The 68894-nt window shown below is 51.6% G+C and overlaps 4 protein-coding genes and 1 long non-coding RNA gene across 7 annotated transcripts; 1 reads left to right on the top strand and 4 right to left on the bottom strand.

Annotated features, from left to right (window-relative positions):
* Positions 1 to 21866: 21866 nt before the first annotated feature.
* On the bottom strand, positions 21867 to 23268 carry HOXB1 (homeobox B1). The gene is made up of 2 exons (XM_008153757.2): positions 22692 to 23268; positions 21867 to 22195 (listed from the first exon to the last, which is right to left on the bottom strand). The coding sequence occupies exons 1-2, from the start codon at positions 23266 to 23268 to the stop codon at positions 21867 to 21869; spliced, it is 906 nt and encodes a 301-aa protein (XP_008151979.2).
* Positions 23269 to 32189: 8921 nt separating this feature from the next.
* Positions 32190 to 34372, bottom strand: HOXB2 (homeobox B2). Of its 2 annotated transcripts, none has more exons than XM_028128716.2 (2): positions 33994 to 34372; positions 32190 to 33255 (listed from the first exon to the last, which is right to left on the bottom strand). In XM_028128716.2, exons 1-2 carry the CDS (start codon positions 34370 to 34372, stop codon positions 32558 to 32560), a joined length of 1077 nt encoding a protein of 358 aa, XP_027984517.2. In that variant the 3' UTR covers positions 32190 to 32557. The 2 variants fall into 2 exon arrangements, with proteins under 2 accessions (XP_027984517.2, XP_008151977.2); XM_008153755.3 differs by having other exon boundaries at positions 32190 to 33252.
* A 1716-nt stretch (positions 34373 to 36088) lies between these two features.
* LOC114227146 (uncharacterized) lies at positions 36089 to 40489 on the top strand. Of its 2 annotated transcripts, XR_008554809.1 has the most exons (4): positions 36089 to 36197; positions 39386 to 39446; positions 39836 to 39886; positions 40425 to 40489. It is a non-coding gene; the product is annotated as an uncharacterized LOC114227146 (long non-coding RNA). The 2 variants fall into 2 exon arrangements; XR_008554808.1 differs by lacking the exon at positions 36089 to 36197 and having other exon boundaries at positions 39277 to 39446.
* Positions 39830 to 45136, bottom strand: HOXB3 (homeobox B3). The gene is made up of 3 exons (XM_054709635.1): positions 45037 to 45136; positions 41538 to 42136; positions 39830 to 40695 (listed from the first exon to the last, which is right to left on the bottom strand). Exons 2-3 carry the CDS (start codon positions 41983 to 41985, stop codon positions 39830 to 39832), a joined length of 1314 nt encoding a protein of 437 aa, XP_054565610.1. The 5' UTR covers positions 41986 to 42136; positions 45037 to 45136.
* Positions 45137 to 65934: 20798 nt separating this feature from the next.
* HOXB4 (homeobox B4) lies at positions 65935 to 67547 on the bottom strand. Its single transcript, XM_054709234.1, has 2 exons — positions 67100 to 67547; positions 65935 to 66249 (listed from the first exon to the last, which is right to left on the bottom strand). The coding sequence occupies exons 1-2, from the start codon at positions 67545 to 67547 to the stop codon at positions 65951 to 65953; spliced, it is 747 nt and encodes a 248-aa protein (XP_054565209.1). The 3' UTR covers positions 65935 to 65950.
* Between the last annotated feature and the right edge of the window lie 1347 nt (positions 67548 to 68894).

The following is a 68894-nucleotide window of genomic DNA, read 5'->3' as shown; positions in this document are numbered from 1 at the left end:
AGGCTATTGGGGGCCAGAGGTCTCCTGCCCCTCCCCGAATTCAGCTTCATTGAGAAGCCAGTTCACACTTACCCTTTGCTATCTGCTTTCCCTAACTCACCACCTACGCTTGCTTCCTCACTCCAGGTTCAAGTACTAAGCTTGTCACCAAGTAAAACCAGACACCAATGTTCCTAAACACACTTCAGTAGGCACGTAACTTGGTACCTTCAGACTTGGCTACCCACAGTGTGTCTCTGGGCTTGGGGCCCTGGAGCAGAGCTATCCTTTTTTTAAATCTCAGCTCTTCTTCTAATTGGCTGTATACGTAATCTCTCTAAGCCTCTGTTTCCTCATATATTAAATGGATATAATAAGAGTATTTATGTTTGGGGATTAAATGAGATCAAGTGCTTAGCACAGCGCTTGGGCACGTGGTAAATACCCCGTAAATGTTAGTTATTATCATGAACCATCTCCTTATCTTTAGGAGCTTTTAGGGACGGGTTTTCACACTCTGCATACCAACTCCCTCCTTCTAGAATGTGATGTCTGTCTCCGTGGACCTTTCTCTACACTGTCCCCATTCTTCATAAAACAAGGTTGTTCCTGATGTTGTTTGCCAGCAGGTGCCCTTTCTCTCTCCCTCTCCAGCAGGCAAAAAGGGCAGATGGGTTACTTGGCTACCTAGTTCCAAAATCTGTAGATAGAGAAAGAGCAAAATGACCTGACCACCAGATAGCTGGAATCAAGGCCCACTTGACCTTCTCTATAAACCCTCAGCAGCCCCTACCCCATTCAGCCCTGCTTCCCCACGACCGGGGTGGGGGACTTCAGAGAGGTATGTAGGCCTGTAAGTGGCTCTCCCCAGCTCCTCAGAAAGCTGCTTATCAGGGAATGAAACACCGGCCCAAGCTTGCCATGACAGCGGGAGCTGCCTGAGAAGAGAAACTGAGATAAATGAAGGATCCTTCATCCCTGTCAGCGTGGGCCAGACAGAAACCAGGTGCAAGGCAGCGAGCCTTCATCTTTTGTAAACAATCTTCCATCGCCCACTGCAGCAGTTTGAGGCTGAGATGGGGATTAGAAGAACAGCTCCTGCAGGCCTGGGGCCTCTCAGCTGGACAGCAAGTTAAAGGGCACACAGATAACTGGCTGCTGGGAAAGATGCTTGAGGAAACACAGCCATTCGTCAACAGAGGGTTCGCTTGACCTGGCAGGAGAGAATCTGATATCTAAACAGTTCCCTGCGTCCCCGAAGCGCTCTGAACTTCTCCAGCTAAATATTTGATACCACACCAGATAACAGCCCGAAGCTCTTCCCGCTAGGACGAGAAGGCTGCCACTAGAGAGGAGAGAGGACTAGCCAGAGCAAGATTTGGCTGAAATCAGGCAAGGCTGGAGGTGGAGCCATCCCCGCTATGCTGGTTTTGGTGTCCTTTAACCTCGGCCAGTCCAACGACGGGAAAGACTTTGCCTGCCAAAGGTTAGTTCTATGAATCCACGAAGAGACATGGAACCTAAATCTCTTTTGAAGGCAATTGTCCCCCTCCCCACTCCACTCTACCTGCTTTCCCACTTCTTTGATAGAAATTTCACTGGCAGAAACTGAAAAAAAAAACACAAAAAACCCATGACCCCTGTGCTTAGATGGTAATGGATGCCAGCTTCATGCACCTGAGATTACAAAACAAAGTTAAGTGCTTGAATCCCCTAAGGGAGGTGAGGACAGACAGGCCTGGCCAAATGGAAGAGCTTTTCTGTTTACAAGTCCTGTTTTTCCAGCAGTGGGATAAGAATGTCTCCAATTCCATGTTCAGAGTTTCTTTTAAAAATATATATATATATATATATATATATATATATATATATATATATTTTTTTTTTTTTTTTTTTCAGAGAGGGGGTGAGAGGGAGAGACAAATATCAATGACGAGAGAGAATCATTGATTGGTTGCCTTCTGCACGCCCCCTACTGGGGATTGAGCCCACAACCTGGATATGTGCCCTTGACCGGAATCGAACCAGGGACCCTTCAGTCCACAGGCCGACACTCTATCCTCTGAGCAAAACCGGCTAGGGCCAGAGTTTCTTATAAGCTGATGAGAATGAAAGCACATTTCAGATAGCATTGCCTCCAAGAGAAGGATGTCCCCCTCTGGTTGTAAGCTAGGAAATAGGAATTGAACTCTGGACAGACCTGAGTTCAAGTCTCTGCTCTGATATCTACTAAAGGTCTGATCTTGGGCAAGTTCTGTGACCTCTCTAAGCTTCAGATTCCTCATCTGAAAAACAAGGATAGTAGTTCCTCCTCATGGGGTGGTTGTGAGGATTAAATAGTGAGACATAAAGATAGCACTTACCAGAGTACCTGCTGGATACAATAAACACTCAATAAGTGGCAGCCATTGAGAGAAGAGAAGACAGGAAAATGAGATTTATCTAAGAAGAGTTTCAAAGGTGCAGAATTTGAGCACAGAACACAAGTTTATTCTTTTTTTTTAATTTAAACTTTTTATTACATAAAATTTCAAACATATATATACTAATATATATATATATATATATATATATACACACAAATATATATGTGTGTGTGTGTATATATATATATATATATATATATATATATATATATGAATATAATGGACTCTCATATACCCAACTGCAGCAACTATCAATAAAGGCCAATCTTATATCATCCATACCCACCTACAAGAAATAGTCTGTTTTAAGCTAGCTATTCTGGCCACAGGTGTAGGTTATTTTGTTATAGAAGAGGGAATGTGGGAGTTTAAGTCTGAAAACATGTTCCACCCTTGATTAGCTGTATGACTTTAGGCAGGTCACTTAATTCATTTGATTCTCAGTTTCTTCATCTGTAAAATAAACTTGAAAATAATAATAACTTGCCATACTTATTTCACAGAGCTCTTATGTAGAGGAAAGGAGATGTCTGTGAAAGGGCCTTATAAAAGGAAGTGCTATGCAAACATTGATTGCTATTGCCCCATCTGTCACTGTGTGTGGCACAAAGTATGTGCTCAACAAACATTTATTCAGGTTGTTGTTAAGTGCTAGGTCATGCCTACGAAAAACCTGCTCCTCAGTCTTAGGTTGCACTTCTGAGCCTACCTGTTCACATTACAAATGCTGTCACTGAGGCACCTAAGCCAGAGATAGTGGATTACTCAGTTCATCTCAGCCCCACTTTCACAGAAGCCCCTCAGTGTGTATATCCTGTTGGACCAAGAGAGTCATTTGTCATAACTCACGTCCTTGTTCAATGTCAAAGCCTGGAAAATGTCAAATCATGTCAAAAGTCTCCAGCCCTATATCTCTGTTAAGGTTCAGAGTGAGAATTGCAGAGACAGTGGGTAAGACCTCAAAATTACATTTTGAAAAAGAAACTGTCAAGAATATAACCCAAATCGCCCTTTCAAAAATCAGTTGGAGATAGGTCTTAGATCCAGAATTTCAAGCTGTGAGAGGAAACCAGAGGGCATACCTGACCCAAAGGTTGGCCCTAAAGCTACTTTGGCTGTAGCTGGAGAGATGCTCTTTCTCTTGTATTTTTTGCCTTAAAAGAGAATTTCAGAATTTCATCCTTGGCTCAACCTCTGCCTCCTTGTGGCCCATGAAAACAATGTTTTTTTCTGCTCAGCAGGGCAAAACCTCTTATTTCCGGCTGTCCTTTTCCCATCTCCTAGTTCTACACTGAAATCCTTGCTGTAGACACATTTCTCCAGCAAGTTATTTTCTCACCACGGAGCCCTGGCTGTTTTGCATCCCTGGAGCACGTCAGGGCCAGAGCAGAAATGAAAGGACAGAGGCGGTGTCAGCTACGCTGGGGCCCAGGTCACTGGTGAGCAGACTTTTTAATGAACATGGAGGCCAGGGACTTGAAAAGAAGGTCGGGTTCACAGAAGGGCGAGGACAATATGCGTCTGGATTATTAAATCCTGAATGTGCAGACATCGATATTCTTCCAATACCCGTTCCTCCCAGGAGCTCAGTGCTTCACTGAGCAGTCAGGACGCCTGATCTCCTAGGAACCTTGACAGAGGAGTATGAAGGACATTTGACAATTGGGTTATGTCTCAACAATTTCCCACCCTGACTCTCAAAGTTCCTGCCTTCTCCCTTTTCCCAGAAAGAAGATAAAGCCAAATTTTCAAAGTGCTTCCAGGAAAAGGATTGGGCCTACAGATGGAAAGTCTTGCTCAGCAGTCCCCTCCGCCTTGTCCTTAATGTAACCATTCCCCTTATTCCCATTTGGTCTTTTGAGTTTTGAAGAACTTGACTTCCTGGTTCCAATTGGAATGAGGGCTTTTTAGCATTGCAAGCTTAAGCATCTTGGAAGGAGCATACTTCCTGATGGGAACCAGCCTTTATTTCTTCAACTTCAGAGTTGCTTTCTTTACTTGCTTCTAAAAGCAAGACATAATCCACTTGTCTACAAAGTGGCGGTGCCCATCTTTGGTGGTGGCTGTGGTTAAGACAGTCATGCAATATACTGAAAGTCATATACTGATGCTTTAACACTTTGAGTAATAGGGAGTTGGTGAGGAAGCCCAGTTCAATTTTGAACAGGCTTTATTATTAAAAAGTTCCTCCCATTCCTTTCCTAATTTCCTTTATTGAAGGAAAATAGTATGAATGGAAGCCTTTTCAAAAACCCCATGTGATGCCCGGCCGGTGTGGCTCAGGGGTTGAGCATTGACCTAGGAGCCAGGAGGTCACGGGTTCGATTCCCAGTCAGGGCACATGCCCGGGTTGTGGGCTGGATCCCCATAAAAAAAAAAAAAAAAAAAAAACAACCATGTGACATTCTTTGCGATCTTTGAAAATATCTATAATGTCTGCCCTTAGTCTTTTCTTCTCTATGCTCAGCACTTCCAGTTACTTTCTCATTACCCTATACAGGGAGAGAACAATGAACTGGGAGTGAAAAGACTTGGGTTCAAGTCCTGGCTCCACCAACTACTAGCTGTGTAACCTTAGGAAAGTCATTTAACCACTCTGAGGTTCACTTTCTTTGTTCTGTAAAATGTAGATTAAATATTTATACCTCACCTACTGTTGAGAGGATTAAGTGAGATAATATAATACCACTGAAATACAAAGGATCATATGAGACTATTATTAACAATTATATGCCAACAAATTGAATAACCTAGAAGAAATGTATAAATTACTAGAAACATACATCCTACCAAGACTATTCATGAAGAAATAGAAAATCTAAACAGATGATTAACAAATAAAGGGATTGACTCAGTAATCAAAAATTTCCCAACAAAGAAAAGCTTCTCTGTTCACTCAAGCTGGACACTCCAGGTGTGCCCCTCCATGTGGGCTGTGTACACCCTCCTGTTGTAGTTGAGCCTTGATTGCTGATGGCACATCAATGGGAGGGATTTACCCCCAGGCTGATTAGCTGCAAGGACTGATTGTGACCACTGACCACCATGGAGGATCAGCTGTGCAGGGGCCCACTCCACTGTGCCGCACCAGCACAGCCAAGGGTTCAGCAAGCCTGAGGGAGGGCGGTGAAGGATGAAGAAAAAGACAGACAAGAGAATAAGCTGGGTCTAGGTGGATCTTCTGTGCCTGACTGAGGCCACAGAACAGATCCAGACTGCAAAGCTGATGCTTTATTTTTATTTTTTAATATATTTTATTGATTTTTCACAGAGAGGAAGAGAGAGGGATAGAGAGTTAGAAACATCGATGATAGAGAAACATCGACCAGCCGCCTCCTGCACAACCCCCACCGGGGATGTGCCCGCAACCAAGGCACATGCCCCTGACCGGAATCGAACCCGGGACCCTTCAGTCCGCAGGCCGACGCTCCATCCACTGAGCCAAACCGGTTTCGGCCTGATGCTTTATTTATAGTCAGGGGCAAACAAGGTAATTTACAATGTTCTTGTAAGTTTCACTTGTTTTGGCAGCACTTGCTGCCCCTCCCACAGCCCATTAGCTACCCAGGAAAGATCTAGGGAGCAGTCACAAGATCAAGCTTAATTATGCTTAGAGGACTGTGCCCTCCAAGCTGGGACTTGTTTGTGACTTTGCCAGCAGGTCAGTCTGAGGCTTAACCCTATAACCGCTCCCTACACTCCACAGAGCAGGATTTACTACAGTGGGACTCTGGTGCCTGCTGAGTAAACCCCTTGAGTATGTTGCTTGTGAAGGTGGTTGGGTGGTGCTTCAACATGGTCTGAAGCTGTCCACCTGGTGTGCTGGCTCTGAGGCCTCCCAAGAGGCATAGGCAAACGTCAGCCACCACCTGTTCTGCCTGGGGTAAGCCAGCATAAGATATAAAGTGATCTGCAGATAGCTGCTACTTCTGCTGGGCTTGGAGGTGCCCAGGCAAGGCCAACCTGGGAACCAAGGCTGGCTGCTGCTAGTGCCAGGCCTGGGACCACTTAGTGAGAGGTACAGGACTAGAAGAAAGAAGAAGTCCTAATTGACTCTCTACTGGTGGTAACACCATGTAGGAGTTAATCTGGGTGTTCTCAGAGAATATTCCTCTGGTTTCTTCATGGTACCGTCATCCTATCTAATAAAAGAGTAATATGCAAATTGACCATCACTCCAACACACAAGATGGCTGCCCCTGTGTGGTCAAAGATCCTGCCCCCATGTGGACACAAGATGGCCACCACAAGATGGCCAGCAGAGGAGGGCAGTTGGGAGGGACCAGGCCTGCAAGGGAGGGCAGTTGAGGGCGATCAAGCCTGCAGAGGAGGGAAGTTAGGGGCGACCAGGCCTACAGGGAAGGGCAGTTGGGGGGGACCCAAGCCTGCAGGGGAGAGCAGTTGGGGGGGACCAGGCCTGCAGGGGAGGACAGTTAGAGGCAATCAGGCTGGCAGGAGAGTGATTAGGGGGTGATCAGGCTAGCAGGCAGAAGTGGTTAGGGGCAATCAGGAAGGCAGGCAGGTGAGCAGTTGGGAGCCAGCAGTCCTGGATTGTGAGAGGGATGTCCGACTGCCCATTTAGGCCCGATCCTACTGGTATTGGGCCTAAACGGGCAGTCGGACATCCCTCGAGGGGTCCCAGATTGGAGAGGGTGCAGGCTGGGCTGAGGGACACACACCCCTGTGCACGAATTTCATGCACCAGGCCTCTAGTATCATATAATGAGCAGCTGAAGGATAAGGGGTTGTTTTACCTGGAATGGGAAAGACTGGGATAGGAAAGCATTGTTACTATCTTCTGATAGCTGAGAGAATAGGAGCAAAGGGTAAAAGCTTCAGTAAAACAAATCTCATCTTAAATAAGGAAAAGCAGTCAAAGTGGTTTGAAGAAAACACTGACCATCTCCCTGTCTCCGATGATGGGTGGGTATCAATCAAAGGCTAGACAACCACTTGGTGAACACATTGTCACGAGAAGGAGATTGGGCCAGATAATCTTTGTGGTCCCTTCCAATGCAGACAGTCTAAGATGCTCTTAAAATATGGCACCTGGAAGTGAATGCAATGTACTAGATTGAGTTAGCAAGACAAATACCCTCCTTATTATGTTATTTAAATCTTAAATATCTTTACGTGATATGAGAAGAGAGAAAACAGAAAACTAAGTAAATTTGCTATATCTGTCAGCTGTTACTATTACACCATCTTTGCATACTGTTGGATCTGTCTCATCTTTACTCTTATATTCATTCATTTATCTTTCCTATACATCATATATATTTACAAGATATATTTTCCCTAGGTACTAAGGATACAAAAATGAATAGACATATAAGCAATGATAACAGCAGTGAGATAAGTGCCCAGCAGTGGGATATTAATGAGGCAAGGGCAAAGCAATCAAGGACAGAGATTCACTGTGTCACCAGGAATGGCAAAAAGGATTCCTTGAATAAGTGACATTTGAGCTGCATCTTGGAAGGTAAATAACAATTTTTCCAGACATAGAATGAGTAAAAAATCATTCAGAGAAATGGAAGAGCTTATTAGAAGTCAAGATAGAAAGAGTGCCATGTTTTGGAGGGATGAGTAACCAGGTAAGGCTGGATCTCAAGGAAATATGAAAAGCCAACAATGTGTCACAATTCTAAGAGGAGGAAGAGGGAGGAAGAGAGAAAGAGAGACTTAAGAATGCAACCTCTTTTTTCTCTTCTTCCCACTTTTACAGACCCCTCCTTAAGACCCAATATCTTTTCCTTCTTTAAGCTGGTGACCTCACTGTAAGTTCTTGGTAAATTAGTTTTTAGTGTTTTCTCTCCTTCCAGTAATGCTTATATTTAAGAGGATTTGCAGATATATAACAACCTGGAATTGGTCTCTTTTTGGTTGTACATTTCAGATGTTTGATTCCTCAAAATACACTTCATCTACTCATTCTACCTTTTGTTTTGTTTTTAATATATTTTATTGATTTTTTTACAGAGAGGAAGGGAGAGGAATAGAGAGTTAGAAACATTGATGAGAGAGAAACATCAATGAGCTGCCTCCTGCACACCTCCTACTGGGGATGTGCCAGCAACCAAGATACATGCCCTTGACCGGAATCGAACCTGGGACCCTTCAGTCCGCAGGCCAACGCTTCATCCACTAAGCCAAACCCATCAGGGCTCATTCTGCCTTTTGATGTGCTTGTCTTGGATCTCCCGTCAGGACACTCTCTGCAAGCATGTCTTGTGTAGAGTTCTCTTGGTTCCTCCAATATTGTCTCCAATTAATTGCAATTCCTTTGTCCTCCATTTCTTTAGCTAACAAGCAAGGCTGATGATGGGAGGGATGAAAGTGAGAGTGGAAGAGACTCATAAGCCTTAACTTTATACAAAGAAATTTAATACCCCCACACATTCTCACTACTATTTAATAATTTTTACTGATTCTCAGCAAAAAAAGTTGATATTCCCTTGGGGGGGGGGGTGTGATTGAGTGGCTACGTGCAGAGTAAGTGAAATATGGCATGCTTGGGGACCCTTAGCTTGTAAAATTACCAAGACCCATTATGTTAGCAAGCCAGCTCCAACACATGAAAAAAGGACTGGTAAGATGCCTGGCTCCTGCCTTCCCATAAACTATTTAATTTGTTTGACACTTCTTACCGGTAAAAGCTCAGGTAAAGGGATACTGAAGTTGGATGAGGGCTAGGATCTCTAAATATGTTGAAAATGTTATCTGTTCTTTCTCAAATATGTCTCTCCCATTCGGGTATTTGCTCAGTGATAGCCTTTTACCTTGGCAGCCGCTGCGTCTCGGTGCCTTGTATTCCAGAACCGATAAGGAAAGGCGAGCTTCTCCTTACATTGCTTATTTGGAGCACCTGGTGACTTGGGCTGCATGGCCTCACAACCAGTGCTCACCCACCTCCCCCTCGCTGTGCATGCCTTGCTCATCTAGAGAGCAGAAGGTAAGGGAAAGAAGAAAATAAAGAAGCTCTCTCTGAGGGACTCACACCCGCACTCTCTCTAGTGATCTCCTTATCTGCAGACTTGGCAAATTCTTTACATCTGATCAAGGCAGGGCTTTTTTTTTATGTTTCTGCATGTTCTCGATTTACTGCCCTGCTGCTGGGATATGATGAGATGCCCTTATCAGGAGCCCCTTCAGAGCTTTCCAGATGGGTTGCAAAGTCTGTGTATTTTTAAATAAACAGCAAGCCAGTCCCAGAATGTGGCTTCCTTGGGCTAAAGCAACATTTGCATGAAGCAGGAGAGTAGATGCCAGACCCAGGTGATCTACTGCCCCTAATCTGGCTCCGTGTCCCTCCTCTTTCCTCTTCCTGTCTCCCATCATGTTAATTATACTGTCAGGACCACACTCTGGGTCTCCAGGAACCAGCTGAGTTATGGAATGGGAAGCTGCTCCTGGCCTCCAGGTTTCTGCCTTCCATCTGCCTTGTGCCTGGCTCTGCAGACCAGTGCTGGGAGGCTCACAGGTGGAAGAGATTGGAGATTTTGACTTTGATCTGCTTGTTCCTCAAAGTCTTTAAGCTTTGACCTATACATCGTCCATGACCAGGATCTTCAACAAAGTGATGGGAAGAATATGAAGGGAAGCTGATTCATATTAGAGCAGACACCTGAACTATGTGGAAAGCTTTTACTTTTTATCTATCCCTGTTTTATGACTCTCAGTACCTGGGGCATCGTAGCATCCGCATACCCATCAGAAGAAGTTGGAAATATGTGTCCTCAATGAGAACCCTTCCCCCATTCACTTTAACACCCTCCTTCCCATTTCCCCAGGCTTGCTGTAATATACCAAACCCGAACCCTTCAACTTCAAGATCAGTCAGGTTCAAAGAGTTTACATCTTTCCAAACTTGGAGAAGACCACCCCACGTGGAAGATCCCTAAAGCAAAACCTTTCATCGTGACCAAACCCTGGACCATTAGAGTTTTTCACAGAATCTGCAAGTCAACCAATATCTGACTTAGACTCTATTTTCAGGAAATATCAACCTTTAAGGGTTGCACAGAGAGGGATATTCCTAAATTGAACCTAGTTATCTTAAATATTTGGGTAGTCTGCTTGATTTTCTCCTCCAAAAGGAAAAAGACAGTGACCTAAGACCCTGGACAATGACTGGTGGTCCGATAGCGAGGGTGGAATTGGGGGTAGGATGAGGTGGGAGAGAGGCCATCATCTAAAATGCATTGCATATTTCAAATATGTGGACTTATGTATAAAGTCTTGAGGGCCAGAGGCAGAAAAAGGAAATGATATGTTGCTTTTCAGATATGTGTTCTTGGACGCATCAGTTATTTTCTCTGAGCCTCGGGCTCCTCATATAAGGAGTAATGATCATACTAACCTTCCAGAGATATGAAGAAAAGTAAGAACTAATAGCAAAGTGCTATATAAGTGTCAATAACAACAACAGTGGTAACAAAAATAAGAACAGCTGCCACTAAGAAGGAAGGTCAGGGTAAAGCCCTGTGAATGAAGCAGTTACTTGGACAGCAATGATAAGGAGCAAAACTGGAGTAGTTGCCTAAGCCTGTGGTCGGCAAACTGGAGCTCGCGAGCCACATGCGGCTCTTTGGCCCCTTGAGTGTGGCTCTTCCACAAAATACCACGGCCTAGGTGAGTCTATTTTGAAGAAGTGGCGTTAGAAGAAGTTTAAGTTTAAAAATTTTGGCTCTCAAAAGAAATTTCAATCGTTGTACTGTTGATATTTGGCTCTGTTGACTAATGAGTTTGCCGACCACTAGCCTAAGCCAAGATCATCTGTACTTCCTTCCCTTGAGATAACAGGCCTCTCCTTCTCACCTGTCCACATTGTTACTCTACTCAAATGCCCCTTTCCCTTCTCACAAATTGCACAAACTGCTCAGCAAATGTTTGCTCCCCACAAATAACTGCCAATCTGGTAGCTCTCTCCCTGAGCTTGGAGATTTGCGTGGCTTATGGTATCAGTGACTGATGCAACACTAGAGGTCAAATGGATGGATGGACACAATTTGCAAGAGAAAAAGGATTCCTTCCCTTATCACCAAACACTACTCTGCCTTCTATTCTTCCCTGCCCAAGCTACCCTGCCTATATCAACAGAAATATAGTGCTCACATCAAGGTCACTTCCACTCTACTTTGAACTGATCCAATTACACTTTATGTTTTCTGTTTAGTTCTAGACACTTGATATTATGGAAAATATTAACTAAGAAAGGAATACAGAATGAGGAAAGATCTGTTCTAGACACTTGATATTATGGAAAATATTAACTAAGAAAGGAATACAGAATGAGGAAAGATCTGGAAATCGGGTCTTAAGAAACAAATTGAGGAATTTGAATGTGTATTACTCCAGAGAAGGGCCACATAGGACAATTGTCTTTAAATATCTGGAGGAGTATGTTCTACCATTTAGAGAAGTCCAACATTGGAAGCCTCTTCCTAATAGTGATCCCCTATTGCTAGAGGTGTCTGAGCCCAGGATGTTGAGGTAAAGATTGGGTGAGGGTAGAAAGGAAAAGGTCTTTACATGCTTTCCATCTCCAAGCTTTTAATCATTATGTTGCTTTGATTTGCCCCGCCCTCATCCTCTAAGTCCCTCTCAGGTAGGCACTTAGTGAGGTTGAGAAGAGCAAGAAATTCCCAGTAATAGTCAGCTTCAGCACTGATATGTCTAGGGAAATTCCCTTACCTGAAGGAGAAATAAAATGCTTTGGGACTATTTTCAGGGGTTGCATGGGGAAAGGAAGAAAGGAACAGAATAGAGTTCAGCAATGCAGATTCCTCAGCTCTATGAGCCAAGAAGCAGCTAGATGGTCATCAAAATATCCAAAGGCAATGTGGATCTGAAAGCTGGCTTGGTATCTCATTACTGGGCAGGCATTCCTTTCCACATCTGCCAAAGGCCAGGAGAAAAGCCCCTCTCCCTGTTGCTGGAAGCAGAGTAACTTACTCCTCCTCTCCCTTAACAAAATTCCTTTAAGCTTGCAGGGTCATGGTGTGCCTGGGGGCGGGGGCGGGGGGGGGGGGGCAGCAGGGAGAGTCCTTTCTCTTCAGGTACACCTAGTATAGAAAGACCTACTATTCAGACCTGTCAACGATTTGTGAGCTTTTCTCTCTTCTCTCCTAATCAAGGTTTTCAGAACCCACTGAAGGGTGGACCCTGTGGCTCAGGAAACCACTCCCGATTCAAGGCTGAAGCAGGAAAGGGCTGAGTGAGACCCTCTGTGACTTCAGGAGAACTGTCTGCATCTTGGTCCCTAACTCAGTGGAGGGAAGAGGGTGGAAGAGTGCTCCTCCAGGCTTTCCCTGACCCAAGAGAAGAATCTGAACTATGTCTCAGCAACAGAGCAAATATTGACACTTGTCAGCAAAAATAAAATTGAAAACTAAACTTAAAATATCTGTGGGGGCTGGGGGGGAGGGGGACGGAGGGGGAATCAGGTCCTTTCTTGTTTTCCAAGGGAGGAATCTGACATTATAAGCGCCTGGCCAATGCAGAAGACGTAAGAGCAAGAAGTTTACGTACTGATTCAATTCACTTCAATCCTAGGATCCTTCTTCCCCACACCCCACAGAGATTTGTGTACCAGAGAGCTGGGAGAAGAGAGAGGAAGAGTAAAGTAAACTTTGCTATGAGCCCTAGCCGGTTTGGCTCAGTGGATAGAACATCGGCCTGCAGACTGAAGGGTCCCAGGTTCGATTCCGGTCAAGGGCACGTGCCCGGGTTGCAGGCTCTATCCCCAGTAGGGGGCTTGCAGGAGGTGGCCAATAGATGATTCTCTCATCGTTGATGTTTCTGTCTCTCTCTCCCTCTCCCTTCCTCTCTAAAATCAATAAAAATATATATTTTTTTAAATTTTGCTTTGAATATTTCCCAGTCTTCTATATCCCTTTCACTTAGAAAGAAAAAAGAGACCAAAAAAAAAAAAAGGACCTATATCTATTGCTGATAAACTCTCTTCTTATTCAAAAAGAGGAATTTTTAAAAACAGATTTCTTTTTCTAACAAAATAGAGTTTTTCAGAAAGGGAGGATTTGGGAAGACACTCAAACTATTTTTGGTAGATTTATTTAATGCACAGTTGAAAGCTTAATGTCTTTCAAAATTAGGTGAGGATGTAAAAAACCCAAAGTTGGGATTGGTATTAGACATGAACTGGATGATTTTTAAAAAATGTTTGTATCTGTCCCATTGTTCTTCATTATTAAATTCTAAGGGTAAATACAAGCTCTTTTTCTTTTGCCTACTCAAGGTAGAACAATTCAGGTAAAGCACACCAAACTCTGAATCCAAACACCCAAATGAAAACCAGGAACGCCAACTTTCCAGATCTTTGGTATTCTGTGGAGAAAATGTAGATTAGTTATGTTTGGAATTTTCTGTTTGTTTAGTTTGATTTGTCTTAATTTTTGCTTTCCTTGTGAGTGCTTAGCCACATACCACCGAACATGGAGAGCTGATTCATTTCTCAACTCCTTTCCTTTTCATCCTGGGAATTCTATAGAAATAGATTAGATTGAAGGATTTTTAGCAAAAGACCCTCTTACTTTTTATGTCTATGTGGAGAACTCTTCTATTTTCCACTCAACACTGCTCGGAAGTCTTGTTTTGCACTACTTACAGCCAAAAGAAACTCGAAAGAGTGGAAGAGGAAGAGAAACTTTCCACGCAGGTAACCTGGCTTGCTTTGTGGAGCTGTTGCAGCCCCGTCTGCAAAGCTGTGTTTTTGGTCGGGGTCACAGGTAACAATGCTTGTTTTCAGATAGGTCTGTAGTTGTTGTCAGGGAGGCCAGCATGTCTGCGGGGATGTGTCAAGGTGTGGACTTCAATGCGTTTGAAATGTTTGCAGTGTAGGTGGGAGCCTGCAGGCCCGCTGACCCTTTCAAAGGCATCTCTGCAATTCCCCATTGCCATGCACCCAAATTACTGAATTTGAATTGCTGAATGGAGACCCCATGCTGGATTCGGGACTTGTCCCACCCCATCCCACCCATCCTCCAGGGAAGACATTGGCTTCCTATCTTCCTCTGACTCTTTCTAGCTTCAGCTCCCTGGGCAGAGGGTCTCTCCTGCTGAGCCCCAAAGGTGGGAATTAAAAATTGAGTTCCAGAAAATGACTGAGTCTGAATAGGACAGACATTGGAGGAACTGGAAGAGGGGATGGGAGGAGGAGGAAATTCGGGACTGGAAAAGAATGTGGAATAGCTCTCTGCAAGCTGCCAGCCTATGTTTCCTTACCTACACCTCAAAGGTTTTTTCCCCCCCTAAACAGCTGATTGTCCAGATTTCACCTGTTCAGACTCCCCATCCAGAAAAAACAACAGTGCCTAGCAGAGGCTGCTGGCTGGCAAAAATGGTTAGAGCCATGCCCAGGACCCTCCAACCTTTGCTCTCCTTCAGGTTGCTGCTGAAGAATTCCCTCCCCCAACTTTGTTCTTTGGGTGGGGTGATCTAGAGCTTTAACCCCAGGATGAAGTGTAGGGAAGACAAGAAAGGTAACTTTCCCTTTTCCTTAACAGTCTCCCTTTCCTTTTCCTGCTTTAAGTTAGGTTTTTGTTTCTGGGATCAGGATCCATGTGTGCAGATCTATGGTAGTAGGAATAAGCAACAGGATGTCATCAATTCCCAACAATTTCCACTGAAGGTAACTGGCCAGGCCAGACTGGGTGATCTTCATCAGGGCTCTGAAACTTTCAAGGGGTGGCCTTCCTTGCCTTGAGTTCCATCAGCATTGAAAGTAATGCTTCTTACTGTTCCCCTTTAGACCCAAACAAATCCAAGCACTGCACTGCCCTGCATGGATTCACTTCATTGGCCCTAGAAGGGGAAGACATCCCACAAACATTTTTTTTTTTTTAAGATGAAAGGAAACTTTGGTCCATTCGCATATAAAGGACACTTGACTCTGCAGGGGGGGAGGTCAGCTGGGGGGTGGAGAAGGCTTATCTGTGACAGGAGCACCTCGCCTGGATCTCCCTGCAGAAGGAGGCTTCTCTGTCCCTTTTCTGCCAACCTTTCTACCAATCTAAAGCTCCAGCTGGGCCTTCAAATCCTTTCCATTCCCAAAGTGGAGTCTTTTCTTGAGTTTACACTTGTTAAAGGAAGCCCAAACAAAACAAACAAACAAAAACTGTGGGCAACCGTGGGAGCACTCGCCCTGCAGCTATCCCTGCCTGAGACAGATGCTTTTAACAAAGGGAAGGTAGGAGAAAAAGGAAATGCCTCCCAAACTCCCTCCCATCTCCAACCCTACTTCCATTATCTTTATATTGATATCAATACATTGCCTATGGTAATACTCTTGGACTAATTGAACATCTGAGGCCCTCATCATTTCGGAGCACCATTTTGGGGATGTCTGGACAAGAGAATTTTGTTCCAACACTCATTTTTCCAACAAGTATTTACTAGGCATCTACTATGTGCCAGGCATTGTTCAAGGCATTGGAAATTAAGCAATGAACAAAACAGACAAAAATCTCAGCTTTCATGGACCTGACATTCTAGAATGTTAGGAGGCAAGAGACTGTTTTCATATATGGTTGCTGGAAACACGGGTATCACTTCCTTACTGTATTAACTCTTTTAGTGTCTTCTAAAGAGTCCAAACTCTTACAAGTTTACCAACATAATCTCTAATACTAATAACATGCAGATGGACACGAGGCCCTTCACAGTCCTGGGTCATTCCCCAACCCAACAATACCATTTTAGCCAATCTCCATGCACCCCTTCCCCAAAAAGACAATCGTTTTCTGAATCTTCTCTCCTCTGGGAGGCTCAGGCTGCTGGTCTAGCAAGAGTGGAGAGACCAGGGCATGACCCCATGGCCAAGACCCTTCCCCCCTCTCCCGCCCCACTGGCCTCAGCAATCCTCTGGACAGACTGCTAGCCAGGGCTAGGGGGTGGGAGCTGGCAAGCCATTGCAGGGCTGAACTCTCCATGAACCAGGAAAGGAAGGGGGTGGGGGAGGCAGAGCAGAGCCGGCAGGAACAGGCTGAGGAGGAAGCAAGGCTTCTAGGCAAACCTCTCTGGCTGAATAAATATTGAGCTGCCTCATCTCCAAGGTGGGGGTTGAAATGGGGCTGTCAGGCCAGAGTAAACTGAAGGGAGCTTCAGGCCTCAAAGGAGCAGAGGGTACATGTTTTGTAGGACTCCCTCCCTCCTAGGTTCCCCTTTAGACGGAAAGAACTGCAGGGCTCAGAATGATCTGGACCCAGGCCAGTGAGCTCGAGAGCTTGAAGGAAATGGACTAGAGGTGGGGTGGGAGTTAGGGTGAGACTGAATTTAATTAGCTCTAACTAGGCCAGTAGACCATATGCAACAGGATGCTTCCCCGCACTTGCACCTCCATCCTAGACCAAGTTTAACATTCCTTCCTACCTATGTCTTCTTCTATCCTCAGAGGAAAGAATGAGGCAAGCTGCGGTGGTACAATTCAACTTGTATTAAAAACTGGGAAAGCAGGGCCCAGAGAGGACACACAGAGGCCCTTGGCAGAGAACATTCTGGAAACCTCCTATAAAGTTCTTTCTTCTCTGGAGTATCTGATCCATTTATTTTTTGATGAAGCGAACCATAGTGGACAAGGACCAAGAGGTCTATCTTTGAGCTGAAGTCTACAGCTGCTTGAGCCTCTCTGTTCTTCCAGAAATGGACAATAAGTATTTTGCATCTCCAACTCCTGTCCTGCCCAAGACTCGCTCTGATTATATAAAGCCAAAGCTGAAGCATCTGTGGTTGACTCATGCAAAGAAGTCATGCAAGGAAGTACTTAGAGCCAGGACTAAACCATCAGAAAAAAATCTGGCACAACTGCAGGGGGTGCCAATCTCATGCCCTACATGAGAATGTGCTCCCAGAGTTATGCAATGAGGCCGTCCTGCCAAGAGCATGTCTCACTATGATACACTACTTACTGAAAACCACTATTCTGTGGGACCACCTGGAACCCTTTCATTCATAATTTATTCCCTAGCAGCAAGCTTCATGGTTGTGATACCAGGTGGGTCTGTGGGTGCAGTGCAGCAGGACAAAGGCTGAAGGATATCTGCTTCCATCATGCCAAAAACAACTCGGTAGGAAAAAGGAGGAGGAAAAATGTCTTGTGTGAATATATGAAACAGAACATTTCTACTGAACACCGCCAGACAGCATTCTAAGTGTTTCTGATACATCTCATTTATTCTTCAATATCCTTCATTTTACACCTGAAGAAATGGGAGCACAGGGAAATTGTATAACTGGCGTAAGCTCACCCAGCTAAGAAGAGGGGGACCACGGTTATAACGAAGTTATACTTCAGAACCCTTGCCCTCCACCACTCTAAATCAGGACCTCAAAGTGTCTGCCTTCAAGAGTTCTTATCCATCCTCTCAATGGAGAAGGGAGGGAAAGAGTGTGGGAGGCTCAGGATAACTCTCCTCTCTCTCAAGTGAGTAGGCTGAGACCTGAAGGAAAGGAAGGGGTCTCCACCCAATCGAGGTGTTCTCAGCTGCTAAGAAGGAATCCCTTTTACCTGTCCTTGGCCTTATAACCTGTCTCTAGTTCCATACTCCTAACTTGGGATCAAACAAGAAGTGAGAGTGTGTGCACATCTCAAAGGATCAAGAGTGCTCTGGAATAGATAAAGGACTATGGAAAAGGGAGAGGGCGTGTCCCTTTGAGTAATAATTATAATTACTATTATTCTTATGATAGCTCACATGTATTTATTAGGGACTGCTCCAAGCATTTTACACATAGTAAGTTATTTAATCCCAGCATCAACTTTATGAAATATATACTATTATGATCTTCACAGGGAATCAGGCAACCTGCTCAAGGGCTCCAGCCTTGAGAGGCAGCGCTGGAAGGATTTGAACCCAAGTAGCCTGGACATCTCCCCAACTCCTTGGCCATCACCCAGAGGTGTCCCCAGCCTTCCCATCTGCACCCTCTTCCACTCCCCATCCCACTAAATCCCTTCCAGCAGCCCAGGGGTATTGGTGCAAAGAATGTTCATAACAAAGAAACCCACATTAAAAGTAAGGAGAACTTCAGGGGTTTTTAATTCTCTTTTTCTTGTCTCTTGTCCAGAAGATCAAAGGACCTCGCATTGGGAGAACAAACGCTACAGAAAAAGGCAAATGAAAGAGGGAAAGTTCACACTTGGGGCTGAGAAACAGATGGTGCAGAGGGTTGGGTGGAGTGGAGGCTTGACTGTCCCCCCACCCTCAGGGGAGGGGCCAGGAGATGCTCCTCAGAAACCTTGACAAGGTTTCCGAAGAATCAAGAGAAAAAAAAATCTCTCAAGATTTTTACTTTCAAAACAGGAGGATTTTTTTGAAATCTAGAAAATGAAGGTGTAAGAGTGGAGGGAGGGCTTTCAATTTTTGCAGAAATGCACTTTCAGATGCCCTGGTGAATATGACTTCCTTCACCCCCTCAAGGGCTGTGAAAAACCCCCAGTCTGAAAGGCATGGAGGAGGCTCTGACTGGGAAGTTTAACAAAGACCATCAACTTAACTCAACTGCAGCAAAGTGTGTTTTTGTTTATTTGTTTGACCATTTTCTCCTTTGTCCTTCATGCTGGGGAAATACACAGTGATCTTGTCTTTCTCCAAATAAATGCCTCCTGTGTAAACCCATCTGGGGCCTGAAATTCAAAGTGGGATTTTTAGGAGCGAGCAAAGTGGGATGGGGTCAGTAGCTTTGCATCTAAGGAGGTCGGAGGCTCATATTTATTGGGGATTATTTTGAGTCTGTGCCTCTGTTGACAGAGAATTGATTTGCACCCTCACCCTTCCCTGGGGGAATCTGGTGGTTCCTTGTGCTATGACCCAAAATCAAATGGGCAGCCTTCCCTTTCCTCCTGTCCCTTCCATCATGTCACCCTCCCCCAGGACCAGCCTGAGGCCCAGATCCACCATCCTTGCGGCCCTGCTCTAACCACTGCTCCTCCCTGCTTTCCTGCCCACTGATCCAAAGTTGTAGGATCCACAATTACCCCAACCAGAAGGCTCTACTGGCTTACACCGACCGGCTCCAAGCAGGGGGAGTTTGGTTTCCACAGACACTTGCTCTGTCCCCTCTGTCAAGGTGACCCCTTTGGGGAAGCCAATCTTGATGGCAATTTCAATTAAATACAGAAAAGCAGTTAATAGATTTTTATTTTATTTTTTAAGACGGAGGACAAGACAGGAGCCTCTGGGAAAGCTAGACTTCCTCTTGCAACACACTTCTCTTCCTCTGCAGCTGGGCGGGGCCATTCCTGCTAACATTGCCTCTCCTATAATGGCAGCAATTTCATTAGGAAGCAAATGGTGGGCGTTTCATATCCATGCCCTTAGTCCTCTTAGCGGTTAGTTCTCTTCGCTGCCTCTCTTCCTTTGAACAGCCAAAAATTAAATAGATGGGGTGGATAAGTGCCCCCCCACACACACTTGGTTCCACGGCCGCCCCCACCAGCTGTCCTGGCTCGGGGGCATTTGGGCTCCCTGGGTAACCGGAATCAATAAAGCGGGGCTCTGGCGCCTGGAGCCCGCAGGCCCGGGTCATCTCAGTGGCACTGAGGGGCCAGTGAGCGATGGAGGTTTGTTGACCATCGCGGAGCTTCCTGAGCCCCGGCCTCCCCACCCCCCTCCCCGCAGCAGACCAAGGGGTTGTTGGTGGGACCGCCCTGGAGACAATAGCTGTCCCCGCGGGTGCTCTGTGGGCTTGTTTGGAAAGCCCAAAGGCGCTTGGAGGTAAAAAGGTCAGCTCCAGATCCGGACCTACCTCGGCCTCCTCCGCCCACCCCCAGGCCCCTGGTCCTCCAACTTGCCCCCTTGGGGCCACCTTCCCCTTCTCCCACACCCACTCGCCCTTGTTGAGGCCGCCTTCTTCCTGTGGCCCAGCACCAAAGACCCCGGGGGTTCACCTTCAACCCTGGGGGGATGGCACTGAGCTGGGTGGTTGGCACTTTGGAGGTGGGCCAGCTGGGGCCGAGTGTCCTAGCCTCTCTGACTTCCAATGTCTGGACGGATGTCCTGGCTGGGTGGGAGAGAGCTGGGTTGGGGGCCACCCATCCTCTGACTCTCTCTATGCCAGGCCTTGCCTTGGGGGGTGGGGGAGAGGGGAGTTGCCTTTGCCTTCCCCCACACATCCTCCTCTTTTTATACCCTTTTCTGTTTTCTCCAAATTGCTCTCCTTTCCTGCCTTCCTCTCAGGACTTTCTCCCAACTATTTCCTCCCCATGCCTTTTTCCTCCCTCTCTGTCTTGCTTCTTCCAATGACCCGGGGACTGACATCTGTCAGACCTGGAGACCTGGGGCTGGGTTCTGCTTTAGATCCACCCAGTTCTTCCCAGCCCAGCCAGCCTTGGCCAAGCCCGTGTTCCCCTCTCCGCAGGATTCTTGGAGCAGAAGCCTTCTCCACCCTGAGGTGGAGGAGCAGAAGCAGCAGGAAGAAGGGGAAACACAGACTTTATTGCAGTGAGGTAGTTGGAGGTACAGAGAGAACCCAGCTTGCTTGGGGCTCAGGTTTCCAGAAACTCGGGTGGTGCCTCCACTGTCTCCAAGGTTCAGAGAAATGCGTGCAGCTGCTAGGAGCTGCCACTGCACCGGGGCCTCCCCGTTCTCCCCAGAGAGTGGGGGGCAGAGGTGGAGCCGGGGATGAGGGTCCTGGGTTCCCAGAAGGCAATAAATAGGGGAGGAACTAGTGGGGGCGTGCCTGCGCCTTCCTGGTGGAGACTTGCTGGGGGCAGGCCTCGCACAACATTCCATAAGTCTCAGCAGAACCAAGTTCCAAAACACTTTGGTGGCTTAGAGATGAGATGGCTGGGGAGAGGAGTCGGGTCTCAGGAAACAACCTCTGGAGGCTGCATTAGTGCAATACAAATGTTGGGGGGGGGGTAATAGGGTTAGATGGGGGGGTGCTTTTTGGTCTGTCACAAGGCAGCTGGTGCTATTGTAAGGGCTGTGGTGATTGGAGAGGGGAAGCATTTGTGATAGGCCCGCACCCAAACACGTCCCACAGGAGAAACTCCTAGGCCTTCTCTCCGTCCCAGGCCTCGAAGGGGGAGTTAGGACAGGGGTGAGCGCAAGAGGACAGTCCTCGCAGCTCAAAGGCACTGAGCAAACCGAAGTTGTGAGGGCAAGCAGAACTCAGGAGCTTCCGCTTGCTCCCACCCCACCTGGGCGGATCCCCAGACCAAAGGCGACAGGGAGCCCTTCCCTCCACATCTGGCAGGTTACAGGCCTCCCACGCCTCTGGTTGCACAGGGTCCCCAGCCATCAGCATCCCACCCGGACCGGGGACCGGAGGAAAGTGTTCCCCTACTGCCCCCTGAGGCAGCTCCAAACTGGCGCCCTCCCCGGCCGGCCGTGGTGAAAATCTCCCATCAGTAAAGCCCAGAGCCGGGTTAGGGAGAGCGGGGGCGGAAGCCAGGGCTGGATGGCGGCGCGGGGGGCGCCGTCGGTGGGGAGGTTCAGTTCAGGAGGTGACGGAGCTGGGCGAGGCCTCCGGGGAGGTGCACGTGGACTGGTCGGAGGCGTCTCCCGGGGCCTCCTTGGAGCAGCCTGGAGGGGCTGCGGGCAGCCGGCCTCCCTCCCGCTCGCGCTTCTTCTGCTTCATGCGCCGGTTCTGGAACCAAATCTTGACCTGCGTCTCGTTGAGCTCCAGGGTGGCGGCGATCTCCACCCGGCGGGCCCGGCTCAGGTACTTGTTGAAGTGGAACTCCTTCTCCAGCTCGGTCAGCTGCCGCGTCGTGAAGTTGGTTCGGAGGCCGCCGGGCGCGCCCAGGCCCAGCTCCGACGCCTTCGCTAGGGGCGGGGCGGGGCAGGGCAGGTCCGTCATCGCACCTTCCTCCTCGCCCCCTCCTCCCGGGCCACTCTGCACCCCCCTCACCGTTCCGTCCCACTTCTGCTCTCAAAGTTCCCGTGGACCACCAGGCACACCCCACCCTCAAGGTGTTCTCCAAATCTAGAGCAACCTGCCCCACGCTTCCATCCCCCACCCACCCCCCCCCACCCCACCCCACCCCACCCCACCCCCGGCCCGTTAGGCGCGCCAGGTCCAGGGCTGTGCTAGGCACACAGATGGGAAGTTCGGGGTGAGGGTGGAGACTTACTCTGAAGGGTAGACCCGCACCCACTCAGTGGGGTCCCCACCGGGCCTGAGACGGGCGGAGTGCTCTCACCTGCCTCTGTCAGAGCGTCTCGGAGCACGGAGCCCAGCCTGGGCTCAGGACACCCCGGTGCAGGAGCCGCAGGGCCGCTTTGGGACCCCGGAGAGAGGGTGGCCACGCCTGAGCCCTACCTGTCTTGGGCGGGTTCCTCTTAACCTTCATCCAGTCGAACGTCCGGGCAGTGGGGGCGCTGGGTTCTGACGCGCAGGGCGACTCCTTGTCCTCGGAGAGGAGATCAGCATAGGCCGGTGCAAAGCTCCCTCTCTGCTCCGGCCCGTAAGGGGGCTGTGGCGGAGGGTATGGCCCCGGGCCAGCTCCCCCGGTCCCATAGCCGTCGGACAAGCCCCCTAGCTGGGCCCCGTAGCTCGAAGGATGAAAATAACCTCCGTCTCCTTCTGGTTGGCCCAGAGGGTAGTACTGAGAAGGCCCATAGCTGGGGCTGCAAGTTGCCGGGGGGTACCCCGAGGTCGCGGAGCTGGGGAAGGGCACCCCCAGGGCCGAGGGCGGCTGCTGGACGGGATAGCCTGAATTCTGCTGAAGCTCGGGGCTGGGCAGCCCCCCACCATAGCGGGTCTCGCTGGCGTAGCTGTCAACATCGGGAGCCGAGCTGGGGGGAAAGGAAGTAGGGGCGCTGTGGGCGCTGTAGGCGCTGGGTCCCCGGTTACAGAGTGGGTACTCTAAGAAGGAGTTCATCCTATTATAGTCCATGCGTGGAGGCCGCAGGAGGGTCGGCCCGTTTTGGGGAGACACCCTCTTGCCCTACAACCTTTCGGCAGTATGTCACAGCGCTGAAGCTTGCATCCATGGCCTGGGCCAGCTCTCCTGGGCCAGCGCTCCCCCAGGAAGGGGGTAGAGAGTGGGGGTGGAGGGGCGCATGTGATCTCTCCCAGGCCAATGGGCGCAGTGGGCCAGAGTTTGGCAGCCCCAGCGCCCATCCATCACCCCCCAATCATTAGCATGACAAAGACACTTCAATCACCCGCAGCCCATCCATCTGAGAGCGACGTGGAAGCGTCAAAAACATCTTTCTTCAAAGACTTTTGGAAAGAAGGGACCAGAGGGAGAGGGGGGGAAAGTTAGAGGAATATTGAAGACTTTCCTCCCCTCCCCACCCCCAAGACCTTCAATAGGCTCCTGGGTTATTAGATTTGGACAAATTCAACCCAGCTGCCCCTCACTCTTCCCACACCCCAAAGGAGCCTGCCCCCCAAGGCTGTAGATGGGGAGGTAGGGAATCCAGCCTCCTTACGTGGCCCAGAGCTCCCACTCCCGGTTCCTTTCTTCCAGTTTGCCTAGGGGTGATGGGCTAGGCCAGCCGGGTGAGGTATGTTATCTTGGGCCAAATGGATGGCTGTGAGACTGTGAAGGAAGACGGTGCAAAAACACCGAAGGGTGTGAGGCAGGGTCTAGAATCTAGAGGTTGAATTCATTATATGGAGGGTGGGAAACTGGCATTTCAGGGAGAAAAACAGGGCAGAAATGTGGCTGGAGGATGAGAAATGCCCCCATTTCTCTCTCCATCTCTCCACATAAATGCTCTCTCCTCATTCACGCATCCATTTTTCTCCCTCAGCCTCTCTTTATATTCCCTCTGTCTCAATCCATCTCTCCGTTCGTCCATCTCTCTCCATATTTATATTTGTTCCCTACCTATCCATCAACTCATCTCTCAGGATGTATTTATCCTCTCTCTAGCCATCCATAGCTGTAGCTGGCTCGCTCACTCAAACTCAGATAACTCCCTGTATCCCTCCAGAGAGCCATAATGAGCTCCGAGCTGGGTGATGTTTACAGGTGAAGAGGAGGGAGATTTTATTCATTTTTCTGAAGCATTTAAAACTAGTGTGCATCCTGAATTATTTAGTTCCCTCCTACCCCTGTCTCCTTCACCACCCTCCATTTCTTCTCCCCACCTCCCAAAAGAATCCCAAGCCTCAAATCCATAAGCTCAATACCAAATACATCTTAAAGATTACTCAAATTTTCAGTGAATTTTCTAGACTAGATCAAGGGAGTTTGCTCAGAGAATGGGAGGTTCAGTGTGGAGGTCCCGAGGCTCAGGAGGGGACTCTCACCCCTTTCTGCTCTTGTTTGTCTGTTGGGTCAGGAATGGGGGAGGAGAGGAGAACAGGAAGTGCCTCCTTCACTCTCTTCCGACTGGGCTGGGACTGGAAGAGAAGCTCTTAGGTAGAGCCCATTGATTCTCCTCCTCCAGACTCTGAGGACAAGAGCTTGGTGCAATCCAACACCCACGCTCATTTGTAACCTGTCAGGGTGTCTGCCTGGCTGGAGGCCTGGGGCTGGTGCTAGGGCAAGTCCAGGAGGGCAAGAGTTCAGGGAGGGATCTTTGTAAACAGTTGAGCCCAGGGAAGGAAGAGAAGCAGGTGGGACAGGTCCAGAGAGAAACCTCAAAACTACTCAGGTTTCCTCACCCCCAAAAAGGGCAGGGTGAGTACTCCTCACTCTGCAACAAACCCCAAAGTTATCTCTCAGCCTCTGTGTCCCTCCATTTTTCTGTTTCCCATTCCCCGTCATTTTGCCTTTCCTCCACCTCTCCAGCTTTCTATTTTGATCCCCAGAATCACACCGCCTTTCTCTTCTCTTAATAACTGTAAGCCTTGCTTAGCCCCCAACCAAGGAAGACCTCAAAGCATTTCACAGGACCCTGCCCCTTTCACTCCTCACGTGTTACTTCGGACCCCTGCTTAGGACCAGGACAAGTTGGGGGAGGGGGGACAGCTGGTTACTTCTTTAAGAGAGCTACAATAGGGGAGGGTGAGATAATGGTCACTGCCAAAGGGATGAGGGCAGACAAAGGAAAGGAGCTCTGAGATGGGAGGCAGGGGGGGCCTGCAGAGAGATTGAAGAGAAAAGGGTGTTGAGGTAAGGGTGAGCATATTCCTTTCTATTTCCCAGAAACTTTTTGGGTTTGTAGATGTTCCCAGCTTTTTCCTCTGACTTTAAGATGCTCTCCACAGTGGTCTTTGGAGACAAAGGGTATAGGAAACTAGGGTTTCTCTTTTAACCCCAAATCTGAGCTAGGCCTATATTTGAGTTAGGCCTAAATCTGAGCTAGGCCTGACTGCCCTGCCTCTGAGAGACCTGAGCCTTCTCTTTCCACCTTTCCCTCAACCCAGAGAGAACATACTCACGTCATTCCTTGCCCTCTTAATTATGGGAACAATCTGAGGTCTTAAGGAGGAAGTAAATTCCAAATCAGTTTAATAAAACAGCAGAAATCTGTGTGGGAGCTAGAGAAATGCAGTCTCCTGAATAACAACTTAAGTTACCAGCAGTCCATTATTAATGACAAAAAAAAAGGGGGGTGGGGCAAAAGTGCCTCAAGTATGCTGTCAGTGATTGCTTTACCCTCAGCTCTCCAAAGTCACTATACGCTCCACTTCATCCCTGAGTCTTGCTTCCCTGTCTGGTGTAGCAGAAAGATTTAAACTTTTCCCAAAATTCCTGCTGGCTCTCCCAGCCCCAGCAGAAAGAACTGGGAGAAAAATCAACTTGGCTCTCTAGGTTCCCAAGTCTCTTCCTCCTAGAAAGAAGATTCACCATCTGACCTGAGGAGAAAGTCTGTGGAGCTTGGGTTCCCTACTAATCCCACAGCTGAGTGCAAAACAAAACAAACAAGGACAAGTAATCCACATCTGGAGTAACCTATGGGCTATAGGGTTTTCTGGTTGACCAAATGAACTTCACCAGAGAAGGTATGATGGTCCCAACACCCAAGTGAAATAAAGTTGATTTCCTCATTTATATCATCTACTTAGATATGACGTTTAGGAGAGCAAGAACATAGGAATGCTTAGAACTGAAATTATGTTTGAGAGGTGCTGGTCCTTAGCACACTGAGTATGCAGACATGGGAACAATTCTAATCAGAAGGAGGATGTGTTGGAAGTTTACACTTGATTCTGGCCTTTTCTGTGGAGGAAGCTGTTTTAGCTGGGGGTTGGCAGGAGCAATTTGAACAGTTCTTTCCTTAGGTATTTAAGTGTCTCTCTGCCTGCTCTCCTCAGCCCAGATCTTGAAGGCCAAGCCCAAGATCAAAGCTTGGAACTTAAGAATTAAAAAGATATTCAGGGTTATAACTTTTTCTCTATAATTATTTCTCCTGTTTGTGGGCAGGATGGTTTTAAACTCAGTGGTATTTGTTTTAATGCAAGCTAATTAAATTGTCACAAATCTGGTTAAGAACCAGAGACTATAGGTGGTGCATATTGTAATTCAAATACTACTAGTTTGGGGCCCAGAATACTTGGGTTCTAATTCTTGCTTGACCAGTTCTTAGCATTATGACCCTGGACAAGTTTCCTGGTTTCTGAGTCTCAGCCTCAGAGTAGAAGAATGGGTTTAATAGTACTTATTTCACTGCATTGTTAGTAATATTAAAGTAAACAAGAAAATATAAGCCATAGAGAACTCTATACAGTTATGATACTAACATTACATGCACATTCTGAAATAGTATGAGTCAGTCTTCTGTTTTTTAATAAAACTAGCATATTAAAATATGGAAATATATGATAGGAAAATAGCATATGTGCTATATTTTCATGTAACGTATCATCATATATTATACAATATGTACTTTATCATATGCAAATTTCACTGAGAATTGCGACATTTGGCTCTGTTTAGACAGGGGATTTTTTTTTTCTAAGCTGAAGAGTTTTCTGATAATTGAAACCCAATATTATATAATCTATAAAGAACCGAAATCATTAAAATTGCAGCAGAAAGGTTTGAAGTTGGATATTAACAAGAACTTCCTGATCTCACAAATATTTGGAAAAAGTTTTCTAGGGAGGACATTGTCTCTCTTCCTTGAGGGATTCATTAGAAACTGTCCTTCCTGGGAGGTTGGACCTCACTTCTAGAATCTAGATAGATCAGCAGGATGTAAACTTTCTTCTAGGTCGAAATGTTAAGTCAGACAGTTGGGATCTTTCTAAAAGGAAAGATTCGAGTGACAGGAAGAAGAACTGACATAATTTCCTACTGGTTTGGGTTTACCCAAGTGCGGTAGTTGTGGCCAAAATATCCACTTTGGAAACCTCCCCAAGTTCTGATCAAGCTGAACTTGTATATGAATGACTGTCCAGACTGTGATTTCTCTGTGGTGGTCAGAGAAGGTTTTAGGAGGATTCTTTCACTGTTGACTCTTCCTTCGAGGAGGAAGCAGTTTGTTAGATGTCCTTCAGGCACTGAATATCTGCCTCACCATTGAGTCTGGGGAGAGGATGCCCGGTGGGGGACAGAAGAACAGAGCTGAGCTGGAGAGGTCATTGGAGGATTGGGGCCCTACCAATATTGGAGCAAAGACTCCTAGGTGGAAAGGAGTGTGTGAACTTCCTGGGAAGAACTCTGCAGGCACAGGGCTGTCAGTTTATGGCCCTGCAGCACTAATGTCCTTGGCTGTTTGTAGATGAGAAAGGAGGCAAGTGAGGCTGGAGTGGCTGGGCAGGCTGAGGGAGAAAGAGGTGAGGCTACAGAGGAAATAGATGAGGGTGGGGGCAGGCAGAGAGGATGAGGACATGGGGCCCTCCTTTCTGCAAACTGAGGAAATGTATTTGACTAGAGCACATTTCCAGAAGATGCACCGTGGGGCCACTGAGTGCTTGTCAGAGACTTGTGGGGGGAGGAGGGCAGGACAATTCAGCAGGGCTATTTAGGCAGATCCAGAATTTGTACCAATACTCTGATGCTCCAGCAAGCAGATAAAATCTGGGGAGGGGGCCTTTTAAAGTCGAGTACACCATGTCAAAGAAGAAGTGTGGTGCCTGCCTCTTGTATAAAACACCCCACTCTTTCTCAAACAAGGGTAAACATAACCAAATGTTGGGGAAGGGGGCAGCGGAGGAAAGCCAGCGGAAAACATGGCTAGGACACTTCTTAATATTCATACTTATTGACTACCTGGCATCTGGCACACAGCACTGCATCCAATTACATGCCTGTTGAAAAGATTTCTCTCCTTACACATTTAAATAATGACTATGGGCACAACTTTGGTGTAAAGATACAAATTAAAATTTGTTAAAATGGCTCTACTGGATACTTGGGAGGTGGGCAATTGTCACCACCTCCACTTAAAAGCACACAGCACCAGCTACAATAAATATTTAATGTATTGTTTGTGAAGACTAACGAATATACTTTTGGCACATAATGTACAGGACATTAGAGGCATTTAGTTCTTCCATTTATTTTACAGATAGAGAAACTGAGGTCTAGAAAGGAGAAGGGACTTGTCCAGGCATAAGTTACATTTTTTTAAATGACTCAGGGTTATTGTGATTGCAAATAATTCCTCAACCTAATGGCCCTTTGCTTTCACTATAATATTAATGAGCCATTCTTCTTAAAAGAATGACTCATCAAAAGCAGGGCAGACTGACAAGCAGCTTTTGGGATGGCACTGAAATATTCCCATTCCAACCACAGTCAATTTATGTCCAGTTTGTGCTCCAAGACCACTCACATTGGGTCCTGGCCTAAACAGGACGAGATAAGTGAGTACAGCCACTTGGCACCACCACTGTCCTTTGACCTGCCATCACTGGGGAGTCTACTGCCTTGTCTGGGAACCCCTCCTCTTCTCCTTCCATCTCCATAGCCAACCAGGAAACTCAGACTAAAGAGGATGACCCCAGAGATGAGACAAGGAAAAAGAGCTAATTTGGAACACAGATATCTTGAGTCCCAATTCTTTATGAATCCCAAATTGCCAGGCATTCCTTTGAATTGTAATTTGGGTGGGGAGATTGAAAGCAGGAGTCATTTCCTTCTGAAAATGCATTGCCTCTTTGTTCTGCTGTGGTAGCATCAGAAATGGTGAGTTTTGTGAGTATAAGGAGGGAGAGAAAGAGAGAGAGAGAAGAGAGAGAGAGAGAGAGAGAGAGGAGAAATATTTGTGTGTTGCCTGTAAAAAGAGTTCCAACTGCTCCCTAATAATCAACCAAGGGAAATGCTAAAACTCCCAATTTCCTTGGATTGACTGCTTTTCACCCCCAGGACTCACCAAGTGCCTAGAACTAGACTGGTAGACCAAGCCTTTGGCTGGACCCTCCTACTTCACACTCACTTTGGCAGGAAGGAATCCAGTCTGATGCAGCCTCAGGCAGGAGCTGAGATTTGGGTTGGGGAGGCTTGGAAGGCAATAAGCAGGCAAAGTGGGTCAAAAATTCTTAAGCATTGGAGGAAGGCAGGGAGCAAGGTAGCACTATGATCTAGCTGCACTTCTCAAACTTTAATGTGCATGCAAGTTACTTGGGGATCTGCTAAATTGAGTTTTTTATTCTCTTTGGAGCGAGGCCTAAGATTCTGCATTGCTAACTAGCTCACGGGTAGTGCTGGTGCTGCTGGGCCACAGAGCAGCAAGGCTCTTACAGACCAGAGCCTCAGAGGCCCCTGAGTGTTGCACACCAAGCCCTGATCCCAAGATGTGAATTCTCTCCAGCAGAGCAGATCCTGCTTTTTTGGCATTGATGAAGGGTGCTCTCTTTTTGACCAAAGGAAGCTGGAAGGTGGGCAATTAGCAAGATCCTTCTGGTACTCTTGATCTTTGTAACAACCTGTTATAGCTGAAAGAGCATTTTTAATTAGACCAAATTATCCAGTTTGGCTGTACATAGAAATCAAAGCCCCAGCTGAAATGTCTGTTTCATTTTGCTAGTGTGGAAATGGCTATGTGCTGTGATTTTTAAGACGTTAAACACTGCCTATGGGCATATTTTGTAGGGAAATAAACATATAGCCCAATAAAATATATAGTGTGGTTTTAATATATTGTATACTCACTTATTTATGAGGAAAATAAACACACAAGCCAATAAGCTGTGTATTATTACTTTAATATATTGAATTTATTTCATACCTATGTATTTTATGAGGAAAAATAAACTAATAAGATACACGATATTGTTATAACACGTCTAATTGTTCTATATTAATTTATTTGTGAAAGAAATACGTGCAATTTAACATGACGTAAGATTATTTAGTGCAGAAGGTGAATTCTATCTTAAGACAGTTTAAGGGATTAAATTTCAGCTGAATAAGATGTGTGTACTTCCCACACTGAGGGTCCAGTTTAAAATATATATATATTCAGAGGCCTGTCTGGTCCTATATGTCATGACCTGTGCTGGCTTCTGGCTTCTCCTGAGAGTGGTTGACTGTTGGTTCCCTGGGACTGCAAGTCCTCGGCCTGTTGGTCCAGGGGAACGTCTGGGAGGCCCAAGAAATAAACTGATTTTAGATACTGGCAGCATCTGCTAGGGAGGTAGCCCTGCGGTGTCTATTTCTGGGCCCGAGAAATATTAAATAAACCTAAGGAGGATGGATTGCTTTCCAGGGCCCTTTAAATCTCCACGTTCCCCGGAAGAAAGCAGAAGGCAGATGGGGAAGATCGATCCTGGCTTCCCGCTTACGGGGTTTGCAAGCGGCCAGGCCTGGGAGGTGGGGGGATAGGAGAGCGTGTGGAGATGGCAAATGAAGTTGTTGGCAAAGACAGGTAGGTCTGCATTTGGAGAAAGCTCTGGGCAGGCTCCCTCCCCAGAGCGAAGGATCCAAAGCCTGAGGCGCCCAGGCGGACCCGGGCCTGCAGACCCGGCGCGCCCCCGCCCCTCCGCTTCCCATCCCCACGCGCACTCTCCGTCCATCTCGGGCTCATTTTTAAAAAATAAAACAAAAACTGGAAGGAGACTCCCTGGCTCCCTTTCTGCACTGGCGTCTGAACGACCCAGAAAGGAGGAAGAGGGTCCCCCAGGCGGGACCCCGCGCGTCCCGAAGCAGCCGTCATGGCGGCTCTTCCCTCGCCTCCCCACCGCCCGGCCCCAGCGCCATTTTGAGCATCATCCTAGCTTCCCCGTCTCCCTCCCGCACTCCTCGCTCTTCCTTCCCTCCCCGCGGGCCAAGCGCCTGCCGACGCCGCCCGGGCTCCCTGGGCTGGTCGGCCCGCCGCCCCTCGGACGCTCTCCCAGCCCCAGAGCGACGGCGGGGCGAAGAGCCTCGGTGCCGGCCCCGCGGCATTTCTCCCGCGGCTCCTCCTTCCCACGTGGAGGCCCTTTATCCCCCCGGGGCGCGCGGCTCGGGGATCTGCTTCCCGAGAAACGCCCGACGCCCACTCCACTCCGCCGGCCGGGCCTCCAGGCCTCGCGTCCCCAGGCGCCCTGCGCGCCGGGGAAAGGCGTTTGGAGCGCGGCAGCTGGGAGCCAGGAGGCCCCGGGAGCCCTCCCGATTCCATTCCATGTCTGCGGCCCGCGGCCCAGGCTCCCAGCGCGGGTCCGAGGCCTCCTCTCCCTCCCTGCACCCTCTCCGGTGGGCAGCACACCGCTCCCGGCACCCGCCCACCTTCCTCAGCGGAGGCCCGGAACACGCGCGCGCGGGGCCAAAGCCGTCGGCGGGGCGGTGGCGAGGGGACCCGGCTTCCAGCAAACCCCCCTCCAGTCTCCGAGCTGCGGGAGGAGAAGCGGCGGCCACGCGGGGCCGTTTTTGTACCACCCGGACTTAGCCGGCCCAGGACCACACCAAGCCGGGGAGAGCCGAGGGCGTCAGGCCGGCCTAAGGGCTTCGGGGGGGAAGGGGCTGCGTCCCAACACCAACACTCGTTTTCGTATAATAAAGACATTTATTTAATCTATGAAAATAATGTACAATAAATACTTTCCCCTTTTCCTATTATTAAAGAGTTTTAATAAATAATCTACGGTCTAAAACTTAAAAAGCCCCCCCTAGTCCCCCCTACAGTGTCATTATTCCTGAGATTTCGTTGGAAGGAGTCTACCGAACGGAGTTTTTCTGTGGTTTCAAAAAGACACCCGAGTAGCCAATATTTTAGAGAGAGAAGAAAGGAAGTGGATTAAACGCTAATTCAATAATACCTGAATTTTAGCAAAATACACAAAGAAGTCTAAACCACTTGGGGGCTGGGGGCTCCTGGGAGGCCGGGGTGGGGGGCAGAAAGGCCGGGAGGAGGAGACGGTTAGGGGAACTGCAGGTCGATGGCACAGAGGGTGCTGGTGAAGAAGTCCAGGTCTTCGTCGGAAAAGGGAACAGGGCTGCCGAGCGAGCCCTGCAGGCTGGGGGAGAGGCCGCCGGACAGCTGGAGACAGGAGTCGGCCGCGAGGAAGTTGAGGTCGGGCAGGAAAGGCGAATCCTGCCGCTCAGGGAAGGCCTCCTCGGGCCACAGCTCGGGTTCCAGCCCGCGGGGCCCGCGCAGGGCGCAGCCGGGGCTCGGCGTCCCCGCGCCCTCCGGGCGAGAGGTCAAAGGCGGGGCGCCCGGAGCGCCCGGAGCGCCCGGGGGGCCTGGGGCGACCTCGGACGGGTGAGAGCAGGCTTCCCGCGCCGCCGCCCGCGAGGCGGAGAGGCGGCCGGGGCTGGCCCCGGGTTCCGGGGCGGGCTCGCCGGTGTCCTCCAGAGAGCCCGGGCAGGCCGGCTCCCCGTCGGGCGGCTCTCGGTGCTGCGTCTGCCGCTTGTGCTTCATGCGCCGGTTCTGGAACCAGACTTTGACCTGCCGCTCGGTGAGGTCCAGCAAGGCCGCGATCTCGACGCGGCGCGGCCGGCACAGGTACTTGTTGAAGTGGAACTCCTTCTCCAGCTCCAGCAGCTGCGTGTTGGTGTACGCCGTGCGCAGCCTGCGCGCCCCGCCGCCGGCCGCCTCCGCCAGCCCCGGGCCCTCTGCTGGGGAAGCAGACGGAGCATCAGAGCGGTGCGCATCCTCCCCCCAGCCGCAGCTCGGCTGAAATAAAGGACTCTTCCACCCGCCAGAAACGGGAGCAGCTGCACCCCTCCCTTCCCGCCCACCAAAGCGGCTCGCTCCCGTTGCTCTTCCCTTCTTCCCCGGCCCTCTCGCCTGCACAGCCGGCCCAGGTCAGGGCGAAGCATTCAGAGAGCCGCCCACGGGCCACGCAGGGGTTAGAACCCGCTCCCCTTTGCCCCCGGAACCTCAGAGCCTCCCCCCCCCAGGTCCTCCGAGCGGACCCCTTCATTCGGACTCCACCCAGGGAGGGGGTGTCTAAGGAAAGATGGTTCCTCACCTCCTTTCCTCCCTAGCGCCTCGATTCTCCCTCCTGGGTCAGACAGAGCTGGGGGGAATGGGACCGAATCTTCTCCTGTCCTCAGATTCAGCCCCAACAACGGCACACATTCACCCCTCCGCACAGATAAAGGGCAATGGAATTCCCTTCTAGCGGGGAAAAAGCTCTTCCCCACCTAGCTTCCAAAATCTGCCGGGGGGCGGGAGGGACGGAATCTGGCAGCGGCCAGGCCTGAACCCCAGCGGTCCATTCTGCTGCCTTGTCACTGAAATCCACGGGGCAAGGAACCCCAACAGGCTTGCCACCTTTTCTTCCTCCCCCATCGCTCTTTCTCAGCCTTCCAGCTGCCCTTCACCCCACCCCTACCACCCCTTTCACTGACCTGTGGGCGAGCCGACCCCGGAGGCTGGGGCCGAGGAGGCGGCCGGAGGAGACGTGGCGGACTGGCTGGGTTTCTTGGCGGATTTCTTCTCTTTCATCCAGGGGAACTCGGGGGCCAGGGGGGCGGCGGGGAGCGGCGGCGGCGGCGGAGCGGGCCCATCTTCGGCTCGCTTTTGGCTCCCGGGTCTCTGAAGGGTGGAGGCGCCGAGCTGGAGGCTGGGGAAGGTTTGCTCCAAAGGAGGAGGAGGAGGAATTAATGTCGACTCCTTGATTGATGAAGTTTGAAATGTCTCCAAGACAGCGGGAAAGGAAGTCAGACACTCGGCGAGCGATGGCTGGCTGTTTATAAACCCAATCTCCCTCTCAAATTCAAAATTCATGGCTTTCAATGGTGGGGGAGGGGGCCTGCTGGGGGGGGGCGTCAGGAGGGAGGATCGGAAGGGACCCCCCCTCCCGCCCCCCCCAGGTTTATGTGATGGAGCGATTTTGGGAGGGAGGGATGTTGCTGTCTCTCTCTCTCTTTTTTTTAAATTTTGGGCCTTTATAATTGTATATTGCTGATAAATACAAGCGTATGGGGACTCTCTCTATTAAACCCAGGACTCTGGCGAAATTGCAGGGAATTCGTGGTCACGGGACCAGACTCGGCCAATCGCTGGTCTGGGCCTGGTGGAAAACAGAGAGCATTATTTGCTTTAATTGATTCAAAAACTCTAGAGGACCCCCGACCTGGACACCATGAGCCCCCCAGTCCTTCACTCCCTCTCTCCAATGCCTCCCTTTCTTAAAAAAAAAAAAAAAGAGAGAGAGAGAGAGAATATTTCCGTCATCTCCTTCAGAGAATTAAAATCCTCCAGAAGCCTGGAAAACAAGAGTATCTAAGGGAGAGATTTTCCTCTTTTCTAAATATCTTAATAGAGTTAATTGCTTTCTGTACATGGCCAGCAGCATCTTCCCCCACCCCCAAAAAGGAAGGCTGAGTGAGGATCTCAATGTGGCAGGAAGAGGTCGTAGAAAGAGGCTTCCCCGCCAGCCTTTGGGAAAAGTCGGTGTTAAGGTGCAATAAGGAAGAGAAGAGATTTACAATCATCAGCGCCACTATCCCCATCCCACCCTCCAAAAGCAACAGATAAATCTTGGCAAATCGACAGGCACTCCCAGGCTGACACAGAGGAGTGAAATAGATGGTGAGAGGCCCTTTTGGGCCTCTGGCCTCCATAGCTGTGTGGTCTCAGATCCCCTTCTGCCCGGGGTTTGCAGCACTGCCCCTGCCCCTGTGTCCATCCACCTCACCTGCCTTCCTCACCTGGAGGCGGCTGCGCTCCTCTATGACACGCCCCCTCAAGGGCCGGGGTCTAAAATGCATAGCACCGCTCACGCCTCAAGCCTGTACCTGTATCTATACCAGGAACAGGAACAGGAACCAAGGTGGTCACCCATTTATCTAACTCAGAGCATTCTCAAAGTTGGGGGGGGGGGTGGATTTTCTCCCCTAGGACAAAGAGATGCCCCCTCCTATTTTTATCATTGTGCTAGTTTAAAAAAAAAAATCACTGTCAAGAAAGAATTCCCTGAACAAGGAGGGGGTGGAAATAATGACCACTGAGATGATATTCCTTTCCTGGCCCCGGAGGGAATTTTTGTTTTTTGTTTTTATTTATTTTAAAGGGATCCAGATAGTCGGAACTTCAGGGCGTGCTGTGATTTACTGCAGGGAGGAGGCACAAGACTTAGGGTTCCAGGCAATTGGTGGTAAACCAAATCTCAAAGCAGAAAATGAAAAGTCGATCTGGGGGGAAGATTTTTAAATAAGTGGGTCAGAGGGACGGAGAGGAGATGAGGCGATCAATCTTAGCCCCCTGACAGCTCCCTCGGATGGCATCAAAGAATTTGGCTCTTTGGGAAAGCAGAGGCAACAGCCGAAATTCCCCATCCCTTTAAAAGGCCTGGGGGTGGGTGGTGTTAGCACAAGAGAAAGGTGATGCTGGGAGATGGGGAAACAGATGGGAAATGGGGACAGAGGGTAGGGCGCTGAGTTGGGTGGAAAGTTTGTCTGGAGAACTCCCACGGCTCTGGCCTCCCCTCCCCCTCCTGGCTCCCAGCTGCCCAGCAAGGAGGAGAAGGCTGGATAGCAGAGAAATGGCAACTCAGCCGGGAGCGGGAACTAGAAACTTTCTGTCCATGCAAACAGCCGCGTGGGTGGTGGTGAGTATTCATCCGCGTGGGTGGTGGTGAGTATTTAAAAAAGACCGAGCTGTCTGAGTCTAAGGTTGGGGCTGGAGGAGAGCCCGTTGGAGGTGGGAGCTGCGGGGACAGGGGGGTGGCCGGTCTGGCCAGCTCTGGAGGGCTCCAAGAGAACTGCTGTGAACTGGACAAACTGGCCAGAGACGGTTATGTCCAGCTCAGCTCCAAAGAAAGCACAATTTACCATTTGGAGGTGTGGATGGGGGCGCGGGGAGGGGGGTGGGGTTGCAGAGAAGAACCCGAGTCGTGGTGCAGTGAGGCCTGAGAGCGGGCTCTCTCTCAGCCACCCCCCTGGAGAAGCCCTGGAAGTTGGTTCCCGGGCTCTGGGCTCTGGCGCTGGCTGCAGGGTCGAGGGCTTCTGCCTGTCCCTGCAGGAAATACGGCTCCCCCTAACCCTGCTGACAGGTTTTACTGCCAGATTAGAGAACAGCAGAAAACTTGGGTGTTAAAAGGGGCCAAGAGAGCCCTCCTTCCCGCAGACACGGCTCCCCCGCCCCCTGTTGTGCTGTGAATCTTACAGCACAGATATCTTCGCCATGACTTTGGCTGCTGAGCTAGCGCTGGAATCTCTCGCAGAAAAAAAAAAAAAAAAAAGGGTGGGGGACACCAAGCTAAGCCCGCCTTATTTTTCTTGTTTGCCAACCAGCTTTAAGCCAAAGCTCTGGTTTTCAAACTCGAGCTACATTCTCGCTCTTGGCCTACCTCTCTCCTGCTACATAATCAACCCGCTGCACCCCCAGAGCCAAACATGGCGCTTCATCTAGTTACCTCATTCAGAAAATGTTATTCAGGGAAGAGGAAGAGAGAGAAAGAAAAACCCTTGAGCGTTATTTGATCCCAATCAAACTCTGCACGCTCTTATGCCTTTAAATTATAGCCTGACCCAATGCTAAATTGCTTGCTGCTTGGATGAGCCGAGTCCAGTTAAAATCCTACTTGGGGGGGGGGGGGCGTAGAACTCAGGTTGCTTTTTTTTTATTGTTATTTATTGTTGCATAAAGACTGTAATTACTAACCTTGGACTGCCAGGATGCAACATAAAAATGAAAATCAGCCCTCTCTCTAAGGCTGAGGGCCTGCAAAGATTCTCACCGACAACCCCCCCCCCATCACTTCCACCAAATATATGCTCCTAATTAAGCAATGCCTGCGCATCGCTTACAATTAGAATTATGCAACTCTTCAGCAAGCAGCCATCGCTTCCCTTTCAACGAATTAGCTCCATATTTCAGCCGCCCTGTCTCCTCGCTCTTATCGACTCCAGCGACGCAGCGGTGACATTTCATCTTTGACAGACCCTCTCTATCCTCGCTCCAATGTGATAAAACTTTTATGGAGCCACGACTAAGAAATGAAGTTTTCCCAAGGATCGTGGAAACAGCCGCACATTAGCCCGGGGACTATTTTATTGACGCTTAGATCCAACAGCTTCTCCCACCCTCCTCCTCTCCCCGTTCCCTGGCGGCCTGGCTGGGGAAATCAAGGTGCCTCCTTTCCCTCCGCCCCCGGTTTTATTTAGTAATTTAATTTCACTTTAGTTTTAAGCTTTGACCTTAGAAGTCCAGGCCTCGGATTTTTTTTTTTTTTTTAGATTAATCATTTTCCTTTGTTTTCATTTTAGACCCAATGGTGGTTGGGCTGCGGGTCACGTGACGACTTCTTTGTAGCTCCGGAAGAGAATTGTGAAGTTTAGGTTGCTCGGAAGGAGCAGTAATCTGCGGATTGTTGTTGTTGTTGTTGTTATGATGGGGACGTGGGGGTAGAGGCAGGGGCTGGGCAAGGAAGTTGTAGCCAGAGGAGCAAAAAGACAAAAAGGTCAATGAGTGAGAAAAATGGAGAGGCAAAGAAGCCAAACAGAAAGACCTAGAGAGAGCACCCAAGAGTCCTCCTTCCTCCCAACTTGTTCCTTAAATCTTAGCTCAAGGAGTTGGCAGGATGTCCCAGGCTCCTATGAGAAAAGCTATATAAACACGAGACACGGCGAGGGGAGGCAGTGGACAAAAAGGCCAAGCTGGGGTCTCCGGTGTCCTTATTCCCTTGGGGAAGATTTGGCAGCCGGCAGCCTCCCTCTGCTATCTCAATTGGACCACCAGGACAAGATAAAATTGATAACAGAAAGTTTATTCAAGAATTGTTTGACAGACAACCCTTTTAAGTAAGGAAAAAAAGTAACTACGGAAGAACAAAGAAAGTTCCAAGAGGGAATTAACTCTAATTCTACAAATTCAGGACTATACAGTGACAATTAGGAGCTGAGTTCATGCCTTTTAGAACTAATTACAATTGCTCATAAGTACGAGTTTAACATAAATCTACAGCTCTTTTCTAGAGTACAATAATAACTAAAATAGCTGGTTTTACATGACAGGAAACACGTCCTTTATAACAAGTAAATACTAAAAAAAAAAAAAAAGTACAGTTTTTTTTCCTTTTTCCCTCATATAAATACATAATGTAAGGGGATAAATAATACAAAAAAGAAAATATTTTAACAGGCTATGACCAATAAATATATATGAAAATGTTCACTAGAACACACGCTTTTTGAGCGATGCTGGACCCCTGCAGGCCCAGGCATCTCTCACAGTTGTTTTTATATCCATTAAAATGTAAACTCTAAGTGCAACGAAAGTGTCCTGTCAGGAGGCTGAGCAAGGCACACAGGCCCAGCTGCAGCCCCTGCCTGGGACAGACAGTTTGTTAAAATATACCCTGTTTTCACGTTAAGTCAAGAGAGCAACAGAAGAAAAAGTGTAGAAGAACCTCGTGTCTCCGATTGCTTTCTGTGGAAAGAGGGGGATGGACCTGGAGCTGAGATGGGTGGGAGGCAGTAGAATGGGCAAACCCTCAGTCCTGACAATTTGCCTGCCCTCACCTCCCAGCTTTTCCATAAAAGAAAAAAATATATATATTTATAATATAGACAGCTTTGACTTTCAAGATCTCTCACCATCCCTGAGCCCTCTGAAAACTGTAATTGATGGGGTCGGGGTAGAGATATTAATGTCCTAGAGCAGAAAAATACGGTGCTAGAAGGGAGTGCCCAATTAACCTCAAAGAGATGGGAGGACATTTGAGACTTCGGGGAGGTGGGAGGGGTTCGTGCTTGGTGCCCCTGGTTTTGAAATGCTTTCTAATTCTTTTTAAAGGAGAATTGCAAGGGAGGGAAAAAAAATCAAGATTGGGGGGAATTACCCACAGAGACTGAAGGTAAGTTGGTTGGTGATGGCCTAGCCATCTTGTCCGTGTCTTTAAAATGTGCTTCTCTATCTTATTGCCCTGTCTCCTCCCTCTAGCCCACTCCCAAGCCTGGAATACCCACTGCATATTGCCAGAGGCCTGGGGTTGATGGGGGCGGGGGGGGGGGGGCGCGTCATCTCCAACCTGCTGTGGGTCCCTTTTCAGTGGGTAGGCCGACAGATGGAACAAGGGGCTGGAGGATCTTTAAAAAGCAACCTCTCAGGCCAAGAAGGGAAGGAACTCCAGGCCCGTCCTTCCCAGGAAGCCGGGTTGCCAAGTCCCTGCCTCTTCCTTCACACCTCCAGGCTCTCCCCTAACCCCCTTGACCTCACCCCTCCGCCCTCCCTCTCCCATCACAGGTGTGTTAACTTGGGCGCTTCTTGGATTCTACCCTGAGGAGGAGGCGCATGGTGAGAGGAGAGGTCTGTGTAGGTGGGGTGGGGGTCGCAGGGTCCGTGGTGCTGGCTGGGGGCCATCGGGGGCGCCCCGTTGTAGTCCAGGTTCCCCGAGGGGTGGTGGGAAAGGTGGTTGAGGCCGTAGAGGGAGGGGCCGGCAGGGGGCGGCAGCGGATCCACGTAGCCGCCCCCGCCTACGTACACCGGGCTCCCCTGCATGGCGGGCGTCCCGTAGGCGCCCCCGTTGGCTTGGAGAACGTGGGGCTCGTAATCGGGCGCCGGCGTGGGCGGGTATTTCTGCGGGGCGACGCAGCCCTTGAGGGAGGGCTGGTAGCTGGAGGACAGCGCGTAGGCGTTCTGATGGGCTTTGCCGAAGGCGGGCGGGGACGGGCTCTCGTAGCTGGGGGTCAGGGAGTGCAAGGCGTTCATGAAGCCGGCGGTGGACTGCATGGGCTGCGGGGGGCTGCCGGCGGGGGAGGGGCCCCCCGACGACGAGGCCAGGCCCTTGGCCTTCTGGTCCTTCTTGTACTTCATGCGCCGGTTCTGGAACCAGATCTTGATCTGCCGCTCGCTGAGGTTCAGCAGGTTGGCCATCTCCACGCGGCGCGGCCGGCACAGGTAGCGGTTGAAGTGGAACTCCTTCTCCAGCTCCACCAGCTGCGCGCTCGTGTACGCCGTCCGCGCCCGCTTGGACGCCGCCGATCCCGGGGGGCTCTTGTCCCCTCCCCCGCCGCTGCCGCCCCCGCCGCCGCCGCCGCCACCTCCTCCTCCGCCTCCGCCGCCGCCGCCGCCACCACCACCACCACCACCACCGCAGCCCTCCGCTGGATCCGAGGGGGAGGGGTGGGAAGGGGAGAAAATGAAATAAAAGATAATTACTGAACACGCCGAAATTGAATGCATCGTTTCTTAATAAATCCAGGCCTGGACTCGGATCCCCCGCCGCCTCCCCTTCCCGTCCCCGCCTCCTCCTTGCTCTCCCCCCCCCCCCAACGCCCGTCGCATTAGCGGACACTCTATAATAGTGGCATTTATTAAGAGACCTGTTCTCCTCTCGCTGCCCCAGCTTATGAAAATTTGATCATGTCACGCAGACAGAGCCACATGGCCATTTATTTAGGGGCTGGGTTTTCTCTCGCACGCGTTCTCCCCCATCCTCAATTCCAGGTCTGGGCAGACACTGCCCCCCTGTCCTGCCCCTGCCTGTGACCAGGATGGGGGGGGGGGCCGAGGAACACCCTTGAGGAATCGGGACATCCGTGGGCAGGACACGGGCGTGTGGCGCGAAGAGGCTGCCAGTGCCTGGAGGCCGGGACCCCGGGCCGCCCGCGAGATTGTGATTAATACCCACAGTAATCATACTTAATAATAATCAATCGTGGGCGACTCTGCGTCTCCTGGCAGCGGCTCCTGGCTCCGCGGGCCTTGGAAGGGCCGAGGCCCAGCGCCGGGCCTTTCTGGAGGTGGAGGGTGGCCGGAGGGAGAGGGTGTGAGTGGGGTCAGGGGTCACCAGGTGGTGGGAGGTCCGGGAGCCGCGCCGCGGGCCACCTCCACCTGATATTGTTCCCGGGCCGCCGCCTGGGCGCCTCGGGGCTGGGCGCTAGAATAACAGGGACATTCCTGGCCCGGACAAAAGCGCACGGTGAGGAAGGCAGAGAGCTGGTACCTGTGCCGGGGGAGCTGTTTTTCAGCTTGGACGTTTGCCTCGACTCTTTCATCCAGGGGAATATCTGTTTGGTGAGGGTGGCGTTGGAGCCGGGGCCGCATTTGGGGGGGCCGCTTTTGCCGGACCCGCCCCCATGGCTGCTGTTGCTAGTGGCACTGGTAGGTGCGGCGCTGGGCGGGGGTGAGCCGGGCGGGGCGGGCAGGGGCTCGGGGGCCAGGCCCGGCCTCAGGCAGCTGCCGTTGAGCTCCTTGCCCTTAGCGTGCGGGCCGGCGTGGCCCAGGGATTGCAGCGAGCACGCCGAGCGCTGGTAGTCACCCTCCAGGTGCGTGGCGGCCTGGAAGGGGGCTTGGGGGGCACCATCGTAGCCGAAGCCGTTACTGCCGGGGTACGAGGAGTAGCCTCCGAAGAGTGCGGCCGAGGCGTTGTCGTAGTAGGTGGCTTTCTGCATCGCTGGGCGAAACCCGGGCAGTGGGTGGCAACTTGCAAGGGCCTGATACCCTCACGACCGGACATTGGCACCCCTGGGGGTCACGTGAGGCGCCGGACCCCCCCTCCCCTTTCTGCCCCCCTCCTCCCGGGGTCTGTTCGGAGCCGCTGACCTGCGGGGTGAGAGAAGAGACACAAGGGGGAGAAGAGGACTGGGGCTCGAATCCATCTTAGGAACTGAAAAGGGAACTGACATCAATAGGGATTTTTTCTTCTCCCCAACCCCAACATCTTCACAGCAGATGCGGAGGCCGCTTCCTGGCCACGGCAATGGATTTTTCTTACTTCAACGCTTTAATTTTAAAGTAAAAGCCCGCCGGCTTTCATTTCCACTTAAAAATAAGGACTGGACTCCTTTGGGGTCTGGCTAGGTATGGAATCTTACTACTTACTGCAAAAGTCATTGCTTTCTCTCCTGCCAGCACACTAGCCTCTAACCTCTCCTCCTTCCTCCCCCTATCGCCTCCACCCCAACTCTGGAGAGGGTGGCTCCAGAGGGGGGAGACTGGGAGACGCTAAAGGCATCAGCAATACCCTTCTCTGAGCTGAGGCCTCCTGCCTCTGCCTCCCTCCGTGTCCATCTAGGTCTCTCTCACCCACGCAGAGGCTCATCGGAAGGAAAAACAGCTCCGAAAGAGACAGAGGAAGAAGCAAGTGGAGCAGAGAGCCTTCTTGGGTCAGGGATCCTCTCAGCTCACAAAGACAATAACAACGGCCTGACCTAGAAACTTCCTGAAGACTTTTAACCTCCTGAACCAGAGGAACCGGGCCTTTCCCGCGTCCCTGCTCCAGGTATCACCACCTCCAGCCTAAGTCTTTGCCCAGCCAAGTCTGGGACTGGGGCCCGCCGCCCCCATGGGGCCCCCAAATGGAGCAGGATTGTTTCAATTCCCTGGCCAGGCTGGTTGGTGCTGTGACCATTTGGCCCAGATCTCCTCCCTCCTTCATTTTTTTCACGGGACTTAATTTTTCCCACCCTTTTCTTTGACTCCTTCAAAAGAAGAAAAGAAGAAAGAAACTGGATAACTGCTGGACTTTTCTACCAAGAGATGGGAAAAGACTTTCTAAAAGAGAAAAAAAAATTCCCTAGGAAAAAAAAAAAGTCAACAACGCAATTGGAACAATATTATTCTCTGGGCTGGAAACGGGGTACCCCTGTTTAGTAAAGTTCTCTGGGGCAATTTTTTTAAATAAAATCATTTTTTTTCATGCAGCCTTTTTATTGTGTGCCGAGAAAATAAAGGTTCAAGCTGTCATAGGATTTCTGTATATTTCTTCTGAAACTTCTGACTTCATCCCTCCCCCTCATCTGTCTTCCCCAATGCCTCACCATCCCGTTTTCATAAAACCTCCAGCCTGACCCTCTCCTCTGACATGTGAGTTTGGAATACTTAAATCTCATTCGGCCCAGCTGGCAAACTCCAAAGAAAAACTTAAAAATAGGAAAAGAAAAGAGAAAAGGAGTGTGGGTGAGGGAAGTCCCTCCCACACATAAATCCCCTTCTGAATCGCACAGATTTATGCTCAAAAGAAAGCCGGGGTGGCCCTGAGTTCCGATTGGTTTCTGGGAAGAATTTGTTCCTGGAAAATACACATGGGTCTGCGGAGCAGCAGGTCCCCTCAGGAAGACCGGAGTTCAACTGACCAGGCTGACCCAGACCCTTCATTATTATTACCATTAGTCTCTGATGATTTCACCAAAATTAGCTTCGGAGCAGCCCTGGCTGAAGGGGGAATTAATTAACAGGCATCAGTTGAGTTTGTTATTAATAGATAGAAGAATAAAATAAAATAAAAACGTTGGAGGGGGTTGGCTGGCTGGGCCCTGGCTTTATTTAGTCTAAATGATGGTTACAGCAGTCATGATGAGGAGGAGGAGGAGGAGGATAATAAAGCAATAATTTGGCTAGGCGCCTGAGGCCGAAATTTCTGTCGCTCCCCCTGCCGTAAGCCCGCAAACCAGTGCAGGACCGAGGCCAGGAGCGTGGTAGGCAAGAATGGAGACGCCGCCGCTGGGGAGCAAGGGCCCGGGAGGGGTGCGGAGGGGCTCAGCCCCCGGCTGCCGCCGCCGCCGCCGCCGCCGCCGGGCTGTCTGGGCCGCTGCTGCCGCGGAGGCCGGCCACTAGCTACGCTGGGCCCACGGAGGCGACGAGAGCGCGATCGGGACGCCGACCCGGGCAGCGGCGGCAGGTTCCCAGCGCTCCGGGCGGAGAGCCCAGCCCTACGGGCGGCAGCAAGTTTGGGCGCGGGAGGTAACCGGATTAAAAGGCGCGTTAGCAACTCCGCCCCGGGACGGGGCCCGGCCGGGCTGCAGGGCGCCGAGGCCTGGCGGGCGGGACAGTGAGCAGAGGGGACGGTGCCTAGGGGATCCGCGATCGGGGGGACCCAGGAGAAGTGGGGGTGGGGGAGCAGCTCTCACCCAGCCAAACATGTCTATTCCCCTTGCCTCCATGTTGGAAAAATCCAGACTCCATATGGCTTCTCGGGAGGGAGCCGGTGGCTCCTGGCTTCCCCTCAGGGTCTCGCTGAGAGTGAGCCGCCCCCAGCCCCCCACCTTGCCGGGCACACCCCTGGAAGAGCCGGGAGTCACAATAGCGGGGGGGGAAGACCCTGGAGAGGGGCTAGGCTACCTTCCAGGACTTAAAAAAAAATAAATGAATGGAAGAAAAATAAAACAGGGAAGGAAGAGAAAGGTTAGGCTCTTCTGATCAGCGGGAGAAAAAAATTCTGCCCAGGACCTGGTTGCTAAAAGAAAAGAAGAGAAAAAGGAGAGAAGCAGGAAGAGAGAGGGAGGGAGAGAAGGAGAGAGAGAGAGGGAGGGAGGAGGAGGGAGGGAGAGAGAGAGAGAGAGAGAGAGAGAGAGAGAGAGAGAGAGAGAGTCAGTCGCTGCGTGGAAGGAAGCTTAAAGCTTGTGAACTCTTCTTGAACCGAGATTGGAGTCATATGGGCCATAAATCATTGAGACATACTCTCCGCCATTCACAAACTGATAGCCTATTTTAGTCCAGCTTACCTTAGCCACCGACGAGGGGAGAACAGGCAGACATAATATATATTCACATCGAGCCCCAGCGCGAGCGGCAGGCGAGAAATCTCCCCTCCTTGAAGGCAAAGGAAAAAAAGACCACTGTTTAAAGCGGCGGCGCCCCCCCTCCCCAGCAGCCACCCCGGCTGGGGAGCCCGAGGGGCAGGCCGGCCGGAGGTGCCGCGCGGCGTCCGCTTCAATTCACTCGGCTTGGGAGCGGGGGTGCGCGGGAGGGAGGGGGTGGGGGAGCGGGGGGGAAAGAGAAGACCGAAAGGTGCTTGGGCTGCGGGGCTCGCCGAGAATCCAGCTCCGGGCTCCGCCACGGCCAAGTCGCCACAGTGCGGTTGCCCTATAAGACTGGTACGCCCTACTCTCCGTAACAATGGCCTCTGCTTTTGCACAGGGAGAGAAAAAAAAACCACACAGACACATACACACACACACACACACACACACACACACACACACAAGCACACACACACACCCCACCTCTCCCCCTTTAGCAAGCTTAGATGCCTGATAAGGAGGGAAGGTGATGGTGGCATTGGGGGAGAGGGGATTTTTACACCCCACCCTCACCCCCAAAAAAAAGGGTGAGTAAGGAAAGAAGGTAGAGGTTTGGGATTTTTTTTTTTTTTTTTTTGTCTTTTCATTTTGTAAGAACAGGTACATTTTTAAATGGAGATTTTGGCAGGCGAGGCAGGGGGAGCCGAGGCGAGGCGCAGCCAGTTGGTGTTCCCAGCTCTCACCACCCCAGTAGTAAACCATTATGCTAATTGGGAAGTAGCTGTGGGGAGGCCTAGTCCAAGGCACCGGCCTCCCTGGGGGTGGGGTGCTGGGCGCCCCTCTGTATTCATTTGCGGTGGAACACTAGGACTTTTTTTTTTTTTTTTAAGTAGTTTCACTCCTCTGGGACTGGTGGCTGGGTCTTCCCCTCTGGCTCTGGCTCCCTCCATCTGAGTCTCCCGGTCTGCTTCTTCTCTCCCCACACCCGCTCTATTCTTCCTCTCTCCCCACAAATTTCCAGACCCAGTTTCCAACTGGTAGGGGGGAAGGCCAGATTTTTTTTTTTAAACAGCCCCCTTCCCCCCCCCCCTTTTTTTTTTTTTTTTTTTTTTTGAGAACAGACAACAAGCGGTGAGTGATTATTTTAAAAACCCAGACCATCTTGCAGGGCGAGGGGGGCTGATGAGATGGTGACAAAAGGAGGACCCTGTGTTTAGCTTCAGCTCGAGACGGGCTGGCCACAAGTCTGGAGGAACTTCCCAGAGAAGTTTCTGTTAGGATTCTCACCTCTGGATGGGCAGAAGGGGCGAAGAGGTGATAAGGATATTTGTACTTCTAAGAAGATGAGAAGAACTGGCAAAATGGCTTCACTTTAAGTGAACTGGCAGGGGAGACAGAGGATGGTTGTTGTTGCTGTGATCGTTATTATTATTCAGAACAAACCTGTTCTCTTAGCTCTGCAAGAAGTAAGGAAGATGATGATCAAAGCTAAACTTTTCTTAGGGTGTGTTTGCGAAGGGCGGGGAGGCCTGTAGGAGGAAGACAGGGGCCAAGAATGTAGGTGTCTGCAGATTTGGCTCGGGGGTGGGGACGAGTCACGTTGGTGGAGGGAAACCACAAAAAGCACCAGGACATTCCCAAAAGCAGGAGAATTTGCAACTCTGCCTAACTGCTGACTCTGGGTTTAGCGGGTAAAATAGGAGGCAAACGGTCTCTTTTTTTTTTTTTCCTACAAAGGCAGCTTGGAAAACTTGTTCTCTTAACTTTTCGTGGATAGAACCAGCCACTAACCCTGTGAGCTCCTGGTTAGAATATTGGGCTTTTGCCTTCTCCCATCTGGATGCACCAAGGAGAGATGGGACTGGGAGAACAAAGGTGAGAGATGGTTTCCAGCTATTCTATCGTCTTCCTTCCAGGAGAGGGTGGTTGTGTCTGGCAAAGCTTCCCTCAGATCCTATCGCCCCTCACTCACAGGCTCTGCTTTGGGCTGAGAAAATATTCTATTCCCAAAGGAAGTGGTTCCGGGCTCCTCTGGCCCCCCACTTCTTCCAGGCCCCCTAAGTCAGACTTTCTGGGTTGAAGCAGTAGGTTTCCTGGGGCCCTGCTGAATTAGGGGATGGGGTACCCATGGCCTCCCTACCCTCCAGCCACAAGAACCGCATGCAGAGCTTTTACTATGATATTCCCAAGGATCCCACGGCCTCCCAGAGAGATGGTGGCTGAGAGAAAGGGTAGATGAGGATAGAGGGTGGGAGCCATTTTTTCTGTGTTCATCAATAGCATCAAGAAAAGAAAATGCCCAAGCCAGACCCAATGTTGGGGCTCAAGCCATGACCCTCAAAGAGAGTGATTATGGCTGCATGAGTATGTGGCTGCAAGGAATCTGTCCTGAGATCTCCAGCCCCTGGTTAGAGACCTACCGAGTGGGACTCTGTAGCTTTGGGTCTGGTGGCTCAGGGACTCAGCCCAGGGAGGCTTCCAGAGGCTGAAGGGAACCAGCACCTTTGGGTCTTTCCTCTCACTCCCCAAAATTAAAAAGCCAACAATGTGTCTCAGACCCTCCATCTCTCCAAGCTGTTGCTAGAGAAGATCATCATAAAATTGAGAGGAGAGAAAACCTGGTTGCTTGTGGCTCCAAAGCTTTGCATCAAGGAAGAAAAAGAGGGCCCGGCGGGCGCCCGGCCAGCTGCCGGCCTGCAAGCCCGGGCTGCAGGCTGACCGGGCCTGGAGCTGAGCTGGGGGTGGAGGCGCTTTCCAGAGACAGCAGTGGACTATTCCCCTCCTGGAGCCTCAGCTCACTGTGGTGCCTCTAGCCACACAAAGAAATGGGGGGTAGTGGGGTGGGAGCAAAAAGAAGAACTGGGGAGCAAGAAAACTACCCTGGAGGAAAAGTTCAGCAGACATGCACCCCCAATGCGGTAGGAGATGAAGTGGGACTTCTTAATTCTGGAAAGCAGAGCCCATTTGAAATGTTTGGGAGGCCATTAGATCCCATTTTGGTTTCTTTCTTGCCTTTTTTCTTCCTTTCTTAGAGATGGCTGGCTAGCCGGCTGCCCCAGATTGGGACTGGGAGGGTGGGGGTGTGGATGGTAGAACAGGCAGCCCCGAGGGCTCCCGTTTCGTTGGAGGTGTTGATGCAGGATTGGGACCTTTCAAACTTCAAGGGACAAAGGGAGGGCAGTAAGGAGTGTGGGCAGAGACCTCGGGGTGGGAGACACCAGAGGGGTTTGAGGGGAGACTTTGGGGTCTGGAGAAGAGGAGGGGAGAGGGCTTCAGCGATGCCAAGGGAGTCCTGGACTACAGAGAGGAGAGGAAACAATTTCTTCCTGGACTCAAGGCAGGGAAACCTAACAAGTTACTGTGTGTGTGTGTGTGTGTGTGTGTGTGTGTGTGTGTTGTGTGAGAGAGAGAGAGAGAGAAATTGAAAAAAATGGAAAGATCAAGACACAGAGACCTTAGTGTAATCTAATAATTAAAGGCAAAACTTAACAATAAAGGTAAAAATTAGAGAAAATGTCCTCCTTCATAGACATTCTTTTCTCTCTGCTTCAGTTTCCGAAAAGCTAGAGTGCTCTCTCTGGCACTGGCACTCCCCTCCCCCACTCCTAATCTGCACCCAGTACCCGGGGGCACGGAGCACGTCAAACACCCTGGAGGAATCCCTGGGGGTCCGCCTTCCAGGCCTTTGGGGATCATATCAGTTTCTCTCCCCAACCCCCTGCCCCCGCCCCACATACACACAAAAAATCAAAGAGCAAACGAAAATTCCCCTCTCAAAAAGCACAAATCGGCTGGCCCGGTTAAAATCGATTTCTGATGATCAGCCTTGGGGTGACCAAGGATGCCGCCCCCAGCTCAGCCTGCCCCAAATTCCGACCGCAGGCTGATTGTGGAGGCCAAACGAAGCCTCTAGGGATCTGTTTCTTTCTGGTCCTGTCTGGGTTCCCAGACCCACGCTCTTCTAGCTTCATTGCCCAACTTGGTTGCAGCGGCGGAGTCTTGTAAAGTTCACACACGCACCCAAATCTCCATCTAAATATTCATAACCATTTTAAAGCTGGGGTTGTAAAATGGAAATTGCTACTAAAGACCACTCCTGGTATCTGGATCCTCAAACCTGCCTCCCTCCCTGCCCACCCCACCCCACCCCACCCCAAGATGCCGGGAGCAGGAGGGAACAAAGGGGCAGCCACGCGCAGATTTGGCGCCTCAGCAGAGACCGGTGTAGACCGGGCATAGACCTGGCTCAGCAGAAACGGGGATCGAAAGAATAAAAAGGCCACTAGGGTTGAAGAAAAACCCAAGCTGTACTCTCCCCCCAACCCCAAGCGACAGGGTGAAAAGGGGAGCTGGAGAAAACAGGGCAACCAAGAGAATCTGCAGAGACTCCTCGGTGACCCTGGGGGCCGCCTGAAAGCGCTGAGGAGCCGCGGACGGGGCTGCCTCGGGCCACACTGGGAGTTACCGGCAGGCGGGCGCCTTGCTGGCCTAGGAGCCAATTCTGAATCAGGGGTCCCGCCTGGTCTAGAAACTCGGTCCTGGCCTAGCTAACCCACACCCGCGGATGTCGAGACAAAGGTGGGCAAAGTAGTGAAGGCACCAGGGAGAGGGTCGAATCTAGGACAGCTGGGCAGGGGGTGGGGGTGCTGGGGAAGGGAGGGAGACGCAGGCAAGGGAGGAACAGGGGCCCAGCCGCTGAGAGTGACTGCGCAGGGCTCCCCTGACAGATTGGATGTCTCTCTCCCAGTGACCTCTGTTTAACAGACAATAACTCACCGGATTAATGACCAATCAGCTGAAGGCCTTCCGAATTGCCTCCAAATATAAAACTCCAAAGTCGAATGGGATAGGGCCAGAGTCTGGACCTGCCAGCTCTACCCTTCTCTCTCTCTCTCTCTCTCTCTCTCTCTCTCTCTCTCTCTCTCTCTCTCTCTCTCTCTCTCTCTCTCTCTCTCTCTCTCTCTCTCTCTCTCAGTGGATATCTGGCCTGAGACTCTGAGTTCCAGAACTAAGATGAGGTTGTTTCCCATCTCTCCCCACTTCCTCCAGCACAACTCATATCCCTGATCACACTTCCCAAGGCAGTCTGGGGAGCTTCCCCCCCCCTCCACCCCACGCCAGTCTGTCTGGCCTCCTCATATCTCTGCTCCTATAAGAAATCTCTCTTCTCATAACCATTAAACTTCTGAGAAACTCCCATCCCTCTTGAATTTTATTTTCTCCCAATTTGGGGAAAGAGATGGAAAATGAGAGCAAGAACTGGCGGGGGAGGGTCACCCCCCTTGCAGGCCTATCCTGGCTGCCCTGGCAGAAGATCTGGTATAGTGCTGTGGCACCACGTCTGCCCTCTCCTAGGAAGAGAGGGTCTAAAGACCTAGGGATCAGGGTGAAGCTGGGGCGTGGGGGTAGCCTGCCATCATAGAATCTAAATTCTAAAACCACAATTCAGTCCCTGGCTGGGGTAGAAGGGACTTTAAGAACTGCATTCTGAACAACTCCAGCCTCAGCTGGGCACCTTGCTCTATGAGGTTGAGCCCTCCTTCCTTAGCGCCCCCTCCAAATGCCAATTCCAGCCCAATCCAGCTAGCAAGCCCCTCTCCACTGCCTTCTATTTCCATTGCTCTCCGAGGCCTGAGCTTCTCCTCCAATCTTCAGGAGGAGGAATGGTCCAGATTCCAGTGGACTTCCTAGAGCCAGTCTGAGTCACCAACCACTGCTCTGGATGGGTACGAACCCCCTGTATATTGCAAATAAGCATGCAGTAACGTCTGTATGCAAGGGAGATGCTCCCAAGCACTAGAGAGTTACTCAAGGCCAGAACTGGGAAAACTTGGGGGTCATCCTGTCCACTCCTGTCATTGTTACGGATCCAGAAACTGAGACCAGGGAAGTGACTTGTCTTAAGTGACAAGTCATCCTTGGGATAGGCTTGGAAGTCAGGAGGCTTAAATTCTAGGTCAGGCGGGCCACATGCGGGTGTTTTTGCCGTTTTGTTTTTTTTACTTCAAAATAAGATCTGTGCAGTGTGCATGGGAATTTGTTCATAGTTTTTTTTTAAACTATAGTCCGGCCCTCCAAGGGTCTGAGGGACAGTGAACTGGCCCCCTGTTTAAAAAGTTTGAGGACCCCTGGTCTAGGTGTTCCGGACTGGCTGTATGAGCTGAAGCAGAGAACTCCTTGGGCCTCAGTATACCCTTCTGTAAAGCCAGAGCATATGTGTGGAGGGGAGGGGTGGGCTAAAGGATCTTCTGCGGGGCCTTTTTGGGCTGAGAGTTTGTGCTTCTCTGTGTGCTGGTGTAAAAGTGAGCAACAACACTAAGCAGTAACAATAGACTAAGTTCAGACAATAAGGCAGGATCTTTCCTTTGGGGATTTAAAAGCTTACACCTCTGCTACCAAACACCGACTCCATCTTGGTCCTTCTTGCCCCACAGAGGCTCACGCACTGGCTTTTACTGCTTCCCCGCGTGTGTGTGTTTATGTGGGGGTTTGTTCTCCACCTCCATCCCCAACTCAAAAGTGCTGATTTTGAACACAGGAACCTTAGCAGTAAATAATTAATTTGTATAATTAGAGGAGGAAGGCTTCGACCTGGCAATTTTTAACCAAAATTCAATGCACCCATTGTACCAGCCTGGCCTTCTCACCCGACCCCCAACTCTGCCCACACACCTACCAGCCCAGCTTCCCAACTGCCTCCCCCCACAATCGGAGACCAGCATTCCCAAGATGGCCAGCAGGATTCACCGAGTCAGACTCTGCTCCCTCCCCACAAAGTTCTGTTCCCTACCTGCCCCCGCCCCCTAGAAATCAGTGGGCCTGCAGCTGCCCTCTGCAGCTTGCTTCCCTACCCCCTAAAGCTGTGCTGGGCTCCAGGCACAGGCCCCCTGCTCTTGGGATACAAGTAATCCACCTCCCCAGCTCAAGATGCCCCAACAATCCAGCAATACAGCGAGTTTGCATTTCAAGAAACTCCCATTAATATCAATTTACTTCACTGAAACCTCGGGTTCTTCATCAAGTTGATGATTTATGATAAAATCAATTAAATTACGGCCACTTAGGGCCCAGCCGCTTCCTCTCAGATTTCATTGGTGCAGGACCCAAGTGTCTGGTGGAAAAATGCAAGTTTAGCTGGAGGCGAGGAAAGATAATTCTGCGGCTGAGAAAATTTAATGCAAAACAATTTCCAGGCAAAGCTGGGGCGTCTGGACAGAAATGCAAGAGCCACCAGTTGGCCTGCGGAAATAACGATCTGGGGGTCAAAAATATATTTCTCCCCACCCCCACCACCCTGCTCTGTTCCCCTTTGTGCTCCCTTGCCCCCCTCCCCCAAGCTGCAACTTCAGGGGAATCTGAGCAGTAATGGTGGACCCCAAGCCTGCCAAGGCCCAGCTTCAAACCACTGACCTCCGCTACTTACCCCAGGCCCTTTCCTCCTCTCTCCCTCCCCTTCTCACCCCGCTCTGCTCACTAGTTCCTGAGTCTCCCACAGCAAAGCTAAAGGTTCAAAGTGAGTATCAGCTGGCGTGTGGGCAGATGACACAGAGGGGCCGGGGGCCAGGCCAAGTGGACTCTGCTGCATGTGGCCGTGGCCGTGGGAGGAAGAACACCCAGGCGGCACCAAACAGTGGGCTGTGGCGAGGGAACGTGTGCAGAGCTGCCCCATCCCAGAGGACAGGACCAGAGGACACCCGGCCTCCCTCCCAGCGCCCTGGGTGCCCACTCACAAAGCCATGCTGTGCCCACAAACCCCAACCCCAGACCTGAGAACTGACATATACACGCACACACCTACACGTGTGCATGCGTGCACACCCTCCTTATACCTCACACAGACCCACCACATTCTGTGCCTCAAAGGGAGTTCCCCCAATCTCCCCACATCTGAGAAAATAAATCCCAGAGCATCCACCTGGCCTCGCCTCCTGCTCCAAGGAGAGGGGCTGCTCCCCGCCTCTGCTCTGTTTGGTTTTTGGTTTCCAAAGCAGGCAGGGCGTGAACACAGCTCCTCTGCAGCCATAAATCACCCCCTCTCCCGCCTTCTCAGTTTAACACCCGGCCTCAGCGCAACCCCTTCTGGTCTCCGCTTCAAATAGCCCGCAAGGTGCTAAAAGGCTTGGCCGCGGTGGCAGCTGGGCTGTGCGAGCCCGAGCCGGGCCCCGGCGCGCTGGCCCCCTCCCCAGCAGATGCCCCTCGCAGCCCTGGAAAGCCCTCCGCGGCCTCGAACACCCTCCCTGCGGGGGAGAGCTCCCCCACCCCCGAACCCCGTTCCTGTCCACACACCACAGGCACACCCACATTCCTCCACTCTGCCCTGCACCCAGGGTCCCCTCGACCCCCACAGCCCCTACCCGCCTCTTAAGTTGCCCTCATCTTGGTCTCCCACGGTTTGGATCCAGCCTCTGTGCCGACCCGGGAGAGAGGCCGGGACGGGGTCTCAGCCGCTCTGCTCCCCGCCCCGCCCCGCCCCGCCCCGGGCGCGGGCCCCGCACCCACACTTACCTGTGCGTCTCCCGCTAGGGCGCAGGCCGCGCCAGGCCGCCGGGCGCGGGGCGCGCGCGGGAGCCACCGGCCGGGCTCGGGTCCCACGGCCCCAGCTGGGGCTCGGCCGGCCGCATCCCGGTCATTCAACCCCGGGCGGCCCTGGGACGGGCGGGCGGACGCGGGGAGAGGCCCGGAAGCGCGGCCCGCACCCCGCCCCCGCCCCCGCCCCCGGCTTTGTTCGGCCTTCGAGGCCGCGGGGCGGCGGCGGGGCGCGCGGGGCCGCACTCGAGGCGCCCCTCTCTGGAGACGCCGGGGGTCCCCCTCCGCCGGGCCGGCCGGGCACCGCGCTGCGCTCGGGGCTCTGAGAGCCGGCCAAGTGGCCAGGAAGGGGCGCCGCGACTGACGGGGGCCACGGCGAGGCGCGGGAGCGCCGGGGGCGCCATGGCGGAAGGGAAGGCGGGCGCACGGGCGGCTCTTCAATGTCACCAGCGAAATGGGTTCCATATGTCCGGCCGGCGGAGAAGGGAGGGGAAGGGAGAGAGCTCTGGGCAGGACTGGACGGGGATGGGGGTGCTCCGTGGAGGGAGCAGAGCAGCGGCCAGGGAGGAAAAGAGGGACTGGAGAGGCGAAAAGGTTTGCATTTTCCAGTTTCCCCGGAGTCTTTAAAGGCTGGTTAGGCGGGTAGGAACCTTCGTTCCCTTTTCCCTTTTCTTTCCTGAAACATGGGGGGGGGGAGGGGGGGGAGGGAAGAGATCAGTGAAGGTGGCATCCGTTTGTTCAGGCCGGAGATGCCTGCGAAGGGATGTAGATTGGAGGTGAAAGGGAAAGTTCTGGGGCAGCTGGAAGGTCAGCTTCTCCCCTTCCCTAAAGGAGAGGAAGAGACCGAGACCCAGGCCGTACCTGGGAGGGGAAAGAGAAGCCCTAGAAAGAGCCCAGGGCCCGGGCGTGAGACAATTCCTCCTGGTGGAATTCTGTTTCGGGGGCCAGTCCGACCATTAAGTTCCTCATGATGGTGGTAGAAGAGGAGATGGAAGTGCCCAAGGCATCTTGGCCATTTCCTGAAACTTCAGGCGCTGCCAGCTGCCTCCCACCTGAGGTAGCAGCCCAGAGGGCCTACTCTGGAGGCAGATGCTCCTGGGATGGCCTCAGCTTTGGGCAGCTGTCTGGAAAGAAAGCAGGGAGTCTAGAAAAGCTGCCAGACCCCACAGCCCTCTCCCCTCTGCGCCTGCCCCCCTAAGGGGTTTAAGGGGTTTGGGCTCACTGGTGCTCTCTCTGCCCTGCACCCCCATTTTCTAACCATCTCTGTTGCCTCTGACCCTCTCTCACAGCCCCTTTGTCTTCTCATGCTCTGCCTCTCGGTGTGTCTTAAGTAAATTTGAATTGAGTCGTGGGAAGGATGCAGGAGCTTCCCCAGAAACCACTGCTGGGCTGCCTTATTAGGCTGCCCCTCTCCTGGGGGCAGGGTGGAGCCCTGGGCCTCCGGGCCCTCTCACCTACAGGGAAAACCTACCCTTTGGTCAAGGAGACATTCTCTCCTACAGAGAAGGGGCAAGGGCAGTGGTTTCCTGTTCACTTCCCTTCTTCTCACTTAGCTCTTAGCTCGGAGGAGAGTGTGTGCATCTGTGTGTGTGTGTGTGTGTGTGTGTGTGTGTGTGTGTTCATCCAAGTTGTGGGGTTCTTCTTCCAGGACAGCCTCCTGCCTCTCAGACTGGCCTTTGTCTCCACTCTCCTTGACTTCCCACCTCAGAAAGGGATCATTCTCTCTCTGGGGCCCCCTCTTTTGCCTTCATCCTCTCTCCTCATCTTTCTATCCAACTCCTCTGGTCATTAAAGCAGTGGCCGCCCAGCTTCTCCAAGGCCCGGGGAGAACATGATAATTATCTAGAGAAAGTGGACACCAGCAGAGTCTGGGGAGAGCACAGAACCAGCAGCTTTCCTAAAACCCCCTTCCATCAAATGCGATATACCTCATCCCCTGACCAGCAAGCACAAAAGCAAACGGAGCGTGTGTGTGCATAGAGCTGGCAAGAGGCAGAGTGCTTCATGGTTAAATGAACCAAATGTATCTTTAAAAAAAAAAAAACACCAAACCAACAAAGTCTTTTCAAACTTGATGATTTGGGGGGTAGGCCTATGTGCCTGGATGGAGGGCATCAGGCCTCACAGAGGGAGATTTAACCAGGGGCCAGCGACTAAAAGATACTGGTGGAAAGGGATGGTCTCGCTGCTTTTGTCTCCTGGGGAAGAGTCTGTGTGAGAGTTGGGGAAAGGGAGAGGGAGGGGGTATCCCCAGGGCCAGAAGAGACAAAGACCTGAAGGGGGCTGAAAGAATGGAGAGGAAAAGAGAGGGGGGAGCAGACCTCCATGTCATAAGCACAAGCAAAGGCAGCAGAGGGGGCAAGATAAGGGGTGGAGTTGGCAACTCAGGGGTAGGAGCCTGTGGCACTGGCCCCCACCTCTTCCCAGCAGCTATGGCCTGTCCCACAAAGCAAATCCTCCAGCCTCCAGCCTTTTGTTCCCCAGCCTCCAAAACAGACTAAATCCAGAAGCCAATAAACACCACTCCACTCTCTCCCTTCTCCTTTATGTCCCTCTTCCTCTCCAAGGAAGAGGTAATCCTGCCTCGCTCTCTCAGGGATTCCAAGACTTTGACCTACATTCTGGAGCACTAGTTTCCGGGGTGAACTCACATTTACACCCACCTTGTCACCTCCCACACTGAGGGGGGGGGAGCAGAATTCTCTAACATTGAAGGATAGAGGGCCTGAAAGGCTTGGAGCCCCCTATCCCTCAGATCTCTTTGCTGCTGCCCCCCCACCAACCCTTCAACCCTCCCCAAGATCTCCAGCCCTTCAATCCAGACTCCACCTTCCTTTTATCCAGGCCAGGTAATGCCCCCACCCATCCTAGCCTGGGGTCTTGTTCCGCTCCTTCTCTTTCTCCCTAAACCCTTGTCAACCCAGACTCCCAAACTGGGAGGCTTCACCCACCACCCCCACCACCCTCCTGCAAATCTGCCTGTTAACAAGGACAGGGCTCAGGGCCCACTTGGAGTAGAGCGGGAGCGAGCTCCTAGATGCTCCACTGGGGCCGAAGCGGCCACTCCGAGAGGCTTATGCCATAAATAATTAACACCTGGATGCAGAGTTAAATATCACAGATAACAGGAGCTATAAAGTCAGTTAGCCCAGCTCCAGCCAGGGAAGAAAAAGCCAGTAGCCCTGACCAGACTTGGCAAAGGCTGTACCCTCTGCCCCTCATCGATCACAACTTTGGGGTACAGCATAGCATGTCCCCAGAAGCCACCACTAATTTTCTCTCGGCCAGCAGACTCTTCCCTGATGGGGAGGGACTGAGACCCCCTCATAGGAAACCCCAGCTCTCCCCCTCCCAGTCTGTACCCTGTTTGCTTCCTCTTCGAATCGGGGCTTAGGGAGAGGAACACACTTTAACTTCTGGGGCCACCTGATTCCCGGAACATTTCTTCACTAGAAAAACTTGGGGAACTTCTCCCTGCTTTAGCCCCGCACACACGCAGTCCCTGGCTGCTGAGGAAACTTTCTTTGTTTCAGGAGGTCGAAGGAAGGCTACTGGGGTGTGAATTCATTTCCTTGTTTTGTTAGCCAGCAGGGTGGGGAGCCAGGACTTTCAGCTTTTCTCCATGCCCTTCACCCTCTGCCTCCATTGTCTCCCCCAATTTGGGCAGCTCATTCTCCACCCTAAATACCCTGGCAGACACATCAGTCCTATAGGTTAAGCTTTAATGCTATAGCTGAGTCTCTTCAACTCCCCCTCCCCCCACTTCCAATGGCACGGGACTTGGATTTGGTCCCCATCGACAACAAAAATCTTTGCCTGCAACTCCAGTCATTTCTTCCTCTGCCTCCACCTCTCTTGCCCCCAGGCTCCTTCCGCCTTCAGAGTTGGGTTCCTTCCCAGTGGCTGGAATTGGAGCAGCCAAACTCTGGTGGGGGAACTGCTGAAAAATGAAGCTCTGTCTGCTGCTGCAGGAATGTTGGCTCTATCAGGCTCACAAATATAATTTTTATATTAGGTCATGGTCTTTGACTGGGTTTATATGCCAATGAGGCATTTCTGGTTTACCAAATTTATACAAATCTCGCCTTAATTGATAATCACGGATGCTGTAATTTAAGACCTCCAGCTATAGAGCTTTCATATTAACTGCTGATATATTACTGTAGATCATCTGAAATAACCAACTCCTGGGAGCAGAGCAGAGAGGGAGGAAGTGCCTCCGAGAGAGCGACTCTCTCCCGGCCGCAGAAATAGCCCAGCTTCCACATCATTTTCCGTGAGAAATGATTTATCGAAGACATGGCCATAAACAACACAACTCGCTCACAAACACACGCAGACGCAAGCACACACACACACACACACACACACACACACACAATGGCTGGCACGCCGGCCCGAGAAGCTGACACCCATATTGCTATAAATCAAGAAAAGGGTTGGAGGAGAGGGAGAGAGAGAGAGAGAGGAGAGGAATATTCCTAAAATCTCTATGCAATGCCTCAATGGGTATAAACACACAGAGCACCGTGTGAAGAGAAATGGCAGGAAATGAAGATGGCTATTTGTCACAGTTTACGACAATAACATTAATAACAAACAATAAATTTACATGGACATATAAGACACGGTAGGTAGTGAGAAATCCCTTCTACTTACAATACCCCAGCCCGTGGTGCGGCTCCGGCTTCGGGGCTGTTTTATTGCTGCCTCCCTCTCTTTCTCTCTCTCTCTCTCTCTCTCTCTCTCTCTCTCTCTCTCTCCCCCTCTCTCTTTTTTTTTTCTCAGGGTACAGGCTTGTTTTTCAAAGGACAGTTGAATTGCACGTCAGAAACAGGGAGACCGAAGCCTGAGATTTTCCTGACGAATACATATCTATTCTGCAACCTCGGCATTAATTATTTAATGAATCACGTGACCAGGGGGGGGAAGGGGGTCTTTCGATTTCAGGCTCAAAGGACCACTATGACCTTCCCCTTCAGGAGGAGAAATTTTCCTGCAAAATACGTCCCCCCCCCCACCCACCAATGGAATAGTATGGAGTTCTCCTTCTCTCTTCCAGATTCACATCTATGCCTGCTAGATCTACAGCTCCCTAACCACCTCCACCCGGACACACTTACCTACAGCCCACCTCTCCTCTCTCTCTTCTCCTCCTGCTTCTGCTGAGTTCGTGGAGGTGCAGAAATAGTCTGCAGGGGCGTCTGGGGTGGGGGTGGGGTGGGCGAGAGCCCTGCTCCAAGCCCCTGGATTTCTCAGCTTCCAATTCTTCTCCCTGCACCCTTTAAGGTTAAGATTCCCCCCAACTCCCTTCTTTCCCTCACTCTTAGGATACTGATTTTAGTGGGACACCCCCACCCCTCTTCCTAAATAATCAACAAAATTTCTAAAGGGACCATTTCCAAAAGATACACTTCATAAGGCCACATTATATATGTATAAAGGATGGGGCTTGTGGCTTTCATTCTCTTTTTGATCTCTTGTGGTACCTTTTGAAGAGGCAGAAAAGGGACTGGACAAACTGGAGGCTCTGGGACTTCCAAAGTTGAGAATGACCGCAACCGGGACTTTTTTCGTTTGTGGTGTCACTACTATAGGGAACGGAATCCTCCTGACTGATTTGGGAACACGTCCAGCCACAAAGACCGGACTAAAGTTTCTAACAAAAGAAGTGGACTCTCAGCCCCCCTCTACCTCTGTCACACCCTGTCTCCGTCCCCTTACCCCCAACTCCACTGAAGACAGCTGGAGATTCTAACTGAAGCGGGGGAGGGGGCGGGCAGGGGAAAGAAAGAAAGAGGCTTTGAAGTCCAAGTCGGCCTGGCAGCCCCGGGTCCCTATTTCCCAGGTGTTAGTCCCCTGAGCTTCCAATCGACAGACAATGGAGACTGGTCAATAGGAAAAAGATGGGGGGGGGCTGTTGCATATTAAAGGGGTGAACACCCAGGATGATAGGAGAAAGCCATTCCCTAGGCCTAGAGAGAGAAACCTTCATCTCAGAGATAAATAAAACAAAACATCCCCAAACCTTCCCACACAGCTCAACCCCAGCATGAGCAGGCCAGTTACAACCAGAATCAGAGTCCTTGGCTGTGGGCTGAGGTGAGGGCGCAAAGGGGAGTGGAAAAGACATTCCTGACGAAGCCCCTCGCTGCACATTCCCAGCCTTATCTTCAGCAGCTCCGGGGGCAGCCAAGCCAGGCCCCAGCCGCTGAGGGCAGGCCGGACAGGGGAAGAACAAATGCGCTTTAGGGTAGGGAGGCTCGGGGCTTCCCTTTTGGATTTGTTTGGAGGGTTCTGAACCAAAAGCAACTCACTGGGGAGAAACCTGAGAACCTAGATGGTTTAGTAACCCCCAAAGAAACATCCACCCCTGAGTGGGTGCCGGTAAGGTCCAGCTGTGGCGGCCTCGAGGCCCCTGCAGAAGGTACTGGGCCGGCCTGGCCTCCTCAGAATCTTGCTCCCGATGCACTGGTGGGGCGCCGGCAGGCCCAGGCCAGGCTCAGACTCTGTAGGGGGGTGGTCGGCTTTGATTGTCTAGATACAAAACACAGACTGGTATTGAATTCAGCCCCTGCAACTCTCTGCAAGGTCCTGACCACAAAGCCACTAAAATGGTCCCCCAAAGAAAACTCTCCCCTAAAGTCTAAAAGAAGAATATGAGCAAGCAAGAGAGAAGGTGCAATATGCCGGAGCATGGGAAGGCGGCAATCTCTGAAACGGAGAAAAAAAAATTTTTAAGGACAAGGAAAAGAACAGCAAACTGACAAGAAGGCATGCGGGCAGGTTCTGTTAAAATGCCCACACTCTTCGGATCCTGGGAATGTCCGTGTTCAAATAAACAAGCGCCGAGAGCCGGCCGAGCGCCCAGCGCTTTCTTGCTGCCGATAAAGCGAACGTTTATACTGGGAGAAAGGCGAGATTGATTTACGAATCTGAACGCGCCGGTTTTATGGCTGATCACAAATCCGTCAGCGCTCAACTCACGCTGGGAAACTTCCCCACTTGGTTTTCTAACCAGACCCCATTCCCTGGCCGCTTCCCAGGGAGACCCACCACGGGGCCTGGGGCTGCCCCACTTTGTCCAGGCGGTGGAAGTAAGAGAGAAAGATGGGGAGGACCAGGGACCTGGAGGGAAGAGAGGTCAAAGATGAGGAGGACTAGAGGGAGCCACCAGAATTGTAGAAAGTGAACCCAAAGGCCGGGGAGCCCTAGGCAGCGCTCAGTTTGGGGTCTGGGAATGGGGGAAAGTGAGATCTCCAAGGTCCCACCTGTAGGATGAAATCCTTGAGTGAACCCTAACCCTCCCTTTCCATTGTCTTCCTCCTCCTTCCCATTGGTGAACCCCTAATCCTCACAATGCCAGAGAGAAGCTGGTAAAGTCCCAGGGCCTATAGAGCTCCCACAATTGGTTATCTGCCCTTACAAGTAACGGGTGCAGCTCCCTGAAGCCCCAGCTTTTTTCAGCCCAGGAGCAGCCCAGCTCCCCTTTCTGCTCACTCCCTTCCCTTCCCCAGGCCCCCACCCCCTGCATGTATTCTGCCATCCGGGGACAATGAGGATACCAACCAACTCCAGTTCTTTCTTGCCAAAACCAAGTCCCTACGTTCCAATAGGCAATTTACAACACGCAGACCAACACCAAACACATCCCAACAAAGTTCAGTCTCTCCTAGTCTTAACCCCAAAGGAGCATCTCCTCTTCCCAGCTGGAGTGTGCCCCCTCCCCGCCTCCTCCTGAGAGGACGGCTGCTAAAGCGGATTGTTAAGATGCAGCAAGCAGAATAGAGATTGGGAAAGGCTCTTAGAAAACCTCCACCCATCTCTGAAAATTAAAAGTTGCTGGAAACTTTGGTTAACATGGCGGAGCTCTCCCTGGAGGTGGTCAGAAGTGTCTGCACTGGCCCTGCTCCCAGCTCTCTTGCGCCTTTGCTGGAGAGGTATTCCATGGGCTCTGGGAGCAGCTGAAGTGAAATTGGGGATCAGGGGGAAGGGGGTGAAAGTGATTCTAGGAACTGCTTTCCAGACAAAGGAACTTCAGGGGGGGAATGGGTTGAGGGGTTGTGGATTGGGATATCAGACTTTGAGACACAGTAATCGCCAAGGAGCTGTTCTAGTGGGGAACCCTCTCTCTCCTTCGGACCCAGAGGCTTGTCCCCCTAACCCCTGAAGCCTTGTGGGCCTCTCCCACCACTTCCCTTTGTCTGTGCCCCCGCAGCTCCCTCCAAGCAAAACAGGACAGGAGGGATAACCTGGGCCTGGGGACAGCGGTGGGAGCCGGGCTGAAGGAAGGAGCCCTGCACAGCGAGACAGACCAGCACCCTCCTCCCTCCCCTGGCTGTACCCAAGCTAACAATTTTATTCCTTTTCTCCCCAATGCGCAGTAATAGAAAAAACAATCCAGAAATTCCAAAATAGCCAAGTAGGGGCTTGGGGGCTAGAGGGGGGTGGACATGGGCACACAGCAGCCCCGGACCCGCTCCCAGCGGAGGTGTGACTTTCCCTCCTGGGCAGGACGCAGGAGCCAGCACAATGTCCAGTCTCAGAGAGGTCAAGGGGCTTCCGAGGTCATTTTGTGGTTCTAATACTGAGCTAATCGCCTAGAAAACGTGGCCTTTCCATGAACTCTCTCTCCTGCCAACCTCCTGCCTCCAAACTCGCAGTGAGCCCCAGGGAAAAAGGGCCAGCGCATTCAGGTCTGAGGCCGAGCCCGCTGGCTCACTCACCCTCAGAAGCAGGGCCCCAGGGTGGGGGCGGGGGACACAGCCCCCAAACTAAGAGAGCAAAAGGAAACCAAACCGAACACTGAGCCTCCAGGAAAAAGGGAGGGGGACAGCACTAAAGAGGAAGATTCCAGCGGCAAGAACCTTGCCTGTGAACAGAGCAGTTTCCTGCCCCAGAGAATCGGGAATATTTGTCTAGAATCCCAAGCTTGCCACAACAAGGGGAAAAGGAAGACACCCACCTATACCCTGCTCCAAGGCGGGGGCTTCCCATCCAAGAAATGCATTCCGTTTTGCCAGGGGGCGGCATGACATCCCACTGCAAACAGATATATGGGACACAAGCCCTGAGCGTAGACAGAGTCGCAGAACAGCCGGCCACATGTGCGCGTCGCTACACACATGCACATGCACATATGCTTGGGTGCCACAGGCCCGCCTGCCTTTCCCCCAAACCAGGAAAGCACGCTGAGCTGCCCCACAAACAGCCTTCGCCGGGGCCCTTCAGGGCCCCTGACACTCAGTCCCCGGCAGTTCAAACATTCTCCAGGTGCGAGGCCTCTCTCGCCCATCTGACCCAAGCATCAGTCATCATAAAAGGCCCCAAACCTGACCAGAGTCACCATAAAAACCCCACCAAGACAGGGGTTTTTTCTTTCCCTTGTTAAAAAAGAAGAAAAAAGAAAGCTCATAAAACGATTTTTTTTAAAAAATATGCCAGCCCAGGAGGGGGCTTTGTTACCTTTGCGCCTCTCGCCTCCTCTCGCCCCGAACTCCTCGAATCCCATTCCTGGCGAAGGCTTCTTCCAAACTGAGAGAAAAAAGTTTTCAACTTTACGTTCCAAAATGTTTCCCCCTTGCAGATCTGGGAGAGGCGGCTAACACTTTTTCCCCCCAACAGCCGGTCTGCGGAGATTTGCTGTTGAATAATAACAAAGGAGAGAGGATACGTATTTAAAGAAAAGAAGTGATTAATGGTTTTCTGTATAATTCTCACATTTTTCTTAGCTCTTGTCTACACAGAATGGCTGTGAACTTTAAGCTCCATAGAAATCTTTTTTTTATTCTATTCATACCTTCCAAGGAGTAGCTTTGATTTGGTTCTATAGAGGCATTCCTGGGGGGGAGGGGGGCATATGCTTTTTAAGAACTATTTTCTCCCTCTGCTAAGGGCAGTCGCATCTCCTGGCAGCTAAACATCACACCAAAATGGACCGAACAAAGCTGGCCGCTCTCATCCTCCAGGTCTGGGCGATTTTTTGATGAATCTCCCGCAGCATTTAAACCAGCAGTTCAAACCCTTTCTCAGAACTAGGGACGCCAGCCCGTCTGTCCCGTGGCCCTACCCAGCCTCAAACTCCCGGGTGCTGCAAACCAGGGGGATACAATAAACAAATAACAATAAAACGTGTGGGTGGGATTGGCTATTTTTATTTTCTAAAGGGAGATGGGTCCAAAGAAACCAACCACTTTGAATTGCATATGCTCTCCGGAGCCCTGGAGCTCTCTGGAGGCAGTGTCTACACCCTGGGCCACCCCAGGACCAGGCATCTCAGGCTGGAGCCCCCAGACCTTCGTACTTCTCTTGGGTACTGCACAAAAGCGGCCCAAGCTTAACAGAACTTCTGAGGGTCACCTGCATTCCCTTCCCCCACTCCATTCTAGGGGTGACTGGGACCTCCGAGACAGAAAGCGATTTGGTCCCCAGTCGTACTTTCGATACTTTCTATGAGAAAGAAAATGAAAATTAATACAGGAGCAGGGCTTCACAAAAGAGGCCATTTGTCTTCTTGATTATCTATTTGCTTGTCAGAGTTTGAGCTATGGCACCGGCTAGCTCCTTTGTAATATAAAAATACTCTGAAAACCTGCAAACACCCAGAAACATCTGTGCAAAAAATTAGACTCATTAAAGCCTTAAACACCTCCGAGGAAAACGATACCTTCTTATGCAGGAGGAAAGGCCGGCCTCACGGAATCCTCTCTCGGAACTTTAATAAGCAAAGAGCCGTCTGTCTAGAAGGAGACAGCTTAACCGCATTTTATTTGCTTATGACAAATAAATCATGATATGAGAGGCTTTGCCATACTTAAGCCTCTTGTGTCCTACAATGAAACATGCCCCCCCCTCCCCATTAGGGACTCAAGTCAGCCCTCCTAGTCCTTTCCATCCATTTTTTTTTTTGGACCGGAGGGGGGAAATTTTAAACAACACAGCCACCCCAAAAAGAAAACAAACCAGCTACCACCGTTTGGAGTCCTTGAAGATAGACATTCCCATCGGACCCTTTGGGGGGAGAAAAAAAAAAATCCTCAGCCACATACAATGGGAATCCAAATGGGCTGAGGTGCTTCAGACAGAGGCTAGGGGGCATTTGTCCGTATCTTTAGATCAAGGCTTCAACAAAACCACGCCGGGCTGCTCACAAGAAACCGAACATTTATTTCTATTGTCACTCTGTACAGGACACACAGTTTCACTCCAACGAAGGGTTCTAGACTCAGGCCGCCCCAGAACTAGGAAGGGGGCCTAGTGTGGAATGTCAGGAAGAGAAGAGGAGGAAGGGACACACAGGACATAAAATAATAATAATTAATTAATTATTCATCATCATCATCATCATCATCAATGCAACCATGATCCACGAGGGGAGAGGTCTCCGGAACAGCATCTCCCGGACCCGGGGAGGGGCGCAGCGTTGTGTTTGCTAGTTTCACATTCAGTCTCAGTCTCGGAGAGCAGGTCCCCTCCGCACAGCTCTGGGTGGGCCAGGGGGATGTGCTCGCAGCCCCGCCGGCCCTCACCCTGCCAGCAACCGCTTGACCTTCCCAAGGAAGGCGCTCCGGGTCTCTTTCTTTTCTTTCTTTCCTCTCCTTGGCCTCCATTTCCCTGCCCGCTCCTGCGTTGCCAAGGCCGTCCGAGCCTCCAACGCCCCCCCCCCCCTCTTCCTGCGGCCTCCTCCGCTTCCCAGCCCCGCAGGGGAAGGGGGTGCAGTCGGTGTCCCCGCGCAGGGGCCTGGACGGACGGGGAGGAGGTGTGATGTGTGTGTTTGTTACCGTGGCCAACACACTGCGCTCTCTGGCAATCAGAGGGTGCTGTCGCTGGGTGTCAGGGATGGGGGACAAAGGCAGAGGATCCGGGCCCGCGTGCGGGCGGCGGCGGGCCGGCCTCATTTGTTAGCCGGGTGTCGAGGTAATGGTCGCCGCCGAGGCCCGTCCTCTCCGCGGCGGAGTAAACAAGACGGATGGGCCCGGGGCCGGCGTGATTAAAGATGAAACGTGGATCCATCTTCGCCAGGCGCGCAGCCTCCTCCTCCTATTGCTCTTTCTGTCCTTTCTTTCTTCCTTCTTCTCCTCCTCTTTTTATTTATTTTTTTTTTTAAAGAAAGAAAGCCAGAGACTTGAGCTTTGCTTCTGGGGGGGGGGGCCCTCGACCGGCTCTCCATTGTGGTTTCTATAAATAAAGCTTCCCCTACCCCTTCTCTGCGTTTATTCGTGTAAATAGATAGAGGGGGGCGGGGGAGGCAGGCAGGCTCTTGCAGGCCCAGGCCCCAGGGTCTCCTCCCGCCTCTCTCCCCCGTCTTCCCGGCGCTCGCCACCCGCCCCCGCCCCAGGTTCGTGGCTCCCCACCCCCGGCCAAGAGACCGCTAGAGCGCGGGGGGACCTCCGTTGGGCCGGCCTGGGGGCCCTCCGGCTGCGCCCGCGGCGCCCCCCGAGCGGATCTTGGTGTTGGGCAACTTGTGGTCTTTTTTCCACTTCATGCGCCGGTTCTGGAACCAGATCTTGATCTGGCGCTCGGACAGGCAGAGCGCGTGGGCGATCTCCACCCTCCGGCGCCGCGTCAGGTAGCGGTTGTAGTGGAACTCCTTCTCCAGCTCCAAGACCTGCTGGCGGGTGTAGGCGGTGCGGGAGCGCTTGGGCTCCCCGCCGGCGTAATTGGGGTTTACTGGACACACACAGAGAGAAGGAGAAAGAGAAAGTTTTATTGCCCCAAAAGGGAGGAGGGAGAGCACTTTCTTCCAGCGAACACAGCGTCTCCCTCCCTCCCTCCCTCCCTCTCCCGCCACCTCTTCTAACTCCGGAGGGCGGGGTGGGGGGAGAAAGGGGAGCAAGCGGGGCTGCTGGAAGGAAAAGAGACCTCAGAGTTTTGGAGGGTTATCTCCCTGTTGTTTGGGTGTGTGTGGGGGGGAGGGGGGGGCGCTCAGAGTGAGGAAATCTTCACAAGGTTTTCACCCTTCCCCTCCCGCCTTGGCCTGAGGCCCGGGGTGGGAGAATGAGGGGTGAAAGGGGAGGGGGCTTCCCTAAACCTTTCTCCTGTCAGTTCCCACCCTCTCTGCTCAGATTCCAAGCCGTGCCTGCCCCCAATAAAAACTTTTGCCCACTTCTTGAGCCAGGGAGCCAAGGCTAGAGGAAAGAAAGGGGGGAAAAATAAATAGTGGGAGTTGACTCAACGCTCTGCTTAAATACAGATTACCTCCTCCTCCTTCTCTCCAACCTCCCACCCCCCTCCCCGACTTCCAACTTCACTGAGACTCCACGTCCCCGGCGAGAAAGTCGCTGGTGAGAATGGCAAAAGAGAAGGGGGAGCCGACTTCAAAGGCGCGGGGCCCACCAGGCCATAAAAATTTATGGGGGATGTAATTATGTGGCTCTGAAAACAGGCGACCGTAAATCTCGGCCGTGGCGAGTTTATAGCGGGGACAATTGGCTTCCCCCCCGCCTCCCCCCATGCCTCCGAGGTCCCTTTGGTGGAAAGCGCCGGGGGTGGGAGGGGGAAGGGGTGCCCACGCACTCACCCGTGCTCACGTGAACTTTGCGCATCCAGGGGTAGACGACGGGCTCTTTGCACGCGGAGTGGGACGGGCTGGGGTGCAGGGGGTTCTGCGCGCAGGGAGGCGGCGGGGGGCTGCTGCTGACCGCCTCGCAGCGCTGGCTGGGCTCCGGGAGGAGAGCCCCGGAGGGTGGTGGCGCGGGAGCCCGAGGGGACAGCCCGGGGGGCGGCGGGGGCGGCGGCGGGGGCGGCGGGGGCCCGGGGTCCCGGCAGGCCGCGTAGCGCTGCACGGTGCACGCCGCGCGCCGCCCGAAGCCCGCCTCCGGCTGGAAGCTGCTCTCTCGCCTCTGGCCGCCGGCGTAGTACCCCGGCGAGGGGTCGCTGGGTAGGTAATCGCTCTGTGAATATTCCTCGCACGGAGGGAACTTGGGGTCGACATAGTTTGAGTTGATCAAAAAAGAACTCATAGCCATTAATTTCTGGGAATTGCCCACAAAATATACTAAAATTTATTCCGACCCCTGACTCGTTTTCCTGTTTCCGAAAGCCCTCCTACTTACTGTCAAGTGAACAAAGTTAGGACCCCACGTGATCCTGGGAGCCAATGACCGCCCCGCCTGCGATTCCCGGATAAGGAAATCTGCTCACCCGGACCCTACTCCAGCCAAAGAGGTTTATTTCCCCTTCTCCCACACCCCCTCCCACCCACCCACAGACACCCAGCCAGCGCCGGGATTTACATAGGGCTCCTGCGGGGCGGCCGCCCGCGCCACCGGCCGTCTCCGAGATCCAGGGGGAGAGGGAGCGGGGTGCCAACGGAGGGCCTCGTGGGGCCCTGGGCAGAGCGCGATCCCTAGATACCCTCGGAAGTTGGGGCTCCCCGTGTAGCCCCCTCGTGTCCTGCCTCGCCTCAGCCCCCATCCTCTGCCTTCGTGGGCCCCTTCCCTTCCTCCCGAGGGAAGGAGGCCCGTGCGCACCCTGCGTGTCTGCGTGGGGAGTGAAGTGAGAGGAGGACGGGGGTCTTTGCCCAGAGAGGGGAACCCACTCGGGGGCGAGAGGCACTGAGCGTGGAGCTTTTCTCCGGCCGCCGCATGGGGAGGGGGAGGGAATGAGAGAGGAGGCGTGGGGAGCAAGCAGGCGGGTGCTCGGAGGGGCTTGTCAGAGATGAATGGAACCGCGGGCGGATCGATAGAAAATTCATGCACTAATTCGGGGAGACCTCGCCTTCCAAATCGCATTTAGCTGCGCTATTAGTTTGGCTTTGTCAGTCCGTCTGTCTGTTCCCCTCTCCTATCCACTCCTCTCCTTACCCGACGCGGGAGGAACAACTTGGTTTCCCACACTGAACATGAGCAGTGGCTAAAAAACCTGCAACTTTTGAGAGCACACTGAATAGCAATTTGCTAATTCCAGAACCATCGGAGCAATACTAACCGCGGGGTGGAGACGTGGTAATTGCCACTAATGCCACAGCCTCCTCAGTGAACACAAATCTCTCACCCCTGTGATGCTGGGGATAGGTGCCCTGGAGGTCACACACACACACACACATACACACACACACAATAACACCCCTCGGTAATCAGGTATTTCCAGGGCTTCTTGTTCTCAACCCAAACGGAAAGGCGACATCAACATCCGTTTGAAAAGCGAATTTCCTTTGCCTTAGCACACTGAAGACAACAGTCATTTCCCCCCAGATTTTCAGGCAAACCTCCCTGAACCCAGCAGAGAGAATAGGTGGGCCCGTGGGCGAGGACAAAATTCAAAAAACCACCAACAGTAACCTATCGAGAGAAGTGACAAGGGACCAAGGCTCC

Source organism: Eptesicus fuscus, chromosome 20, assembly GCF_027574615.1.
Source record: "Eptesicus fuscus isolate TK198812 chromosome 20, DD_ASM_mEF_20220401, whole genome shotgun sequence".
NCBI lineage: Eukaryota > Metazoa > Chordata > Mammalia > Chiroptera > Vespertilionidae > Eptesicus > Eptesicus fuscus.
This window is presented reverse-complemented; position numbering and strand designations above follow the sequence as displayed.

Excerpts from the sequence above, each read along its gene's own strand:
- HOXB4 (XM_054709234.1), bottom strand. The coding sequence starts at position 67,547 with ATGGCTATGAGTTCTTTTTTGATCAACTCAAACTATGTCGACCCCAAG. Across the intron at positions 66,250-67,099 it reads CAAAGTTCACGTGAGCACGG|TAAACCCCAATTACGCCGGC; the intron begins GTGAGTGCGTGG and ends GTGTGTGTCCAG.
- HOXB3 (XM_054709635.1), bottom strand. The coding sequence starts at position 41,985 with ATGCAGAAAGCCACCTACTACGACAACGCCTCGGCCGCACTCTTCGGA. Across the intron at positions 40,696-41,537 it reads AAACAGCTCCCCCGGCACAG|CGGAGGGCTGCGGTGGTGGT; the intron begins GTACCAGCTCTC and ends CCTCGGATCCAG.
- HOXB2 (XM_028128716.2), bottom strand. The coding sequence starts at position 34,372 with ATGAATTTTGAATTTGAGAGGGAGATTGGGTTTATAAACAGCCAGCCA. Across the intron at positions 33,256-33,993 it reads CGGGGTCGGCTCGCCCACAG|CAGAGGGCCCGGGGCTGGCG; the intron begins GTCAGTGAAAGG and ends CTGCTTCCCCAG.
- HOXB1 (XM_008153757.2), bottom strand. The coding sequence starts at position 23,268 with ATGGACTATAATAGGATGAACTCCTTCTTAGAGTACCCACTCTGTAAC. Across the intron at positions 22,196-22,691 it reads GAGGAACCCGCCCAAGACAG|CGAAGGCGTCGGAGCTGGGC; the intron begins GTAGGGCTCAGG and ends CCCCGCCCCTAG.